This window comes from Diadema setosum, chromosome 8, assembly GCF_964275005.1.
Source record: "Diadema setosum chromosome 8, eeDiaSeto1, whole genome shotgun sequence".
Taxonomy (NCBI): domain Eukaryota; kingdom Metazoa; phylum Echinodermata; class Echinoidea; order Diadematoida; family Diadematidae; genus Diadema; species Diadema setosum.
Genome location: NC_092692.1, coordinates 14,133,319 through 14,205,407, shown reverse-complemented (window position 1 = coordinate 14,205,407; position 72,089 = coordinate 14,133,319). Strand labels below are relative to the sequence as shown.

Sequence of the window (72,089 nt, the reverse complement as noted above, 5' to 3'; positions counted from 1 at the left end):
GAAATCCGAATGAATTGTGTTAGTGGTCAGATATGATCAATTCTGGGATCATTTTACAAATGTTGATTACATACATAGTTCCAGCATGGCTGTATTTGGATGGGACTATGTGCATGTTTTTGAGTTCTGATCTGTTTTCACATCTTATATTTGTTGATGGACAGTTTCCCACCAGACAGAAGAGGGTTTGGTGGACTTCAACTGGAAGAGACACCGATTGTTTGACCAGCTGGCCTGCCAAGTGTTCTATGACATATGTACAGAGGTAAGTCAACACAGAATATTCCAGGCAGGTTTACTGTGCATATGCTTACGGAAGAGCTGACCCAGGAACTTTAGGTGAAACTTTGATTGATTGATTGATTGATTGATTGATTGATTGATTGATTGATTGATTGATTGATTGATTGATTGATTGATTGATATTTTATTTTTATTAACTTCAATTCAGTACGCACGACATATTGCTTCAGTTGTGCACATTCAGGTAAAATTAGTGTTTGCTGAGTGTAACCTTCCTACTCTTCACTGTCCAGGCATGAGTTCATATGAAATTGTAATACACTGACAGAAGTAACTTGATTTACAAGGTATCCTAAGTAAAATGATAACATCTTGCAATATATGTATTACATCATGCACATGCGCTTAATACAGTTTGATTTGGACATGTGCCAGTGTGTATTTGATTGTGTACATTCACATGCTATTTTGTAACCTACTTACCTTGTTTTCAAAAAAAAAAAATTTTGAGTTTGACATATCATCTTGATCCTTTTTGAGCGAGCATTCCACCTGTTGCTACTCTGTTTAATATTTAGAATCCCTTAGCTACTGTGGTTGAGGTGCGTAGCAAACCAAAGAGCAAGTGGAGGCCCCTTCCTCTGGATACTGTGGTAAGTTTGTGTATCGGTACATCCATACTCTGTGACACGAGTCAATTGATGAAACAGCATTCATTGGTTGTCCTTTTGTCACTCAAATGGCAGCAAAAGTTTTAGCTCAGCCTATAGCACTGTGTTACCAAGTTGTGTTAATTCTCCTTGTGAGTATGATAATTTCTTGTTGCTACGTTTGCTTTAGAATGACTAGAAAATAGACCCTTCTGGAATTTGTGTAGGCACTACACTGTACATGTCACTACGAGAATATGATGGGGTGGTTGACTGATTAGATTTAGGGAAAAACTAGTGTATGTATGCAACTGGAAAGTATGAAGATTAAGATAACATGTAGCATATCATAGGGGAAGATGATGAATCTTTCTGGTATATGCTACAATGTAGTTCATTTGCTTACTATGCAGTAAATACAATGCAAAATGTTCTCTCACTCGTATTGTGTGTCCTCGCTTCAATTTGTCTCTTTCTTTCTGTACATGGGCTCTATGTCTCACTGATCTTTGACCTCACTAGGAACTTGAAAAACTGGCTGCAAGAAAGTTGAAGATCAGTGCTCAGCAAGCTATGAAAATTGCAGAGAAGCTCTACACTCAGGGGTATGTAAAAGGATGTGCTTTTCGAAGTCAAATTTGATATTACTACGTGGTCACAAGAGTGCTTTAACTAACTGCAAATGTCATTTGCTTTTCAGAATGTCTTCCACTATTTTTCCTATGTTGTGTGCACGTGTATTCCTGTTCTTTTTCTTGCTGTTCAAAGATGCTCTTGAATTGTTTTGAACAGTGTAAAACTGTTGTGAAACTAGTAGTCAAGGTTTTGTGCTTCTTTGAATTCAGTATCCTGGCAGTGAGAGCTGATTCCTATAAACTCTTTAATCTTTGAAATCTTGAATTATGATTGAAATGTTCACTTACCATATATTTATAATATTTGGCTATTGTCTTTCTGACACTTGCATTTGAAACCATTTCTTGCCTCTCAAGATCAATATAGTAGTGAAGACAGTGGTTTGGAGGGTATGCAAAACAAACCATTCTGCATTTATTTGTACAATAGCATGAAAGCTGAAATGCAAAAGATAAGACAATCTTCTATCCTGTGGTCTGGTGTGAATCTCAAAAATTCCCTAACTTTCCATTGAGTTTGAGAGGAATTGGGCTTCAGTCAGCATTTGCATCTACATTCATTCACCTTTGCTTCATGTTTTTTTGTTTTCTCTAGCTCAGTATACACTTGTAGTTGTTTATACACTGCAGATAGCAGCAGAGATATAAAGCTGAACAATGATATTTTATGGGAAGCAGAGTGAGCCACTTAAATCATGCATTTCATAACTGTGTCATTACTCTGCTCTGTTTGGATGGATAGATTACATGCATGGAACAATATCACATTGTAATAAAATAGTACATGAGTCCAATATAAATTTGTAATATAGGAGTTACACTGTATACTGGATCCTACTTCACAAAGAGACGGAATAATGAAATACTTTATTGTTGTTTTGTTGTGTGTTCTTTGCAGATACATCAGCTACCCCCGTACTGAGACCAACATCTTCCCAAAGGAGCTGAACCTGGTGCCTCTCATTGAGAAGCAAACACAAGATCCACAGTGGGGTGGTGAGTTTGATGAACATCCTCTGTCTGTATTGGTCATTATCTGTTTTATCTTGACCCTAGAACTCTAATCTGTTATTTGTAAGTTAAAATGTTATGAGATTGAATCTGATTAAATCATGCTCTCTAACACATTCACTGCAAGATACATCAAAGGCTACTGATTCAATTTGTAGATTTAACTTCCCTTTGAACTGGACTTACATTAACAGTGTATTTGTTTTCCTCTATCAGCCTTTGCTGGGGGCATACTGCAGCGTGGCCCCACCCCAAGGCAGGGCACCAAGACCGACCACGCCCATCCCCCCATCCACCCCATTAAACATGCCAGCAACCTGCAGGGCAACGAGCAGAGGGTCTATGAACTGGTGGTTCGTCACTTCCTTGCCTGTTGCTCCCAGGTAGGTTTGGGTGGCAGGCATTTGCACAAAGAAGACTGAGGAAAACCCCAGAGCATGGTGGGGGAGGGGGCAACTCTGTCCTGACTTAGCAGTCACACTTTGCTGTTATGTGGCTATTACTTGCATTTTTTTTTTCCTGCATGGCATAGTCAAGAAATATTCCTTGCACTTTCGGAGATTCTAATTGAAATTATGGATTCCAAGGAGGCTGGAAAAGCACTCTCTTCTAAGGGCCCTAGCCCAAAAGAAAATAGTGCAATTTCCGTCACTAAAGAATCCATAATGTCACTAGAAGCTCAAAACAGTGCATGATATATATTTGTGTATATTCCACCATGAAAGAATCTTTAAATAAAAAGTAGTAAATATGTTAGAATGTGTATGATTGTATATTACAGCACAGACGAAAAAAACACCGGGGTGGACACAATTTATATGGTGGTCTATGAGGCCAGTACCGATAGTACTTTACACATGCTGTCAATGAAAAAACAGTGGTTGATTGCATGTCTGTGTAATCTATGACATACTATTTGTGGTATGGTGTCATGGTATAACATATCTTTCTCCATTGGTATTTTGTTTAAACATTATTAGCATCATAGCAATGTTATGTTTGGTCACATCATGCCATGTAAACCAATCGCTAAATATCATTTTAGTAGGGAAGGATATAATGTCAAATATTGAGTCTTGCTATTGACTGCCATAGCTTCTCCTCAACTCCTACATTTTCTCATTCTAGTTAGTCTCACATCATTCCATCTTTCCCTTACAGGATGCACAAGGTAAGGAAACCATCGTCGCGATCACCATAGCATCAGAGGAGTTCACTGCCACTGGCCTGATGATCATCGCCCGTAACTACCTCGACGTCTATCCCTATGACCGCTGGAATGCCAAGACCATTCCAACCTTTGAAGAGGGACAGCAGTTTGAGCCAACTACAATAGAGGTGAAAGCCCTGTTAGACTGGATGGAAATAAAAGAGCAGTTTGATATGCTGCAGATTGCCTATGTTGGCCATGAATTGAATGTGATATTCTCAAACTATGCAAAGACATATATCAGTGATAGTCTGAAGCTAACATATAAATCAAAGAAGAGCATGATCTCAAATGCAGCATACATTTAATTTGCCATTGTGCTCTTTCACTTCACTGTAGGCAAAGGCCTGGTTGAAATACATTTGAATTATGGTTAACTATACACTTGGATTGCAGATATGTAGACTTTTACATGACAAAACCATGCACCATTTCTTGTAGTAGGCAAGAATTCTTGATTACAGTCAAAGACAGTGTGTTAGAACAAAAGCAATTCGTGTCACAAGGTGCCAATCCAGCCTATCACAAGTCATGCTATAAATGAGCAATTTAGTATGAATTGTACATTTAGAAATCTTAGGCTCAAGAACCAGCAGTGCAAGACTTAACTCAACATTTGAACACTTCTAGATTGCCAACAGCATTAATACTAATCCTCTTGGATATGCAACCTCTTGATATATGGACTAAAATATATCTTGTTGACAGAATCACCAAGGGATTGAGGGTTAGTGCAGGAAATGAGGGGAGGGGGAAAAAGCACCATCATATTATTATATACCCGTTTTTTGCATCTGTTCACCCCACCCAAACCCCAATTGTTCCATATAAGGTAATGCTTCTTTTAATTCATTTCAATCAAAGACAGTGAGCACAATGATTTTCTGTGTGAATGCAGGACCCTACCAATACATGTGGGGCAGGTGATCAAATGACCTTTGCCCCAATTTGGCAGCTTTTGATATTCATTTTCCAATTGACGATCTTTGCACTTCACCTAACGTACAATATAAAGTCAATGTATCCAGTCATTGTTCTAGTGTATGTTATTGTGTTGTCAATTCTGTCTGCATGTACACGTATCTGTGTGTTTGTCCAGATGACCGACGGTCAGACCCAGCCACCACCCCTCCTCACAGAAGCCGACCTGATCTCCCTCATGGACAAACATGGCATTGGTGAGCTCCTGGCCTCCGTTTTCCCCGTCCAGGGTTGGATGAAGCATAAGCTTCCTGAAACTTGCTTGCTGCACGAGCATCATGCACAGTAGCACCACTGCTTCTCAACAGGAAATGGGCCTTCACGTTAAAGGGATGGTACAGTATTGGTGGAGATGAGAATTTGGCTTTTAACTTTTTGCGAGATACCAAAAAAAAACACTTATGATATAGCACAGAGCATACCATTTTAAGAGGAATTCAAAGTTTATTTGATGAAAATCGGGGTTGGAATAATTGAAACATCCAAAAACAAAGTAAAACAAAGCAATCGTAATAAAGTGTGGGTCCCACACGTTATTAGAATCGCTCTTTTTTGGATATCTCAGCCATTTCAAAACCAGTTTTCATCAAATAAACGTTGAATTCCTCATAGAATTACTTGCTCTTTCATATTTCATAGGAGGTTTCTCATTATCTCACCTAAAAATGTTAGAAACCTGAAATTAGGTCTCAACCAAAACTGTACGTTCCCTTTAAACATTATTGTGTCAATCGTTTACTTAGTATTTGCAGGGATTTGTTTGCATTGATGCTTGTACTCTATTCTGCACAGTAAACATAGAATAAATGTCATTGGGACTAATACTATTTGAAGGATACATACTCTCTGCAACATTAGCAGAATGCAGCATGTGAAACATTGCCTCGTAACAACCATGACAGATATCATATAGATTTTCAACCTTTTTTTGTAGATGGCAGTGGTCAATGTCAGAATGGATGTATAAACCACTACATGAAATTGCTTGAAAGGATGTTGCTGTGTTGTACATTTTGACATTTTGTCTACATGTGCAATAAAGACTATGCATGGAAGACATTAGTAAAAGAAAAAAAAAAAGAATGAAGAGGATAAAGTCATTTCATGTCCAACCATAGTTCATCCCTTGAATAGACAAAAACATGACTCATGTCTTTAACTAATCCTGGCAGGCACTGATGCTACCCATGCAGAGCACATTGAGACAATCAAGTCAAGGTTGTACGTTGGGGTGAGGCCAGACGGTAGGCTGGTGCCAGGAGAACTGGGCATGGGGCTGGTGGAAGGGTACGACAACATGGGCTATGAGCTCTCCAAGCCCAACCTGAGGGCAGAGTTGGAGTCAGACCTCAAGAAGTAAGTCCCTCATTAAACATGGTTTATGATGAATGTACAATTGTATCTACTTGTCTTTTTCTTCCTCTTAATTATGCATAGATGGTGATGATGATAATGATGATGATTATCATTGTGAGTAGTATCACAAGTTGAAGTAGTACAATAGAAACCATCATTAATGAAATATCATTCTCATTCTTATTACCATTTACTTATTAATCTACAGTGTATATGTATGAAAAGTCATAGAAAGTAAAGCAACAAATCAGAGTGCTCACCCAGAAAAACAAATCAGACAAAAGAAGAGAAACAAATGCAACAGGAAGAACAAAAATTCAGATGGATAGATATCATATGATTTATGTTATGATTTAAAAGAAGCATTTTGTGAGCGAGCAAGTATTGAATGCAGATTCAAACATGTTTGTTGAATACAAAATGGTGCTCTATATGCCACAATATGAATGGATCATTGAATTATGCTTATAGTTTTCTGAAAGGCTTAGTATTTGAAAGAAAAACCTAGCAAAAATTGGAGGTTATGCACTGTGCCATGAAACAATAAATAAAAGAAGAAAAAGTCTCCCTCGAGAGAGAACTTGTTATTGTGGCAAATATGTGTAAGGAAATTTCTTGTTTATTTGTGATCAAATATGCAACAAAAAACCTTGCATGTGGCACTTTCCGTAGAATATGTGATGGCCAGAAAAATCCTGACGCAGTCCTTGGGGAGCAAGTGGAAAAATACAAGCAAGTTTTCATCGAGGCAGCTCGGAAGGTGTGTACGTTTCAATCACTGCCTGTAGCATGATCATTGTAATGATTTTTCTTTTCATAAATGTATGCATTTTTTCATGTCCTCATAGAACAGTCACATTCTCATTTCTTGCTGCAGGATTTCAGTGGGCATTCATACAAAATGCACTTCATACATTTTTCAAATGCAAAATTCACTCACCCGTTGGAACTATCTTTTTAGATACAGCAACATACAGTCATCAGAATCATTCACTGGTTCTGCCGCACTGAGCGTTTGAAAAGATATCAGCATGGTATATCAGTGTGAAGATTATAGAGACAAGTAGCTATTTGAGAACAAGGAGTGCTAGCTCCAAAGACTTTGAACAGTGTTAACATCTTTTTAGATCTCAGTTGACATGACAGGTCATACTGTCTTTTGTTTTTCAGTCTGAAGTGCATCAATTGTGCCGAGTCAGTTTTATCTCACAGCACTTCTCATGTATACCTCATGATTTGTGATTGTGCTGATACTGTTTGTAGAACTGGTGATGAAGATTATTGAAGTCACTTCATTTTACCCCTGCCAAGTACTTGTTCTGATGACTGAAACTCAATGTATATCAATACTCAAAATGTATGAGAACAAAATTAGTATTGTTCCTTTTTAACCCATTGAGGACGAGCTGGGTTTACTATGATGCATTTTCCACAGACACCTGTCTGAGTACTAGTCTTCAATGAGTTAAGAAGAATCTGTGCTTTTGTCCCATCTGTGCAGGCCACAACACTTGATAATGCCCTGGAGCAGTACTTGGGGCAGCCAGCCCAGTCACAGAATGCTGCTGGTAAGAATGAATCTAAATAGGGAATGTTGACTTTTAATTAGAAGACAAGTCAGAATTGAAGTTGTTATATGAGCTGAAATCAAAATAAGTATTGCAGTGGATTATTGATGGGTAGAAATTTGATACATATTAGGGAAGGTAGCACAGTAAGGTAAATATTCCAGAATGTTGAAAACAATCATCTGTGAATGGATTGGAATTAATCAACAAATAGGGTTTATCTCAAGAGATATATGACTAATCATTCCAACTTCAGAATTATATGGAAGAGAGTGTTTAGATGTTTCTTGAAAGTACTTTATTCTCCCTTTATTGAGCAGTGGATCTTGAGCATAATTTATCGATGTCATGCTCGTGTGTATGCTTGTATACATGTTGTTTGTTTTTGTTTTTTGTTCTTTTGGGAGGGGGTTTTGGGGGATGGGGATGGGGAATTTGGAATTAAAGTGTAATTGAAAAGTAGCTCAACCATTATTGCATTAAGATGCAAAAGAGAGAGTAGATGCTCAGGAATGCATTAAGGCATGCATGTGGGTCTTCCTTGATATGTTAATACTGCTATGATATTTTACTTTGTTAACATTTTACATTTACTTTGGGGTCAATGTATTATGTTTTATAAAATGTATTGTAGCATCATGTTGTGTGTTGTATACAAGCATTTGCTGTACTCTTTTCTCAGAGTTACATTCAATGCCTTTTTTTATAATGATTTCCAATTTGCTTAAACAAACAAACAAAAATTTTTTCCAGATATATGGAAAGATATAGGGATTGTTGCGCTGAATGAATTGAAGTGAATTGACTTTAAATGCATCTTGATGGGAGGGAACAAGGGAGAGACGTTGGAGTAGATTGGAATACATTCTCATTCTGTCCCATCCAGCCCTACCAGTGAGCACCCCGGCCATCGTCCGGTCGTGTCCCCAGTGCGGTCAGCCCATGTCCCTCAAGGAGAGGAAGACAGGGGGATGGATGGTCAGCTGTATGGGCTACCCAGCCTGCAAGGCAGCGGTCTGGCTACCAGCGGCCGTGGAGTCGGCTGAGCTCTCAGACACGGTCTGCCAAGAAGTACGTGTGAAACATCTCAATGTGTGGGAAACACAACATTCTATTTTGTAGGATACATTCAAGTGTTTTGCTCTTCTTGATAGCTTCTCTACTGTCCTTCTTCCTTGATAGCATGTGCAACCTCCTTATTTCCTTTGTTTCACATTTTTACCACCTACATAGCTCTTCTCTTCTTAACCTGTTGAGGACAAGGTGATTTTGTTTTAAGACACATTTCTCATAGATACCTGCCCGAGTATACTTGACTAATCTTCAACGGGTGAAAGGGAAATTCTGTCCACATATTGTGTTCACTTTGTATGAGACAATTTTTTTTAAAACCTGTTCGTCGTATATAATAAGAATGATACACGTTTGCATGTAAAATTCAACCATGTCAGCGCTGGATTGCACTCACCTAGTAACTACATTGTAAGCCGAGGTATAGCATTCCTCGTGGGCTGTGACAGCAGCATAGCAGTATCGATAACACCATGCTATTTCCAGTACATGTACTTTGAATGTAGAACACACGGATTGTTTATGGTCAGCAAAGGGACTCACTGAGTAAAAACAGTCTGTACAAGTATTATTGCTTGTTACGCATTCTTACTTGTTTTGTGAAAAGTAAAGTAACAGTTACTAGACCCTCGCAACTGCAAAATTAATAATGTGAAAATATCCAACAAGTAGCAGTTTGCAAAAATATCTGTATGCAAAATATTTCAGCTCATACAGTATTGAAGCATGGAATCTCATTTTGAGCTCACACATAGTGCCTTCAGTGTATGCCTTATACATACAATGTTTTGCAGTGTTGAAGTGGGTATTAATTATTTATGTCATGGAAATATTCAAGAAAAAATTTTAGTTTTGAAAATAGTCATTCATTTTCCTAGAATCAGAACACAGAAACATATCTTTGGAGGAATTGAAATATGTACAAAAATACTCTCATCTGTGAAATTGTAAGCAGGTAAAATTTCACTTGAATTTGTTCTGCATGAAAAATTAATCCCAAAATTTTCAGCTCTTACTGAAGTCAAGTTATCATGCACTGATAAAGCAAAATCTTCAGTAGTTATCACTGTGAGCTATAAAAGAAAGTGAGTGTCGAATATATAGCAAAGAGTGTCAATCACCAAAGCTGTCATGCCTCCACTTCACTTCGATTTTCCTCCAGTGTCGCCCCGGCCCTGTCCACAAGATCAAGTTCAAGTTCAAGCGCGGAGCTGTTCCGCCAATGATGCCACAGGAGTGAGTGAAAAACGTTTATTTCTTGGACATATTTGCTGTGTTCAGTGCTAACATGGTTGCTTCTCATGGCAGCATGCAAAAAACCCCCCAAACAAAGCACTTACAAGACTGAAACCTACAATATGCTGACGTGTCAAAGAAAACTACATGTGGTGAATGAGCAGACTACCTTCACTATCATGACAATAAAGCTCTCCTGGCGCAAATGTGTATCCATTGAGAGAGATATACGTAATATAGATTGAACACCATGCAGAAGTAACCTGTAAATTGATTATGAAACATTCTTTTATTCTTTCATGTTTGGCAGCTCTTCGTCTGTTGAGAATGATAAGGGCGTTAAGTTGCCACAAAACCTATAGTGTTCAAGACCACTTAACGCCCTTCTCATTCTCAACAGACGATATGTAGTGAAAAGATGACTATATGGTTCACAGGTCATACATTTTTCATTGGAAATTATATTTCAAGATGTTATTTTTCACATAGGTTTGTAAGTAAAGATATAATGCAGCTCAAAAAACTGTGGATGGTTGGGAGTATTTTGATATGTTCATTCTTCTTTCAATTTGAAAGCAGCCATGTTTTTCCTTACATTAGATCTAGCTTGATTAGCATGGGTAATATTCCCGTTTTAAACCCAAACATATGTCTTGTCATTACTGGTTTGGCATGTGAGTATAACCATAACTTTATACTGTTGAATCAGTACAGCGTTTGTTTGTTTGTTTATTTCTTAATTTGTTTGTTTATCTATTTCTTAATTTGTTTGTTTGTTTGTTTGTTTGTTTTCTTTCATGTGCAGTGGTTGGCAACCATGTACTGCTTGTGACCCCTGGTATGAAACTGTTATTCTTTAAATGATATTCCGCAGGTACAAAGGATGCATTGGAGGCTGTGATTCCACCCTCAAGGATGTCCTCGATCTCAATCTGAGTTACCTCAGACGAGGGAGCCAGTCAGCTACAGGTGATTTTTGAAAATCATTCAAGGCCAAATAACTGAGCAAAAAAAGAAGTGCACACTTGTTGATTTGCCAGTTGCCATCCAATGTACTTTTGAATAAAACTATTAAAAAAAAAAAAAAAAAAAAAAACATGTGAGAGTTTGATGGTGTTAAATTATTGGTAGATTTGCAGAGCAGTGAGTGCACAAAAGCCATAACATTTTTTATTTAAACTGTAAAATCAAAACACCTTACAGCAATCATGAGATAGTGGTAAAAATATATTTGCATGTGTAGAATGCTGATATTATGATTTAATGCTGAAAAACATTAGGTTGAATAGAAAGTCAAGTTATACCTCTTGGACTTAATTTCAGATAATTTGTGGTATTAACAACAGCAAAAATTAAAATTAAGCAAAAAGTATTCGTCTTTCATTGTGTCTTTGAAGGATATGTTCCCATCTTCAACGTGCAAACCTTGTCACTGTTTATGCTAAGGTCATATACTTTAATATTTGTAACTGAAGTAGAGCAGTCAGTATGTTGGCATCGTTGATAGATAGTTTGCTGCAAAGTAAAATGAAGCAAAAGTATTTGTCGTTCATTGTTTCTACGAAGGATATGTGCCCATCTTTAACTTGCAAACCTAAATGTTTGTGCTAGGGTCATATCTATTTATAACTGAAGTAAAGCAGTCAGTATGTAGGCATTATTGATAGATAGTTTGTTGCAAAGTATTTTTGTTATCAAATTTTACAGGAGGAAGTGGACAGATGTCAGCCTCGCATGTTGGAAGAGGCAGAGGAAGAGGGGATGGAGGATTTGGTAACAGAGGAGGGAATGGCTTTGGAGGAGGAAGAGGAGGAGGAGAAGGAGGTGGAGGTGGTGGTGGAGGAGGTGGTGGTAGGTTCGGTGGAGGAACACAGAGAGATGATGGTGATGATGAGGAGGCAGCACATTGGTTCAACTCTGGAGGAACATCATCCTCATCATCAGCCAATAACAGGACATATGGAGGAGGAGGAGGAGGAAGAGGAAGAGGAGGAGGGGGAGGAGGAGGGGGATGGAATGGAACTTCATCATCATCATCTAGGTCATATTCGACATCATCATTTGCTGGACCTACGAGGGCACCCCTGTCTCAGATAGCTTCCAGGTATGAAATGAATTGACCAGAGCAGGATAAAAACTGAACTTTACAAAGCTTGTTACAAAACTTTACTACAAAGTAATGCATGACTTTAAGTTGATCCTGATTTGTAAAGTATACTGTGAAATTGTTTGTCTTTCTTTTATTAGCCTTTATCATTCTTTATCGTTTGATTGGTGAGCCGTTTTTTCCCATGGAGGGCTGCACAGTGCTTTGCAAATATCGCCTGCGATAATAAGAAATACAGTTTGTCCTACCTTGCTGTTGGTGGTTATGACATAGTATAATGGTTTTCACAACTACAAGATAAACAGGGAGATATGATGCTGTTTGTAGCTGTGACTGATTATCATTTTTTTTTATTGACTTTTTTGCAACAAAGTTGTCTTTGATTATCAAAGATGTCTTGATATATTACAATGAATATTACTAGAGATCCAATGTTCCAAGATGCATGGATTAGCTATGCACTTATAGTTGTTGATCACCTTTAATCCCATGCATCCAGTAGGAACAGGAATGGGAGAGACGTGTCTGACAGTTCTGGCAATGCTGTGGTGTGTAACTGTGGTCAGGACGCTATACAACTTACCGTTCGAAAGGAAGGACCCAATCAAGGTTTGAATCTTCCAGCATTTTTAATTTTTTACCCTTAGGCATTGTAGAAGCCTCCTCATTGCTGTTCAGTGCCTTGTTCGTTATATAGTTTGTGTATTTATACTGTGGCTGCATAGTGATTTCAGGCATGAGTACAGTTGTTGTTTGTCGTTTGTTTTGTTTTGTTTTGTTTTGTTTTTCCTTCCTTACTAGGTAAGGGGTGCATCTTTCATAAAGCTAGACAAGTTTGATAATAGTGGTTAACAAATGAGTATGCGAGTCTTTGTCAAGTCAATGGGATTCTGAATGAGAGACATATTTCCTGATTCATTGTCCAAGATTCAGGGGGAAAATTCCATGCTACATGGCTAGCAAAAGTGGGATTGAGGAGGGGAGAGTGTACATCATGGTGTAGCAATACTTGACACTTTAAAACCACTCTGAAAGGCATTTCGTTTTTATGCCCTACAACCTTACACTTGAATTACCAAGTGTCCATATGTATATTTTGTTAGCACACAGCCTAAGTTTTTGTTGGCAGTTTTACAAGGAAAATACCATAGAAAGGCATCATATCCTCTTTGTACAAGTGCAAGAAGTTTTATGCTGCACCAAGAGTTCTGAGTATTTGAGTTAATATCGTGCTAAATCTTTTTCCCAACAGGTCGTCAGTTCTTCAAGTGTCAGTCGGGAGGCTGTAACTTCTTCCTGTGGTCGGATGAGAACACCCAGGGCCAGTCAGCAGGAGATGACTCTCACTTCAACAGTGGTGGTAGGGGAGGCTTCAACTCTTCTGCCCCTGGATCCACAAATGGAACATTCCAGAGACATTTCAGAGACAGTGGCAGGAATGGCGGTGACCAGGGCAGCTCCACTAACGTCTGGGGGGAGATCATGTGTCAGTGCAATGGTGCAGCAGTACAGTGAGTACTACCATCACTCTCGTGTTGAGCTAGTGAGGTTCTTCTTTTTGTCACGTAATACCATGTGTTGAGCTGTTATCGTAATTCAACTGTTGCTAGTAACGTAGGGCAAACCACAAAGGATCAGCATCTTTTGCTTGTGCGCTTTCTGTGCAAGAATCACAATCTTCGGCACAACTCCTTACAAACACCAGAGTGAAATCACCAGTTAAGTAAAGTTAAGTGGAATGCCAAGGGAAAGAAGAGTCATTGAAACAAGTTGTACCCACTGTGTGTGTGATGTTGGGGTATGCTACAGTTGTTTTGCTTGTTAATGAGATAATGAGAGCTGTTAGAAAACAGTCAAATACATGGACTGTCCCTTCACTTTCTTGTTGAATTGTTCAGAGAAGATTTACTGCATGTAATCTATACTCCTCGTAAAATTAGATTTACTGAATTTAAAAAAGGATATCCTTCATTCTATCCTAACCACCTTTTTTATGTTGTTGTTGTTGTTTTTCCCCTCTTTTTTTTTTTTTTTTTTGCCCCTGAAAGACGCACAGTCCAGAAGGAGGGTCCAAACAAGGGGCGACAGTTCTACGTCTGCGGGAAGTCAAGAGAGAAGCAGTGCAGCTTCTTCCAGTGGGCTGATGAGGAGCCGAGGACCAGTGGAGGAGGCTTTGGGAGAGGCTCATCCTTTGGGAGAGGTATGTATGATGCTGTCCTCTCAATCTCAACAGATTTACAAATTTTCAGTCATCATAATTAAGAGGCACTTGACCCATTGAATCCTGGGGATATTTTGCCTATCTGTCATTCTGAATTGGTAGCTGGGAACTTCTCTGTGCATCTTCTCTTTAAGAAATATACAATGGATCTGGTTCTATCCCTTGAATTTTCTCAAAATCAGAAACATATTTTGTTTGTGTGCTGTGGTGTCTTTTTCATTTATTTGAACATCAACATACTTGTATCCATTGTTATGCACTGATTGTCAAAGTTGTATTCTATTTCTCCTCTTTTATTTGAAACTGTTTTGTCTTTCCTGGAAGGGGGCCATTCCTCATTTCAAGGAGGTAGAGGAAGAGGAGGAGGAAGAGGAGGAGGTGGAGGAGGTTGGGGTGGAAAGGGTTTCTCCAAAGACAACAAGAGGAGGAAAGCAACCTGCAGTATCTGCCACGAAGAGGGTTAGTTTGTTGAAGTTGAGAATGTGTGGGGCTTTCAAAGCAAGCAGTGAGATACAGTATATAGCTTCAGATTGAAGACAACAGGATTTTTCGCAATCAGTGTTTTCACGTCAGAGAAAAGAAATCGACAAGATAACCAGTATATTCTTTGTGGATGCAGGGTTTGTGGAAAAATAATGCCTAGGGGGATGTTTATACAGTGCTTGCTCACATTTAACAGTTATTTCAAGCCTTGTCTCACTGATGCATAACTGTTTGTGCATGGACAGTTTGAGAGCCTTGTCTCACTGATGCATAACTGTTTGTGCATGGACAGTTTGAGATTACTTGCCAGAATTTGAAGAGACTTAAGAATTGTTGAGATTTAAGCAGTACCACTGAGTAGTGAGGACAAATGAGCTCGAACATAGACCTTCACAAAATGCTCAATGTAAGGTGTCAATGCATACTGTACATATTGTTCCTTACATGAAGTCTGTAAATAACTGATACATGTAAATAACTGGTATATATATATATATATATATATATATATATATATATATAATAAATAATAAATTCTGCTTCAATTAGGTAAAATCTGCCTTCACAGTCAATTACAGTTAAACTCGCATAAGTCGATCTTCTCGGGACTGAGCAAAACACATCGACTTAAGCGATTTTCGACTTGTGCGTAAGTCGAAAAAAATCGACTTAGAGTTACACCACACGTACTGTACATGTACTTGTCTACTCTGGAGCCGAGAGCTGGAGCGGTGTGCCCGATATATGCCTTTCAGCAAGAAACTTTATCCACATTGATGCAGGCCACGGCTCCACACTAACTTTTACTTTTATAAAATGATTGATTTTCATTTTTTGGTGGCCCGAAAAAAACAAACAAGCAAAACTAAATCGGTCCTACTAAACATAGAAAAATAAATTTAAGTATTACTGAAGTGAAACAGGACGGTACCCACGTCTAAGATAAATAAATAGGAAATTTAATCATCTTACTCCGTTATTCTGAGTTCTAAGATTTAGCAAATAGGCTTATAGATTATTATAAAAGTTGATGCCTTTTTAGGTGGTCAAAATTTACGTTTGAAATGAGAAAGTGGGAGCATTTGCAGACATTTGTAAACATCCGACATTTGGTTTTGCATCGTAAAGAGCCGAAAGTTACCGTTATTTATTTCTGATTGTAAAAGCAATCATCCATACACCATTTACAAGTATGAACACCTTCCGGAGCCGAATGTTACCGTTAATCATTATCAAAATGTAAAAACAAGCAATCGACATTCATTCTAGGATCTTACGGAGCTGAATATCATCCTTATTCATTTCCTAACATGAAAGCAAACATCCGCTTTTTATCTTATCATCTAGCTGAGCCGATTGATACCGTTAATCATTTCCAAATATAAAAGAAACAATCTGTTACTTATGTTAGCATCGTACGGAGCAAAATATTACCGTTATTCGATCTCCAAATTCAAAAGCAAACACCCGACATTTATTTTATGATCTTAAGGAGCCGAATGTTACTGCTGTCCACTTCCGAAAGTGAAATGAATCATCTGACAATTATTTCAGCATCGTAAGGAGCCGAATGTTATACTGTTATTCATATTCGAACGTCAAGGCAGACATCCGACATTTACTTTACCATCAAACGCAGCTGAATGTTATTGTTATTCATTTCGCGAAATAGCAAATGTCTGATATCTATTTCAGCATCTTGATTATGGAGCAGAATGTTACTGCTATTCACTTCCCAACGTTAAAGCAATCATCTAACATTTATTTTGGCATCCTCCGGAGCCGAATGTTACATCTCATGCTATTTACTTTCGAACGTAAAGACGAACATTCGGCATTTATTTTATCATCGTACGGAGTTGAATATTATTTTTATTCATTTCCGAACGTCAAAGGGTTCATTCGACATATATTTTAGCATCTTCCGGAGCTGAATGTTATTGCTATTTACTTTCGAATGTAAAAGCGAACATGCGGCATTTATTTCATCATCGTACTGAGGTGAATACTATTGTTATTCATTTCCGAACGCCAAAGCAAACATTCAACATTTATTTTAGCATCTTCCGGAGCTGAATGTTATTGCTATTTACTTTCGAACATAAAAGCAAACATCAGACATTTATTTTGTCATCGGGCGGAGTTGAATACTATTGTTATTCATTTCCGAACGTCAAAGCAAATATCAAACATTAACTTCACCATCAAACGCAGCTAAATGTTACTGTTATTCATTTCGAAATTTAAAAGCAAATATCCCACAGTTATTTAGCATTGTATGGAGAAAAATATTACTGCTATTCACTTGCGAACGTAAAAACAATCATCTGACATTTATTTAGCATCTTCTGGAGCCGAATGTTAATGCTATTTACTTTCGAAAGTAAAAGCAAACATCCGACATTTATCTCATCGTCGTTCGAAGTTGATCATTATTGTTATTCATTTCCGAACGTCATAGGCATAATTCGATTCGACATTTACTTTAGCATCTTCCGGAGCTGAATGTTATTATTTACTTTAGAACGTAAAAGTAAAAATCCGGCATTTATTTTATCATCGTATGGAGTTGAATATCATTATTATTCATATCCGAACGTCAAAGCAAACATTCAACATTCATTTCAGCATCTTCCGGAGCCTTCTTTTATCCTTATTCATTTCCGAACGCAAAATCAAATATCTGACATTAATTTCAGCACCGTACGGAACTGAATCTTACCATTATTCATTTCCAAAAGTATAAGCAAACATCCAACATTTATTTTAGTATTACACGGAGTCGAATATTACCGTTATTCATTTCCAAAATTAAAAGCAAACATATGACGTTTATTCTAGCATCTTATGGAGCCAATTGTTACCGCTGTTCATTTCCAAAACTGAAGGCAGACATCCGGCTTTTTTGGTGGCCCGGCGTGCGTCTTGGTGACCCGGTCGCAAATTAACCATTCGCGAAATCGTGATTCGATTTGCGAAAAGACTCCGATAAATATAAGGCATAGATCCCTACACTCGGCCGGGGTTATTACGTCGTCCTTTCACCAGGTCTCGTTACAAAACCAAAATCTGGCGTCAGTTCTTGCGTTACCTTTCGTTAATGTTAACGAAACATCGTTAATTTGCGCTAGGGATCGTTACTCATCGTTACTACCTGTACAAACGTTCATTTTCCCGATCGTTATTTTGCGTTACTAACGATTCAGGTGAAACCACTTGCGTTTATCAACGCAAAGTTTCTTTTGGTATATACTGTATGTAAACAAAAACTGGCGTCTCATGATTTTGGCTGTGATTTATTACACAATAAAATCTTATTCGACTTAGGCACAGTGAATTCAATGGTTTTTCCGTGAAAGTGTTCCTTGAATTTCATCGACTTAGGCGGGTATTCGACTTACAAAATTCGACTTGTGAGTGAATTAATACACGTAAGTCAATGGGGAAAAATCGGGACTTTTTAAAATCATCGACTTAGGCGATTATTCGACATATGCGATGTCGACTTAGGCGAGTTTAACTGTATTTTACTTTTCCTCAAACTCTAAATTACATTCTCCAATATTACCATTATCAGTACAATGTAATTCAGTGTATAGTTTCAGAATTTTTGCAAAATCATCTAGATTTATGTTATCTCATGAAAATTTGAATGTGCTTCATGATCTAACTTGGTTTCTCTCTTGTACCACAGGCCACACAAAAAGGTCGTGTCCACAGAAGTGAAATTTGGAAGCAGATTTGTCCACGGTCTCGACACGGTCAGGAGATGACAACATCAGTTCATTCCCGTTTGCTTTGACTAAAAAAGCAAAGTACATAAAACTATTGATTTGCTTTAGAAGACACTGATTGGCCTTCTATCAATCCATCTTACAAATACAGCATTTGAAAAGTTTGCCTAATCTGTGTCCGCTACTGTGTAGAATGGGAAAATGTGATGTTTATCTGTACAAGTAATGGTCACATGGCATGAGTGTACTGCAAGACTAGATGTGTTGGGGATTTAACAATTTCACAGTGATTTGTGTATGCGGCAGTCAGTGTCAGATGGTGTGTGAAGGTGAGGATGGTTACTATCACCGTGCATATTATGCATGACATTGAAACTTGCCTTGTGAAATGGGCACAGAGTATGAGATGGCTTTCTGCATCTAATGAAGTTCAGATTATGATCAGATGAATTGCGTTGTGTAGAGTTTGCAAAGTCTTGCTTTACAATGAAACATTACCAACAATGTTTCCTAAGCTTTAGAAAACACAAGATGAAGGATGAGATCAGATCATTGTACACATGTAAAATGAAAGAGCTGTGCAGTCGGTGATGCACAGTGCAATAATTCTAATCACTGAGCAAGTATCATGCCAAGCTTCAGGACTGGACTGCAGTACTGTATACCATGTGTGGGGTATGCTAGGGTAAGCTTTGACTATGTGCCTTGAGTGAAACACTTAACATCAGAGAACAAGACTGTACCTTGATACCAAGATGGCAATTGCTATAGTGACAACTATTCATGTAAATGGTCATTGTGTCATTTATCATTGAGTTGCAGTTTTTTAAAGTTATCACAAAGGAGGGTCATTCTAATGGAAGAGATGACATGAGGGGAGTTCCTGTGGTATAAAAGATCATGATGGACACATGTAAATGTAAAACTTTTCTATGTGTAAGACTACATTTTTCCTTCGCTTCGTCTACATATCTTTTAAGACTGTTCAGGCTATGAACATGCTATTGTCTTGCATGACCGATTTAATGTTTTAGAAACAAAGTAATTAAAGCATTGATATGTGAATTGAGGCAGGTCAAATCATATATCAAAATATCAAACATTGGTGCATCAGCAGCATGTAGGAATTTTGGTTATCCTATAGGCGGGGCTCAATACCTTTTTTCTCTGTGGGCCCACTTGGGCCACGTAAATCTTTGTATTTTAGATTTTTGTGGCCCGAAAAGAAATGTCGCGGCCCAAAATAAAGGGAAATGTAAAATTCATTTTGAATTTTAGCTGCCGGATGGGGCCCCAAGAGATAGCCTTTTGGAAATTTGGAGAACACCACTAATGTCAAGCCCTGTGACAGGTTACTGAAGTGTAGCTTCCTCTCGGGGTGGAATCACATACTGGGAATCCCCGTTATGATGAGCTTGCTAATGTACTGTTGTGTATCCTCATTAAAGGACAAGTTCACCTTCATTAACATAAGGATTGAGAGAATGTAGCAATATTAGTAGAACACATCATTGAAAGTTTGAGGAAAATCAGACAATCCGTTTAAAAGTTATGAATTTTTTGAGGTTTTTGTGCAGTCACCGCTGGATGAGAAGACTACTGCAATGTATGTCACATGCGTACAACAATATAAGGAAAATATAAAGAGAATTTCACAAAATTTCATCTTTTAAAAAAAGTACACATTCCCTCAACTCATTACTGACATATGTTATGGGTAATATTATTCCCATTGCCTTTAGATAGAGGCAAGTCAAGTGCTCTTTTATTATGTGAAAAAAAGTGAAAATATGTTGAATTTTCTTTACATTTTCTTTATACTGTTGTACTCATGACATCACGAGCCTTAGTAGTCTCCTCATCCAGCAGTTCCAACAGAAAAATTTTTTAAATTCATAACTTTTGCATCAATTGTCCAATTTTCCTCAAACTTTCACTGATGTGTTCTACTAATATTGCTGCATTCTCCCAATCCTTATATGAAGGTGAAGCTGTCCTTTAAATGGGGTGAAATTGGCAGTCTTAATTGTTGCATTAGTGTATGTAGCTGATCTCTTTTCAGTGCGTTTCAACAATGTACATGTACTTGGTTTGATAAGGTAAAATTGGTGGTCCTAGCAACCTCGCCATAGTGTGGGTTTCCCTATTTACTCATTATGTCATAGTGCACATTTCAGATCTTTCCTTTTATCAAATTTTAATCATGAAGAATACTAATATTACATGTGTATATAAGTGCAAATTTATGACAGTTGTATTATGTTACAGATTGTAGTTTCACTGTCCTTTACTCCTGTAACAAGTTACCTGTTGTAGTGCCTGTCTTTTGTCAGTTAAAAAAAAAACCCTTTTGTTTATTGTTGTTGATGCAATTGTCCCAAGTTTCCACTAGACTGTGTTATATCCTTTGAAGTGTTCCTTTGGTTTTTGGTGGGGTTTTTTTGTGTGTGAAATGCATGAAAGTCATTTCATATTGACTCAAGAGACGAATTGTCTTTACAACTCCTTTACAAGATGTTTGACTTTGTCACAAAACATGTGAGACAGGGAAAACGTGAGTCTCCCATAAGAATAAAGGTATAATGAATATAGGCCATCTTTCATTTTAACAGCAAATAAGGATTCTTACACAATACATATTGTCTACCTATTTCATAAAGACAGCATATTTTGAGGTCTGTGAAAAAGATGTGATATTAGAAAACTGACACTCAATGGGACATGATTGAAATATTTAATTTTTATAAAAAAGTCTCTTGTAAATTTGCAATGCATAAAAATATATTCTCATGTGTACCTGTACACCTGTATTCAATTTGTCTTCCAGCTACTGTCTAAAAAATATACTACACTGTAAAAACATCGGTGTTAGATTTAACACCACGGGTGTTAAATCTAACACCGATCAAACTTCAATACAGGACCACACCCACAGGTGTTAAAAATGCACTGTGATGGTGCTGAAAGGTGTTCACCTGACACTTCGTGGTGTTAATTTGACACTGTACCTGGTGTTATTTTGACACTGTACTGGTGTTAATTCAAAAATGACACCGCATGGTGTTGATTTGATATTTGTTGGTGTTAATATCAATGGTTTAACACCCGTCCAGCTTCAATAAGAGACCACACCAGCTGGTGTTACTTTGGTGTAAATTTATTTTCACATTTTTTCAAAAATCTAGTATTTTAATGTAAAATTCTTGATCGTCTTGTTTAAATTAAAAATCAACAAGAAGTGCAGTTACTAAGAAACTCTTCAAAAAACAGTTTAAAATTTGGAAATGACACCCGTAGGTGTTAATCTAACACCACAAATGAGCACCGAAAATTTAACACCAGCTCGGTGTTCACTATTTAACACCGGACTTTTTGCAGTGTATTCTTCGTGTATTTGTCATTGTACAAAAATACATTGCAGATTTATAGCCTTTGAACAAAGCCCTGATTGGAATTAGTGATGTCAAAGATGCAAGTATACGCAGATGTAATTTCTAAACCAGACTCTGAGTCATGAATGTATTTTTGGCAGCGCAACACATGTAATCAGCTGGGTCAGGGCATTTCGTGAAAAGAAAAATGTTAATTTTTTTTTGCCATGAATATGTCTGTACTTGAATAAAAGTGCAATGAGTTTTTCATAGAAATGAAGAACCTTGTTTCCTGAATTATTTTCCATGCACAAAACTAAAAAATGCACTTTGAAGAGGCCGAAATCTGGAAAGTGTGGTATGTTTATGATACATGGATATGAATTTATCTGTTAGGTTACTATCTTAATCCTTTGAAAAAGTAATTGATTCATTTTCGGGAAAGGAGAACTTTTCTAAGTCAGTTACAGAAACACACCTGCATATTGTTCTAATGTATTGTTTAGAGTGTTTGTGTGTGTGTGTGTTTGTGTTTGTGTGTGTATATGTATGGTACAATGTATCCAGCAAAAGTGCAGTGAACTCCTGCTCAGTCTACAAATTGAAATAGTGAAGTGTACAGTGCACTCCTATTAAAAAAATATATGGTCATAACAAAATTATGGATACAACGAAGTAAAATTCAGGGACCAAAATTATCATTTTGATAACTTCATACACCTCATTTTCTGGGATATAATGAAAGAAATTTTGTGGTCCCAAGGATTTTGTTCTAATGAGAGTCACCTGTAGTTACATCAAATTAGATGCCCAGTCTCATCGTTCAAATTCTTATCTTTTTTTTTTTAATGTAATTAGTTCATTTTCTTTACACTTATCAATCTTTTAAGACATTTTGTTTTGAATTTATTTCCTCATTCATCTGCCACTTCTTATTTGTACAGTGGACTCCCGTTATAACGAAGTCCTCGGGACCGGCAGTTTTCCTTCGTTATAACGAAATTTCGTTATAACCGAATGAATAAACAATAAAAATACATAGAGTTGATAATGTTGCGGCCCTAAATTTTATTTCGTTGTAACCGGAATTTCGTTGTAACCGTGTTCGTTATAACGGGAGTGCACTGTATGTCACTTTTATTCATTTACATACATGTATTAATCCATTCCCTGATTATCTGCATACATTCATCAAGCCCATCACTTTTGGATCCTCTGTTCTGAACCGGAACATTATTTTGTCTCTATAGCTAAGTGTAATAGTAACTTCATTTTGCCTCAGTCTTTGATAGTTTACTTGTTAATGGAGAGTAATAGACTTTTCCCTGCCCCCAGTCGTGTAAAAGTCGGAATGTCTGGATGCGAGTGATTGGGACGACTTATTTGTTGCTGTTGTTGTTGGCATGTGTGTGTTTTCTTGCTTTCGCTCATGAACTGAAGGCCTGCTTTCAAGTGTTGTGAGAGCCACAGTGTAATCTTAGTTGTTTTTTCTTTTGTGGGAATAGGGGCAGATCTAGGAATTCTGTAAATGGGGGTGCACAAAAATATTTATGGTGCCACTTCTGGCTTTAATCAGCTGACAAGCAAAAAGAAAAAAAAAGGCTCCTGTGCATCAGTGCAATTTTCTGGTGCTACTCACAATTAAAAAAAATAAAGTGCTCCCTTTCATTTTTGTCTTTTCATTTCTTTATTTTCAAAATTATTTAAGGGGGTGCACGCCTGATGCCCCTCCCCCCCCCCCCCCCGATCTGCCACTGGTAAAAAAAAAATGAAAAATAAACAAACAGGTGAAAACAAGTAAACAAAACAACCAAAATGAAATTCGGAATGTAGGAGTTATAGTCCAGAACAGCATTCAAGAATTATCAAGGGTCAAATCGTACTTTCTTAATTGACAATCAATGTGGAAATAAGGAGGAAAAACTCGATTAAGGATATAAAAGTGCCAGTTTGCGCCCGTGGTTCTTACGTGGGGATCGAACCCCCCACATAGCGTCCGAAGCAATCCAATTGGCGAATAGATCAAAGGCAAAGCGAAGTAACCACAATGTCGAGCTGGCACGACAGAGGGCGCACAATTTGCTATTTATACAGCGAGTAGGAGTACACTACACTCATGCTTATCTTGTACTAGTACTTTGACCAAGAATGTGGCAGCCCCGCCCACACATCCCTCAGCTGCGACCATTCAATTGTACAGATGCGCATGATTCATGCTCAAACCATGTACCACGTACGGAACGTGAGGGTAAGTACTACCCCCTCCCCCTCCCCAATTTCATGACAGTCCTTAAATGTATATGGGCCGAATGTTATGCAGTAATATAAAAATCAACAGAATGTGACAAAAATATTGAGTAGTTCGAAAAAAAATCCCGTGTTTTCATATCACTCCACTTCATTTCATTTACATTTCCATCTTTGTTTCTAAAGAAAAAGAAAAGATTTAATTTAATTTAATTATTTTTTCCTTATCATCTTATCTTAATAACTGTGAAATAAAAACAAGAATTGTGTTGTAATTACTTACGATAAACTCACCAAATAACATAAGAGATGAGTTTCAGTGAATTGGATTGCACTTCATTCAAAATGAAAGCAGCCTAATCGCATCATCAGTTTGCGGCAAAATGCATAATTATAGATTAGGGCTTTCTTGCAAGTACTCTTTCAACCATCGTTGTCTTTAACATTCTTTCAAAATGGGTTTGCGTGACAGTTTATTGCTAGTGCAAAAGACGTGTATGGGGGGCGTAGAACTGCATATTTTTTTTTTTTTTGTATACATTCCTTTACATTGATCAGATCTATTCTTTGATTTTATGTAGAAACTATGTGTGTGTTTTCTTGCTTTCGCTCATGAACTGAAGGCCTGCTTTCAAGTGTTGTGAGAGCCACAGTGTAATCTTAGTTGTTTTTTCTTTTGTGGGAATAGGGGCAGATCTAGGAATTCTGTAAATGGGGGTGCACAAAAATATTTATGGTGCCACTTCTGGCTTTAATCAGCTGACAAGCAAAAAGAAAAAAAAAGGCTCCTGTGCATCAGTGCAATTTTCTGGTGCTACTCACAATTAAAAAAAATAAAGTGCTCCCTTTCATTTTTTTTCTTTTCATTTCTTTATTTTCAAAATTATTTAAGGGGGTGCACGCCTGATGCCCCTCCCCCCCCCCCCCCCGATCTGCCACTGGTAAAAAAAAAAATGAAAAATAAACAAACAGGTGAAAACAAGTAAACAAAACAACCAAAATGAAATTCGGAATGTAGGAGTTATAGTCCAGAACAGCATTCAAGAATTATCAAGGGTCAAATCGTACTTTCTTAAAGGGATGGTACAGTATTGGTGGAGATGAAAATTGGGCTTTTAATTTTTTGCGAGATACCAAGAAAACACGTATGAAATAGTACAGAGCATACCATTTTAAGAGGAATTCAAAGTTTATTTGATGAAAATCGGGCTTAGAATGACTGAAACATCCATAAACAAAGTAAAACAAAGCGATCGTAATAAAATGTAGGTCCCACACTTTATTGGAATCACTCTGTTTTGGATATCTCAGCCATTTCAAAACCAATTTTCATCAAATAAACATTGAATTCCTCATGGAATTACATGCTCTTTCATATTTCATAAGAGGTTTCTCATTATCTCACCAAATAATGTTAGAAACCTGAAATTAGGTCTTAACCAAAACTATACGATCCCTTTAATTGACAATCAATGTGGAAATAAGGAAGAAAAACTCGATTAAGGATATAAAAGTGCCAGTTTGCGCCCGTGGTTCTTACGTGGGGATCGAACCCCCCACATAGCGTCCGAAGCAATCCAATTGGCGAATAGATCAAAGGCAAAGCGAAGTAACCACAATGTCGAGCTGGCACGACAGAGGGCGCACAATTTGCTATTTATACAGCGAGTAGGAGTACACTACACTCATGCTTATCTTGTACTAGTACTTTGACCAAGAATGTGGCAGCCCCGCCCACACATCCCTCAGCTGCGACCATTCAATTGTACAGATGCGCATGATTCATGCTCAAACCATGTACCACGTACGGAACGTGAGGGTAAGTACTACCCCCTCCCCCTCCCCGATTTCATGACAGTCCTTAAATGTATATGGGCCGAATGTTATGCAGTAATTTAAAAATCAACAGAATGTGACAAAAATATTGAGTAGTTCGAAAAAAATCCCGTGTTTTCATATCACTCCACTTCATTTCATTTACATTTCCATCTTTGTTTCTAAAGAAAAAGAAAAGATAACTAAAAAAGAAAGAATGACCTGACCTATCCCTGAAAAGGAATACAATTGATTTGGTTTATAAAGTGCTCACCTTTTTTCTTTCTTTCTTTCTTTTTTTAGGGTCTTACATTAAGACCCTAATTTAATTATTTTTTCCTTATCATCTTATCTTAATAACTGTGAAATAAGAACAAGAATTGTGTTGTAATTACTTACGATAAACTCACCAAATAACATAAGAGATGAGTTTCAGTGAATTGGATTGCACTTCATTCAAAATGAAAGCAGCCTAATCGCATCATCAGTTTGCGGCAAAATGCATAATTATAGATTAGGGCTTTCTTGCAAGTACTCTTTCAACCATCGTTGTCTTTAACTTTCTTTCAAAATGGGTTTGCGTGACAGTTTATTGCTAGTGCAAAAGACGTGTATGGGGGGCGTAGAACTGCATATTTTTTTTTTATACATTCCTTTACATTGATCAGATCTATTCTTTGATTTTATGTAGAAACTACTAGTATTTCAATTTCACTTCAATTTAGTTTCATATTTCCCAATGAAAGACACATCAAATGAAACAAAACAGAATGAGGAATGACATATCCAGCTAGGATGAACATAATAGAATAATACCCTTATTACAAACATAAAACATGGAGATCAATTTATGAAAATTTGAATCTGAGTAAAAATGCTAGAGAAATGCAAATAAAATTACTTAAAAGTAATCATGTTTTAGGTCCCAGTAGAGAAACCAAGGGCGAAGATTTAGGTAAGGAACACGGGTTCAACTTAGGACCAAACTAGAGAAAAGAGATTGATGAGAAAAAGAAAACAAAAACAAAAACAAAAATACTTGGAGGTAAAACAAGATACTGATTATGAGAACAAAATTATTAATAACCAACCTCTCTTCCGGCACATTTTCTCAAGAATCCTTTTACCACCGTGAGTGTCCGGTGAAAACAGAATCCCAAGAAAAATTCTCCATTTCACAATAATAACAAATTTTTCAAGAGAAACCTGTTAAATTGACGATCAACGATGATTTATGGTTAGAGAGTTTTAGAAAAGTTTTGTATGATGTTTATGTACATATTATGTGTACGTTATCCATACTGGACGTCCCAGTCAAGCTTTTCATAGCTTATGACGATCCACACAAAATGTATAATAACATGTTTCATGTACAAACTATGTACATATTTGTGAATAATGTATGTTTATGCATTTTGTGAATAAATCAAATCAAATCAAATCAAATCACAATTCGTTTCCGGTGTAAAATAGCTCCTCGTCATGGCAACAAAAGTGCCAGGTTGCGCGCATGATCCTCACGTGGGTTCGAACCCCCGTGTGCAAAATACTAAGTTCGAACCCCCGTGTGCAAAAACTACTAAGTAACCACTGTTTAGAATGGACCAGCTCTGCTCTGTGAGCGATTTTTAGTGTTTTAAAGTTAGGGATAATCGGCCTCTTGAAGGGATTACTGTAAATTCATGAGAGTTTGAACTTCGTCCCTTGAATGTTTATTCAAGTTAAATGGTACATGAGTATTGAATAATTTAATATAAGAACGGCCAAAGTTCAAATCATTCGCTGTCATCTTTGGAGACCGCTAGTGGGGAATCGTTCAGATGACTATTTCACATTTCAATTTGAATATGCGCAACACTCCTATGAATGGCCGCGGAACGTTTTTATTCTTCTATAAAATCAATATTATTCAGTGGCGGATCTAGACGGGGAGCACCGGGCGCGCGCCCCCTCTTTATTTGTTTTGAACAAACGGAATAAAAAGAAAAATGCGGGGGGGGGGGGATGCGCCCTCCTTTTGTAAAGGCGCCTCCCCTTTAGCGAATTCCTGGATCTGCCCCTGTTACTATTATCATTATTATTATTATTATTATTATTATTATTATTATTATTATTATTATTATTATTATTATTATTATTATTATCATTATTATCATTATTATCTGTCTTCGCGTGGCAAAAGTGCCAGATTGCGTTCGTGGTTTCTAATGGGGCTCGATCCCCATGGTATGTTCCATAATTCACCGCTGGTGGTAAATACAAAATCAGGCGAAGTAACCACTTTATCGAGCTGACACCGACAGTGAACGTGAAAGTGAACTTATAAACCTATGGCGTATTGCGCAATCCGACGCACTTCATCCGAGTATACGTGCGTCATCCTTAGTCTGAATTCCATTCGCTCTGTTATTTCAGTCTACCGTATATCTCTCTCTAGCGCATACAATTCGATATGCGGTGTATTCCGCTTCATGTCAAAAGTATAATGAACTGAATTTCAAACTGCACTTTGCTGACATCTATACGTACACACACACATGTATGTAATTCTATCATAAACATGTAAAATGTCACATACGAAGTGTTATACAACGTATCGCAAAACGTTAAAGACAGCCAATTCCTTTTGCATGCAAATTTTTTAAAAATTGGTGAGAACACTTAGCTATTGAAGAAAACACTGTTTGGAAACCTCCTGTAAATTTTGAACTCAAGAGGGTCTTTATTTGTTTAGTTAAATTGACCGTTAAGATTTGAATAATTTTTTTGCGAACTACGCAAAAATTACAAATCTAAATACTAGTCTAGTTTTACAGACCTGTGTGATGCACTTAGTTGTACATGTAGTTCATGTAAGTGGTGTGTTGTTATTTGTCATTGATAACAAAGTAAGAGAAGCTAGTGAATTCTTCTTTTCTGACAGCTTTAACATGCATATCTGTTGTTCGAAGTATAATATATTGTTATTACAACCACAGGAGGATTAATGTATGTAGCTGTGCCTAGTACACAGAATACGTTACGGTGAGCGTTTGGTGCATTATTTGAATTTTAACGGCTAACAACCTTCAAATATCACAGAAATGTTATAGATTTACGATAGTCTTGTCATTCTGGTAGAATATATCATGTTCTCTGCTATTTGGGAAGGAATGCAAAAGGGAAGGGCCATCTTTAAAGGACAAGTCCACCTTATACATGTGGATTGAATGAAGGCAACAATATTAGTAAAACAAACAAACAAACAAACAAACATCAGTGAAAGTTTGGGGAAAATCGGACAATCCGTTCAAAAGTTAATCCTTTTTAAGTATTTGCGAAGTCACTGCTGGATGAGAAGACTACTACAGTGTATGATGGCACATGCGTACAACGATACTAAGGAAAATAAAAAGAGTAAAGTGCACATTTCTTTACTGACGTATGTTAAGGGTAATATTATTCACCCTACCTTCTGAAAGAGAGAAGTCGAGTGTTCTTTTGTTATGCGAGAAAAGTGAACATTGTATTATGTTGAATTTTCTTTATTCTTTCTTTATATCGTTGTACAAAATGTGACAACACAAGCTATAGTTGTCTTCTCATCCAGCCGTGACTGAGCAGAAACTTCAAATTTACAAAATTCATAAACATCAATTTTGAACGGATTGTCAGAATATTTTCCTCAAACTCTCACTGATGTATTTTATTAATATTGCTGCATTAACTAAACCCAGCACATGTCTATGAAGGTGATCTTGTCCTTTAAGTTCTGCATTCCTCATACCGCATGTATTTATTTTGCGAAATGTAAAAATAGGATTATTCTCAACATGGAATGTTCCTCGTTACAAAATGTAAAATGAAGCATCGTTGGAAGGATTTTATTTGGCTTCACTTATTATAGTCTATTGTGATGATGGAGTTACTTTAAAATGTTTAAAATGACACTTAAAAGTCCCTGTTTCGCGATCAAACTCTTCATATCAAATTATTATGTATGATTATGATATATACGTGTAGGCTTATTAATTTTATCATATAAATAGGCCGGCTTATTTATATGATATACACTGTATATTATATATATATATATATATATATATATATATATATATATATATATATATATAATATTCTATTTTGGGTCCCCTTTTATTTTTATTGTACATTAATGACATAACAAAATCCTCTCAAAATAATTGAATTTGTTTTGTATGCTGATGACACCACTTTATCTTATATACCCAATCTGATGTAAAGAATTTAAAAGAAACTGTTGAACATGAATTGAGTAAAGTTACAAAAGGGTTTAAAACCAATAAGTTATTTGTGAATTATGATAAAACATATATTTTGTTCCATTTCAAAATAGATGTAATATTGAGGTATAGATGATATTGTTCACTACTGATTTTAAGTTATTGAAGAAATGTAATCACGTAAGTTTTTTTTTTAATTCAAATTGACAACTGACATTTACAATGGAATGAGCATTTTGATTATGTGAAAAATAAGGTTTCGAAGAGTGTTGGCATTTTACACAAACTAAAATATTGCTTATCCCGATCTGTTCTCCTTATTTTGTATAATTCGTTGATTACCCTATTTGTCTCATTGTCTACCAGTTTGGGGCAACAGTCCAATAATCAGTACAAATTAAATTCTATTTTGAAATTACAAAAGAATGGCTGTACGTATTTGCACAGGGAGTCATTATAGTTTTCATTCGTATATGCCACTGTTTAAATAACTGAATATACAACTTCAAGATCTATATTCCTACCATACTGCAATACTCGGCTTCTTTTATTTCAAAAACATGTTACCATTGCACATAATGCAAATGTTTAATATAAATAGCAATATTCACCATATTTTAATTTGTTTAAAGGACAAGTTCACCTTCATAGAAATGTGGGTTTAGTGAATGCAGCAATATTAGTAGAACACAATCAGTGAGAGTTTGAGGAAAATCGGACAATCCGTTCAAAAGTTATGAATTTTTCAAGTTTCTGCTCAGTCACGACTGGATGAGAAGACTACTGTGGCTTGTGATGTCACATGAGTACAACGATATAAAGAAAGATTAAAGAAAATTCAACATATTTCCATTTTTTCTCGCATAGCGAAAGAATTCTCAACTTCTCTCTTTCAGAAGGCAGGGGGAATGATATTACCCTTAATACACGTCAGTAACAAGTCGAAGAAATGTGCACTTTATTCAAAAAGTTAAGTTTTGTGAACTTCTCTTTTTATTTTCCTTACATCGTTGTACGCATGTGACATCATACACTGTAGCAGTCTTCTCATCCAGCAGTGACTGCGCAGATACTTCAAAAATTCATAACTTTTGAACTGATTGTCCGATTTTCCTCAAGCTTTCACTGATGTGTTCTACTAATATTGCTGCATTCTCTCAATCCTTATGTATACGAAGGTGGACTTGTCCTTTAAAGTTAACTCCACTTTTACTCAAAGATCTGTCAGATTTAGCTTTCCTGTCATCTGGAACTCATTACCAAATAATATTAAGTCATGTCAAACATTATGATTGTTTAAAGAAAATCCCTCAAAGGTCATTACTACTGAATTATTGAATTATTAATGAAAAAGTTGATCTCCCTTATTTTGTATCTGTATATCTTTGTATTGTATGTGTGTGTGTGTGTGTGTGTGTGCGTGTGTGTTTTATGTGTTTCCCCATTAATCTCACTTGTTGTAACATATCGGTAAAATACCTCATTAGAAGGTTTAAGAGAATTTACATCCTCACAATGCTTCAATAAAGCTTTCTTCCAAGTTCTCTTTTTTTTTTATTTCACATTTAATTTTACCAAAGGCTGTATTCCTCAGTTAAATATCTAAGTACGTTATTCTGTTAATTTGTTATATCTATTATGTTATACATTCTTATCAAATATTGTATTTTTGTATGTATGCATTGCATGTTTGTTTGTTTTTATTGTAGAAATGAATAAACGACCTAAACTGAACTGAACTGATATATGTGTTATACAGATATTATTTTGTAGGTAATATCTCGTGGGAAAAATGATGACAGAGGATGTCGCAGGAGGCCAGATTTATTGAAACGTTGTTTAATTAATCAGATGGAACATGTAAAATGAAATAATAGCTATAGGTATTATGTAATAATTGGAATAATTGCGAAAGTAATTATAGCATAATAATGTAGGCCTATATAACAGAATATTGTGTTTAACAAATTTGTCGAATATTAAACATATGAAAAGGTTTATGGAAGACACACAAGTCAACATATGAATATACATTGATAGTGGCATGAATAATAAACACAACAAACAGTGGAAGAATAACAAGCAGCCCGCTCTTAAATTAATTAACGTAATCCAACATATCAGATAGGCCTAAATATAATCAAGGAGCTTATAACAATGAAGCTCCGTGGTAATTAATACGCTCCTTAAAGCCAACGGTGCATCGTATACTAGTAGTAGGCTACAGAGTACAAGGGCTGCAATGTTTTTTTTTTTTTTTTTTTACTTGTCAGCTGAATAAACCCGGAAGTGGCACCATGTGAAACATTTTTTATGCCCCCCCCCCCCCCCCACAAACGCAATTCATGGATCCACTCCTGATAAGGCCCTTAGGGGCATATATCCATCAATCCAGTTAACATTATCAATCATGTCTGACCTATTTACACTGATTTACTCAGGCCTATACATTCGTCAATTATTATCGAACTACCGTGATCCATTTCTCATTCATGTTCAGATTAAATTGTAATAACTTTGTTTATTGTAGGTCAGTACACCTTAGTGCTATACAATGGTATCAAGTAATGTTGTCCATTGGATTTGATATTCAATTAAATCAGACAAACAGAATGCTATAGAACATTTCAGCAAATTAGACTGAGGATATATATGCAAATTTTAACCTTTTTAGCCTTTTTTATACTTTAAAAATAATCGGACCACAATAATACGTAATGGCAAAACTTCCCATTTTCTGGACCATGGCAACGACAACGTTATTACTCGTTTGGGGATCTTTCCCTCCGCTATCACATGGCAATTAAGAGTAGGTTGTTCTAGCCTCTTATCATGACTTCTTTGACATGAAAGTCTTTGAATCATGACGTGCGGATTTGCTCCAACTCATTAAAGCCGAAATTAAACGGTAACGCGTAGAGCAAAAGAAAACCTATTTCCCCAGGTGAGGTTCGAACTCACAACCTCCGCATGCCTACAGTGTAGCCAGACGGCGCTGGGTACTGTCTATAAGTACAGCGCGCTAACCTATTGCGCCACTGGGGACGGTTGGCGGGAAAGAGTACCAAAACGACATGATTCTAATAAGATTTTGTGGCAGGCTCATGTTGTAAAATGTGCCGTCAATCCTCGTTATCTATCAATATTTCATATATTGGTACTATCTTTTTGCCAAGAAAACCTATTACATTCATATCTGTGCAAACTGTAAAGATAATTGACAGTTTTTTCCCCTGTTGGTGTACCAGCGTCTAAAATTGGCAACAATAACGATATTATATCAAAACCAGCTTTGATATCACTTTTACAAATGTTAATTCAAGAAAAAATATAATTAAAAACTTTTAAAAAAAATAAAATAAAAATTTACAATTTAAATCAAGACATAAAAAAGGTAATTTTCTTGAATTTTGACAAATTTTTTATTTTTTGTTACCTATTACTTGATGAACGATCCTTCCATTACAAGAATGGGGATATTGTCTTAAGATAGTGTGTTCCACTAAAAATGTTAAATGCGATTTTTATGGTGTAAAATCAGTCTACTATTTGCACATAACCTACACACAGGATATTTGTGAATACTTTCTTGGTTAAATTGGAGAAAATAAGCTCAAAATTTCTACTTTGCACGTAACAACTTGTCATCTATCTATTGCAGAATCGATTAAGCCTTGTCATATGTCATAGGTCATTGCACTGTGGACTGGATGGCTGATGTTTACGTGTACGCTCCTTGGCGAAGAAAAACGAGTTGAAGAATTGTATTTTCTTTAGTAATAAAGTGGGTTGTTTTCACGTAAACGATGCCTTAGAACGTCTTGAAGATTAAAGATGAGTTGGTTTAATCAGGCAAGTTTGTCTTCATTTGCTAAGACGGCTCTTTCGACGGCACAAAAATCAATTGACAAAGTTTTGGATATAAGGGAGGACGAGGAGGACACCAGCCCTTCGAGTGCGAGTAGCGGCAGCTCCGGCAGCAGACCACCGAGAAGTTCGGGGTCCACGCGTGTGAGTGACCAAAGTTCGACTCCCGCAACAGAAGATGTTGATGCAAGCAATTTTGGGAAAGGTAAATTTAATGCTATTCCCCCATGTTTCTTCCCCTAGCTAGTAGCACGAAAGACCTAAATCTAGAAATTCTATCTGAAGTGGAGCTGATTCACATTTATTTAATTTTGTTGACCAGGCAGACGCAAACCGCAAACTGGCAGAAAAGTGATTTTTTTTTTTTTTTTTTTTGGCAGTTTTGCTGTGATTGAGTGGACGTTGGCAAACTTGGTCTCTAGACTCTAGCCTACACTGTACATGATTATGTATTACATTAGCCAGCAAGGCTAGCCCCACATTGACTGCCCACAGCCAAAAAACATCGGCAAAATCGTGAAATAGGCCCCACCGCGCGCAGTGCGCGTGCACCCGTGCGTTAGCAAGCAAGGGTAGGTCCTAGGGTTAGGGTTAGGGTTTAGGGTTAGGTAGGGTGGTATTCGAATCCGGTCAAAACGTCCCCGGGTCAAAACGTCCCCGCCGTGTTCCAACCAAAACGTCCCCGGGTCGCGTACCAGAACGTCCCCGCTTTTGTCCGCACGCGCTATCTCTGTGGGTCAAATGCGTGCCACACATTACACTCTGGCGCATTGTCGCTAGTGTACTTTCGCACCTGTTTGTCGAATGACCTCCAAACATGCACAAACTCACCCTAATTATCCAGTAACCTAAATACTTGCATCTGAGTGAGATTCGAGTCCAGTAGAAATGGAATTTTCACCATTTTTTTTTTTGTCACTTATCTACTTAATGGGAATCTTGATCGCAACTACTCGCTCGGCGATCACTGCGTTGCATCGAATTCGCGTTGCATAGGAGCAGACAGCGCGCACGGCAGCACAGCTAGCTAGCAGCGAGCCACCTAACCTGTTAAATGCTGCTCTAAATAACAAAATTTCTTCACATTTACCGTTATGAATTGATAAGTGATACTTAGATTTTATTTTAAAAAAAATTCATGACAGAGAACATTTTGACCCGAGGACGTTTTAGTGCCAGCTGGGCCCGGGGACGTTTTGGTCGCACCCGAGGACGTTTTGGTCGTACCCGAGGACGTTTTGGCTCGGGGACGTTTTGACGTGGGGACGTTATGACCGGTAAGCGTTGTATTTATGGTTAAATTGGCCGTTAAATTAGTCGAGGGACATTAGGGAGTCCTTCCGAGAAGAAAGGGAGGACGAAAGATGCTATACCTATGCTGTGGAAATCGGCCCCACCACTGTATCAATTTCGCGTAAACGCCATTTGGTGGGGCCGCATTCACGAGTATTATACTGTGGAAGGAAGCCCCACCGCCGTGCTTACCTACTGTACCAATGAACGCCACGCGGTGGGGCTGAATTCACAAGTATAAATAGGCGAGCCGCCGTAGTATAAGTACGGACACGCAGTGGTGGGGCCTATTTCACGAGTATGCCGAAACATCTCCAGGACTGATTGTTTTGGAAGTATTAAGTTTACTAGAATACTACTGTCAAGGTTGCCTCCTATGAAATAGAATCTAACATTGATGATTGATCTGGGTGTCCTAAAGTCAGTCCTACTCCTAGGGTAACACAGACCCTGGAGTCCTACTTTATGGGGGGGGGGGGTACATACATATGGAACTCTTTCCAGACTTAGTTCAAAGAGCAAAATTTTGGAACATTTTACTGTACAGTTGTAGAGGGGAATTTTAGTTTTCCTAACAATAGTAACATGATACGTGATCAGCTCAGTGATGGCCAGGCAGTACGTATAGTCTAAACGGCAGCAAGGCAAAGGCCCCCAACAATTTGCTGGAGAGAAGTGTAGCTACACGCAGCCGCTGTAGAGACAGCGGCTGCACCTCTATTCCTTCGCAGACGTTGTCATTTTTCAGTGTGGTTGTGCGACTCCTTCATAAATATCTTTATTAATCGTGGAAAACTAAAATACAAGGAATTATCGTAATCTATGATAATCATTCAATAATCGGTATGCGATTTTTTGTTTGATTACGTCAAAAACTCACTGAAATCTGTGGCTGAAATCAGGTTTGTAAACGTCCTTATTGCTTCACTCCTCATCTGCGTGTTATTATGAATGGCATTCACTCTCGTATACTACAACGTACAACGTAGGTAGTCGGAGAGGCGCCCTCTAGCTCTCCGACTACCTACGTTGTACGTTGTAGTATACGAGAGGAATACAGGTGCAGCCGCGTCGCTTCGCGACAGCGGCTGCGTGTATGTTAGTTAGAGAGAAGTGCAGAATAAACTAGACAGTAGACTGTAGTACATTGTGAGTGTACAGTAGGTACTAACTTAGTACTAAATTTACTGCAGTCTGTACCGGTAGTACTAGAAGTTCTAGACACTAGTAGATCCCCTCCAAGGGTTCTACGAGTAATCAGATACAGATGTACATTGTATATTCCTTTGTGTGATGTGACAGGGCCGTTGTGCCTATACCATTCGCCGATATGGCAGGGACTGTTTCATTCCTTGATCAAGTAAAGGCCCAATCAGATGCGAGATCTTGAGAGCTACAAAGAGTGTAAGAGTACCCTCCCCAATCAAAACTAAGCACACTTGACGCTCTTTAGCTGTTTTATGAATGAATGAAACTACCCCTGCTGCAAATAGTGCATTCATCACGACATCAGTATTCTCCAGCGATAACACAGCACTATTTTTCACAGAAATAAAGTAAAGCAGTGAACTTGGGGTACAGTGTGCAGCCTACAACCAAATTTTATCATGTCCACAGCGAATCACCTAAGTAGCCAGTCATTGCATATCTATGCCAATATTAAGCAACTTGATGACAATGAATCAATTAGTCTTATGACAATGCTACATAATTAACATTGTACATTCTGCAATCAAATGACAACCTGTTTTGTGTTTGCCATCAATACTAATTACCGCTCTGTTGTTTCTTTGCCAATTTATCATATTTCACAGAGAGCCTGTGCTGTTGTACTTTTATGTTACATAATTTACCCATTCACAGTTTTGTCAGCTAAATACCAATAGTAAAATGTTATTTGATCAGTTGAATGTTACTCAGTTTATAAATGATGGTTTCTATGTTGGATTAGAGAATTTTCAGCATTCTCTCTCCAGTTGAATTTATAATAACTTGATTCAATGTTTTCTTGAAAGAGATATACACATTGTACAGGTGTACATAGAAAGTGCTTGTCTACTTTTGACATAATGTGTGTTAAATAGTCACAGATCAAACTGAAAACACTGATAGAATGATGCCACTGGGACTCTTCTATTTGATTTCTGCTTGTATCTCACAGGAAATCTAAGATCCAGCAGCCATGTTTCCTTGGATGATGGGGACAGCTTCTTCAGTGAATTTCTTGCCCAGGGTAGTGATCCTGTAAGGACTGCCAAGCCCAAAAGGACTCCAGCCAAGCAAACGCCGGCACCAGAGAAAGTCGATGAAGCAACCAGAGAGGCTGCGACGGAAAAGGCGGGAAAGCAACCAGCAACTGGAAAGACCTCGAAGACGAAGAGCAAACCTGTACAAGATGACAGTGATGACTCAGATGAAAGAGGGAAAGAAAGACGGGCTGTTAGGTTTGCCAAGAAGCCTCACCCTGGACAGAAAAAATCTGAAGCTAAGGAATCCAAGAGTGAAACCATTTTAACTCCCCTCCATGTCGATGTGGGTTCATCTCAGTCACAGAGTGTTTTGCCAAGGCAGGGAGCCTGTCCCAAGAGTAGTGATGAAGCCACGGGATTGTCTCTTGACAGAGTGGAAGCACAGAAATCTGAAGAACCGACATCAAAAGTGGAGGCAAGTGCAATAGATGCAGATATAGTGCGGTCAACCGACAGTTTTCTGCTGGTGAAGTCTGGCGATGTGAAAGAGTTTGGAGAGGAAGGGGAAAGCTGTGGCAATGAAGTTCACAGTCAAAGTATGGAAAGTAGTAACTCCACGAGTACTGGGACTGTGGAGGCTGACGAGAAATTGGAGGCAGCGGATGCAGGTCTTCCTTTGTGTAGAAAAAGCAGTGACGTAGAAGTCAAATCAGAATCTGAGAACACCGACGAACAGACCTCGGTCAAAAGCGACAGTGACTTTGTTGTGATTAATGAACACACAGCCAGTGAGCAGTCGTCTGTCTATCTGTACGATACGCGTGAATCCCCCGAAAATGAGTCTCCCAAGCATTACTCGTCCTCCTCCAACGGGAAGCGCAGCCCGACCGACAGCGACTTCAGCATCATTTCGGAGGGGCGATTCAACGACATGCCCGATTCCATACACTCGGCAGCGCAGGCGCAAGACGTGGGTAACTTGGTGGAGCAGGCCTCCATTGCTCTCATGCAGCGGGCCTCACCTTCCTACTCAGCCGACGTCGAGTCCGAGGACCAGGATGACAAGACCACGCCGTCCTCGAGCACCGACGAGCGACCGCGGTCCGGTTCGGAGGAGAGCAGTACTGTCAGGGATGATCATAACTCGACGCCCACACCGAATGAGGAAGGACAGCAGAAATCTGGCACGGACGCTGGACAGGTGGAGGTTACACCAAGACCTCCTCCAGACGAAGAAGATGGTGAGTTTCACTGCTGCTGTTGTTATTATCATCCGTCCTATACAGAAATGCTATTCACTCTTATGCAGACTTTCCTTTCATTTCTCCACCCCTCCTCCAAAAAAAAAAAAAAAATGTCTTTCCAGTAAATGCTGTCTGATTTTGTTTTGCTCACATTAAGTCTAGTTGCATAATTTTTTTTTTTAATCATTGCGCTTTGTGTTTTTGTTTTCATAGTTACCTTCAATCACATATAATATTTTGTATAATCTATCTTTATCTTACAAAAATACACATATCTCCATTTTAATGCCTTCAAGTGCTGGTATGTGGGTCAATTCAAAGTGGATCCAACTGGTCGGATGAGTTGAAGTTGCTCATACAGTTGTATTCAGTGGATGTGGTGTTGTGGCCAACATGCTGTAAGTCTTCCCTGTTCGGACAGTGTATGACCATTAGAAACCAGTGTTTAGAAGGGGTGGCACTATTTACATTGTTCAGCAAAAGGGTATAATTGATAAACTATGCTGGTATTTTGAATTGATTAAATACTTGTACATATTGATGCCTTCAAGATTAATTTTCTATACATGTACACTGGTACAGTCAACATGTTCTTTGCCATACAACATCAGCATGTCTTCCAAGTTACAGGCAATTCTTATAATCGGACAGCACCAAGCCATGTTCTATAAACGTATGAACTTTTCATTGTGACCTCTGCTGCCACTTTGGGGAAAAAAAAACTGTAGAAAACAAACAAACAGTACATGTTGTATTTATTGCTTTCATTTGGACTGAATGGCCTCTTTGCTTTATGAATGTACATTGTAGGCAATCATGTACTGTATTACAAGATGGAAAAAGTACGTACATGTATGTTGGTATGTTAAAAGGGTTCATATGGCATATGGTCATAAAATAAGAACAACAAACACACACACACACACACACACACACACACACAACTGCCACGATGTAATTCATCAAAATGACAATGCTAACTTTGTCTTCACAGCTGCATAACACCATTTGAGCATGATCTCAAAGGCTTTTAATAGAGGAGACTTCCGGATGATTTTCACACTTGTATTTGAACAATAGCTATAGTAAAATTTGAACAATAGTTGAAATAAAATTGTTTCCAGAATAAACCATCTACAGTTTATAGTTTATTGATAAAAGTATTGATATCTCCCATAGGCTTCATTGCAAAATTTTTCATATGGTAGGATGTTTTGTCATATTACGGACCTACACATGTGCATCAAATGTGATAACTCAAACAATTTTTAAATCACTGCTCCCAATGATAAACACTACCTTTAAGCAAGTGGTTTTTAATGGAATTACATACACTGCTACATTATTCTCCAGTCAAGGACGACAATAACTTCCACAAATCTATAGGTCTTACAGTACATGGCAGGTGGCACTGTTGATTTGTAGCTTACATCAATGTGAAAGTGTAAATTGTCTGGAATTTCACTTTAACCCGTTGAGGATGAGTCCCGAGTATACTCGGCAGGTGTCTATGGGAAACGGGTGTTGTAGCAAAATCAGTCCATCCTCAGTGGGTTAAAGTACAGGTTCTTCTGCTGTATACATCAATATCTGTTTCATAAACAGTGCCTGTTATTGCATCCACACCCAAATACTTACATGCATAGCAGCCTGAGTATACAGTGTATTTGTACCTCTGCCACAAGGAAAATGCACTATGATTAAACAGGTAGAACTGTCTCCAGATATTTGTTGTTCTGAGTAGAAGGATTGTACAAGCTGTAGAATACTAATGATTTTTTTCTTGTTTTTGTTTCGGATGGGGTAATTTGAGGGGAAAAATGTCATAATATTTAAGTAATCTGAATAATGGCTATAATTGTGAAAGTGATCTTATGTACACATTATGTACATACACAGCTGTACAAGTGTACATCATTACAACTGATGGCATCAACAGTAAAAGTGAATGGGTCTTTACTGTGATGATGTATAGATTGCATGCACTGCATAAATAGCTAATTAGCAATGCTTGACAACATTAACAAGCAGTGACAATGTGTAAATAATGAATGTGAATGTGAATGTGAATAATGAATAATGATGAGTGCAATGGACAATATTTCCTGAGGTGAAAGATGAAATGATCCATTCAAGGAGGCGCAGCTGAGTGAAATGGATCAATAATTTCATCCATCACCGAATGAAATATTCTTTCCATTGCATGAATAAAAAACATTCATTATTTTACACCTAAAAATAGATCCTTGTCATTTGATGTTCTATGAATTTAGAAACGAGAGAGAATGTGTGAGATTTGAAATCGAGAGAGTGCTGAGTGCTATTTACACTAGCGCTTTGTCTGTCAGTATGCGTGATCGCATTGCACACTGCAAATTATGCAAGCTTTTACTTAATACATAGGGTGCCAGGCTCGTGGCGTGCGTGCAACTGGAGCAAATTGCACAGATCCAAGATTACATGGTAAATGGAGCCACAATTGCACGAATGATGACATAATAGTAAAATGGGACAAATGATCAATATCAAACAACCAATCAAATGACAAGGATCTATTCAGTTGATTGCAAATTCATCTTGCAATGGCTTGACTGATACTTCTCTGTGCAATAGTGCCTATTAACAAAAATGAAGAAGAATTGAATGAGGTGGGGGAGTCTATTGCAACACCTTCTGTGGAATGACTTGGTAGGTTAAAAAATAATGGAGATTTCTAGAATATCCTTTGCTTGGTGAATAACTGTTTGAACGTACAGTAAATATCATTGGTATAGACCTACATGTACTGTGAAATCCTTCATGTTTGTGTTGCAGACACATTGTCTTGCAGACACATTGTCTGTTTCTTTGTTATTTTGCAGTGCCCAATTTCTAGGTTCATCAAGCAAACGGGAATTTAAAAAACCTGTTGTAAAGCTCTGTCTGACCTACACAATATGAATACAGTCATAAAAAAACTGACAGACAGACAGACAGACACACATTCAGTACACACACACGTTTACATTGTACAATGTACATGTATGCATTAAGTGCAGTTCAATATTTGTGCAAAAAAAAAAGAGCAAAAGAAAAACAAAAAAACAAATAGAAACTACAACATGTTGACTCCGGCAAATGTCAGATGTACACTGTTATTAAGAGCCATATTTTCATTCTTCATATTTCATATTAATTTTTGCACTTGGTGTACTAGTGTGAAATGCCCTCTGCACAGTACACCATTGTATAACTAGTATCTTGAACCCTTGAAAGGTCAGTTGTGGCAAACTCTGCGCACCTGTGTGCTCCAGTGTTTAAATAGTTCCATGACGTCATACTTTCCTGAAGAATACAATACGGGAGGTCTGTTGAAACAGGGAGGTGAGACGTCACCTCCCTGGTTGAAGTGTCTATACTTCATTCATGCCTCAAGATGCTGTCAGATTTTGGAGCCTAGTGATTAGCTGTTAAGGACAACTCAAATTTAGTGTAGAATGCCAGCTTACAATGAAAGTAAGTTGTCCAGGGGTAAAGCATTTTACCTTTAATATGCACACAATTCCTACTGATCAATGTAGACCTGTGCATCATTTGTACACTGTCTTAGTGTCCCAGTCACTTTGCAAAGCAACTGTAATTATTTTTCTTTAAAAAAATTATTTTTTTTTTTTAAAGAGATAGAGTCTTTAAATGGCAGAAAGTCAAAACGTGTGTGTATTTCCTTTTCAATCAAATTAAAAATGAAAATGAGTCAAAATTTCTAAAAGAATGCCAAGTCCGCTGCTACAGTTTGTAGAATGTGTCCAAGATGTAACATTACCAGCACCTCAAACCCTTCAGTCAAATCAAAATTGTCGCAGGATCAAAGTTTTGATAAAGGCCATGCCGGGCCTGTCATTGTGTGTGACATGACCCATGTTCATCTCTGGAAGTGGTTCACTTTCACTGACAGTGTTGATAACCATACCATGTCTCTAATAGTGCCATTATTTTGTTGGTTTGCATGTGGGTCATCACGTTACCCGCATAAAAGCGGAGATCATAAAAGGAAAAAAAAAATGCTTGTAAATCTTACTTTGGCAATATAAGTTCCATGACATTTGTTCTTGCAATAATTGCTCCCTTGAAATATCTGCACGCTTATACCCCCTTTCAGTAACTCGAATGCATTTTTGGCCAGCTCCTGGCCCGAGCTAAGCAGTAAAAGCAGTAAAAATTGCGTTCAGTACCATGTAACTACATGTACATGTATAGCAGAGCAAAACCACAAACATCCGTAAAGTTGTTGAAGAAACATGCTTACAAACAAGACAGCTGTGTAGACCGAAACCCTTCTTAGACAAGTGCAGAGCTCACAACTCGAAGATTTGTGTATATGAAGCCCTCACGTTGTCCTTAGAAACAAGGAAACAGATTTGGCCTAAGTTGTCCTGAAACAAACATTTTATTTTGTTTCCTTTCTTTCTTTCTTTCTTTTTTGCCACATGGTGAACTACAGTTATATCTATTAATCTATTGTACTGTACCAAGCTAGCAATATATATGAAGGAAATAGTTGAAAATTTGCAAATATTTGCACTTGTAGAAGTTGCCCTTTGTATTTTGGTTCAAGTCTGCAGTCAGAAATGAACTGGAAAATAATTGTATTCAGAATGCACTACATTGTGTTAAATCTAGAAGTGTTACAGACATGAAATGTCAAAAGAAACTTGGAATGTTTATGATTTCAAGATATGCCTTTGAGATGATGAGGATTATTAATCGCTTAATCATAAAATTTGAACAGTTTTCAAAAAAAGATTTTTGCAATGTGGTGCAAAAAAATATTTCTCTGTGATGCAGTCATCACATCATCTTGATTTTTTTTTTTTTTTTTTAACTCTTGCAAAATTTGCCTTCTGCAGTGTACATTAGTGGCACACAAAAATCCCCAAACAAAAACAAAAACAGCTCAGGTTTTTTTTCCCCCATGATGCAGCCTGCTGCACTAGGTCCTAGCACTGATCATACAGGCCTACAGAATGGTTGATCTGAGTTTGGAGTACCCAGGATCATGCCCTCTGTCTGTTTTTAGGTAAACAGCATGCGCAGCGTGAAGATTTAAAGAAGAAATCCACTCCAAAATTTTATCAAATTCATAAGAAAGAGAAAAAAAAAATTCCCTGCAGAACAATGCACAAATGACAAAAGTCTGATAAGAAATAAGGAAGATATGGCATTTTGAAATTTCACATTTTTTTTTTGAAAACACATCTTGACCAGTCAAATAAAAACATTCAAATCAGCAAGTTGACGATGTCATGCTCTCACAATTTCTTATTCATTTCATATGATACAGAAGTGACAAAAATGCCATTTTTCAGCTGTATAAACATAAAACTTGACTTAAAACCACCTAAAATAATAATAAAAAAGAACAGATGTTAATGCTGACATGTCTTGGTATGGGAACATGCTTATACTTGTATTAGCTAAAAAATAAAAAATTGTCCGAATTTCAGCATACTTGAAAAATTGTTAGGGTATCCTATGACATCATGAACTCGCACATTTGCATATGGACTGGTCAAGAAATGTTTTCAGAAAAATGTGAAATTTCAAAATGTCATATCTTCCTTGTTTCTTATTGGATTTTTTGTCATTTTTGTATTGTTGTGCAGGGAAGATTTTTCTCTTTCTTTTGAAGTTTATTTATTTTTGGTTGGACTTCCTCAAAGTGTTTGCTTGCAGCTGAATAAAATGAGTATTTTTTTTTTTTTTTTGAGGGGGGTCATGCATTTTGATAACAGCGGCTACATTATAAAATTGAATTTTGCATGGCAATGCAGAACCTCATAACTTGTGCCTGAATGGGCCTAGTGTTTGGACAGACCATCTGTCAAAACGGTACACTTTATGTGCTGATTATTTGAGGACAGCTCAAAGCTTACCGTAAACAATTCACTTGCCAACACCGCGGAACCTGCGTCATTTTAAAGCCATGTCTGAACAAAGAAAAAAAAAAGAAGAAGAAAAGGAGTCATAGCTATGGTTGCAGCCTTACCAGAATGCAATGTTTGCATGTACTGTACAGGAGCTTTTTTTTTTTTTTTTTTTAATCTGGTGGACTAAATTTCATCAACTTTGTAGAATTGTGTACAATGTATGTACTGTATTTGTAACTTGAGTGCCAGGTAACTTTTTTTTTTTAAATCACTAAACAGAGGGGTCAGTCTGTACAATGTTGACAGTTGACAATCAGATCTAGTACATACACTTTAAAGTGACCTTAACAAGCATTAGGGTTTGGCCACACACACATTCAATTATATACACATTCCCTGCAAAGTCGCTGTTGTTTTTTCTTTAGTGTTTTCTGGAAATGTAGATCTTGGTGTACATCTGTAGGCTTTGGCTATGGACACTATAAACACACATGCAATGTGCTTGTACATGTCACACATTTCAACAATCTCCAAACATTGATTCACTATAAAAGATCCACAAGTGTCTGGGAGACGAGCGAAAAGGGAGAAGCTCCTAGAAGACTTGTTTGCAGTCATGCTTAAGTGAGAGTCAGTAGGTAAGGCTTTGCGTCACGCCGGCGTGACGGACAAATAGTCGGCGGCCAGTCACGGACCGAGGGAGACTTTGCTCCTTAAGGTGGCTCCGAGATCCGATTGGTGTGTATTCGGGGGTGGTGAAAGTGACTGGGGGAGCATCAGGGTAGTAGAAGACTCTTTGATCCTCTCACTCACACTCATTCTTGCTGTCTCCCTCTCTCTGTTCATGATGCTAGGTGCTGGTGATCCGACCTCACCCAAAGACGAGCTTCAAGAGAGTGATGCACTGCAACCGGAGAAACTCTTGAAGGTAAGCTGCTCCAGTTTCCGTGGAACACATTAAAGGCATTATGTACCATTTGCAGATGAGACAAAAACCCAGCTTTAGTCCGTCCCTAAGTTCTAAAATGTGAGTTGCAGATCACGACCAATGTAAAAATTTTAATCAGTATAATCAATGTTAAGTATTGTTAAATATACAAAATGTGAACAATAGTTAGAATAACATTTTTTTTTTAAATAAACTGTCTACAGTTATGGTTTATTGAGAAAAATAGTGATATCTCCTTATATTTTAGGCTTTATTGCAATTTTTTTATATGGTAGGATATTCAACTGACCCAGACAAATGCATCAAATGTGATAATTCAAACAGTTTTTAAAATCACTTCTGTCAATGGTAAATAGTACCTTTAATCTTAATAAAGTATACTATTCTAGTAGCATGCTCCTGCATTCTTTGGCAAGATTTGTTGATGGACCAACATTCTTGTTGGATGTTTCTTGCCTCATGGCAATGTAAATGAGTTGTACAGGTTTGACATACCTCGATCCTGTGACTTCGTATTTCCTTGCAGGGAGTAATACTCTGAACGCAGTTGTAGGTTAGTTATTGCTAGGTTGGGCAAGCTTAATTTAGTAGACATTGGATAGCTGTTACGGTTTCCATGAATTACAAATTCTGCACGACAGTTTTTTTTTATGCCTCCGCCACGAAGTGGTGCCGGAGGCATTATGTTTTCGGGTTGTCCGTCCGTCCGTCCGTCCGTCCGTCCGTCCGTCCGTCCTTCCGTCCGTCCGTCCTTCCGTCCGTCCGTAATGAATTTTGTGGACAAGGTAACTATCAAAACCCGTTGAGGTATCCTAATGAAACTTGGCATGTATGTGTATTAGGGGGTGAAGTTGTGCCTATCAACTTTTGGGTGCACATGCTCAAGGTCAAAGGTCAAAAGGTCAAGGTCAAATACATAAAATTTCACTATTTCCACCATATCTATTGAATGCCTGAAGATATTTTCTTGAAACTTAGTGTATACATGTATTACCCAATTAAGATTCTCTGGTGAAAGTTTGGGTCATGAGGTCAAAGGTCAAAGGTCAAAAGGTCAGGGTCAAATACATAAAATTTCACTATTTCCACCATATCTATTGAATGCCTGAAGATATTTTCTTGAAACTTAGTGTATACATGTATTACCCAATTAAGATTCTCTGGTGAAAGTTGGGTCATGAGGTCAAAGGTCAAAGGTCAAAAGGTCAAGTAAAAATATTAAAACTTTTTTTTTCTCCATACCTTGGAAAATTGTTCAAGGTATCTTCATGGAACATAGTATATACATATACTGACTGGAAGTGATTATCTAGAGAATGTAGGGTTCATGGGGTCAAAGGTCAGGGGTCAAAGGTCAAGTGCAACACTTCCAAATTTTACTATTTCCCTCCTATCATGCAATGCCAGCGGGGTTATTTTTTTTTTACACTTGGTGTATGCATACATGTGTAACCTAATAGAAATTCTCTGGAAAGTTTTTTTTTTTTCTTCTTTTTTTGCCTCAAAGGTCAAAAGGTCAAAGATCAAGTGAAAGTGCTGAATAACTTTTTCCTCCATATCTCGGAAGTGGCTCGAGTTGTCTTGAAACTTAGTACATATTATGCATGTTCTACCTGAAAGTGATTATCTTATGAATTTTAGGGTCAAGGGCCAGATGAAAATGGTAACAATTTACTATTCAATTCAGAAATTGCACTTTTTCTCCACACCTGTACCTTGAAAATTACTCAATTCCTAAATGTATGAATGGGTCAAAGTCGAGTTAAAGTCCTTAAATCCCTAGATACATGCTCTCCTATTCATCCAATTAAACCTAGGTCAAGGAAGGTGAACATTCAACACATTTGTGACAAACTTGTCATTTCAATATTTTGCCAATTTTGTGAAAATGTAATCACACATTGTCCACATGTACTATCAAGACCTATTGGGAAAATCATGCATTATGGCGGAGGCATACCAGTCGCCAAAGCGACATTTCTAGTTTTTCCTCCATCGAATCACTTAGACTGAATTTCAACTTTTCTGGAATCCGTACATCTAGTTGACATGGAAATTGCCCCGAAAGTCTCACACACAAAATGGAATACAAGCAGATGGACTATGGCAGGGCTTGACATTAGTGGCAGGGCTAAACATAAAACTAAAAATTGATGCCCAGCTACCAAAATAAAAAAGTGGTCATCTTTTGGTGGCCTGTTTGGGTCAAAAATTCAGAATGGATTGTTACATTTTTTTTTTTTTTTGCAAGGCTACCACATACGCGTATCTTTCTCGCGCCACCAAACTGTCAGATTTAAAGATTTTATTGGCTCAAACAGGCCACAACTGCCTATGGTAATGGCAGACATAGAATGCTATAAATCTTAAGTTTCCAGACTTGGACTTGAAAGAAGTGGGTTACTGTATTAAAGAGCACAAATGCTTGAAATTCCCAGAATACTTGTCAAAATGTGTCAAACAGATTACCACACCCCCATCTGTTATCACATCTTTATGCAGTGGTAATCATCAATGTACCATCACATTTTTCACATTTTTGCTAAATGTTAGTGACTCTTACCCATCTAAAACTTAAGACAGTCCCCTGCACAAATAGGGTTAATTGGAGCATGTTGCACATTGGAATGAATGGCTAATTTTTTGTTTTTGTTTGTTTTTTGTTTGTTTGTTGTTGTTGTTGTTTTGTTGTTGTTGTTTTTTTTTTGGGGGGGGGGGAGTTTGCCATTTGGGCCAAAAGCATCCAGGAATTTTAGTATGTCTTGAAGCTGGTCTTTTGTTTGTTCTCGTACTGCGCATTCCAGCAGCCCTCGGAATAGAACATATCATTCACAAGTGGTAGTCTATTATGGATACGGCAGGATATGGAAGATGTGTAGATTCCTGCATTTGAAAGGAACCCGACAACAACTGTTTGCTCTTCGGAAAAGGGGAAAAAAGAAAGTTCTAAAGAAAAAAGAGGTGGCGTTACAGCTTTTTAACTTTCTTCTCACCGACAGGGTTTTACGTACCTCGTTGTTTGTTCTAGATTGGGCAGTCAAAAAGGCTATTGACAGCTATGTAGCCACTCACTGTAGAAACAGTGTCATTGTTCTCTGTTTGTGTGTGTTGAGACTTAGCCAATGTGGTCTAGTGAAACTGATGAAAAGGGGTGAAAAGAAGACAAAAAGAGTAAAATCTGGAGCAGATAAAAGAGGAACTCGGTCAGAAGCAGTATGAGGCCTGAAAATGCACCTAATTATCTGCTGAGAAAAAGTCTTGAGGCATACACTTTTTGTATAAACATGCCAGTGATCGGTTTCCAGTGTAGTGAACAAGATGTGCTGTTCGAGGGTGGACAGCAGAAAGACATTTGCTCTGGTGCAGAAGACACATTCGGGTGAAGTTCTCTGTCACATTCATTCATTTCCACCTCATTGTGTGGCCCTGTCGTGCAAGTGTAAGTCAGCTTTATTTCCACAAAACTTGATCTCTAGTTTCCATATGGGATCAAAATTTCACATCAAAATTTGGGGTCAAAGTGCCTGTTGGTTTGCATATATGGAGTTGTTGTTGTTTTTTTAATGGAAATTACATTGTAAGCTGTTTGATACTAAAGCCCCCGTTCCACTATGCCGTTCTCGCTACGATTTGACAATTTTCTCAGGTCGGGAAGGATCGGGTAAAACCTGAGCCGATCTGGACACAGTACGATGTTAGAACGCTCTAAGTACGCTGCAGTTACGACTACCAAGTGCTTGCTACGCTCATACTACGATGATCGGGAATGAGACATTACGATCTCTGCCGCTGCCGGTACGCTTTAGAACGATGTAGCTATGCTGTCAGTGCGATGTTGCCGATGTTATCCGATCAATGCACGCTGTATCTACGCTCTGAACGATCTATACGATCTTATCACGCTGTTACCCCGTTCAGAGAGCTGAAAAGTGACGATGTGCCCCGATGTACCCCGATTCGACTGTCGGTCTGCAGTCAGTCAACTTATTAGCATGCAGAACCGAAGAAATATACTGTGGACTGTGCACAATGCATATTGTATCGTGCTGATTTTTCCAAGGCTTTTTCTTGATGTCCTTGCTCCCTCCAGTTGTAGTAATTTTATATTCCTCAAAATTCTGCTATGTCCTCTTCCTCCTTTTTCAGCACCACGTGCAGTCTCTCTTTCTTCGCCTTTTGGGTAGCTGCTTTGCTGCTTTCTTCTCTTCTTTTTCTTCATCTCTTCTTCTTCTTCGAAAATTACAGCTAAAATTACTTCCCGTTCTTGTGCCGATGTTACTACGCTCAGAAAGACTTTGTTACGCTCATCCCGCTGCATTTACGCCGTCACTACGCTCTCCCCGCTGCGTTTACGCTGTCACGACGCTCTCCCCGCTTGCCGTACGATTAAAAATATGTCAATTTTGATCGGGGAGATCGGGAAGAAATTTTGAACCGGTTCAAAATTTCTTCCCGATCTGAAAAAATGCCCGCTCCAACCCCCGACCTCCACACGCTGCTGCTACGATGCTTCCGATCCCCGTACGCTTTTGCCGCTCTCTCCCGATCTGCTAGATCGGGACAGATCGGGGTCCAAATCGTGATAGTGGAACGGGGGCTTAAGGAGTGCAGAATATTTGCTAGTCTGTTGTTATTGCATGCTGATACATTCGCTGAACATTTCAAACTTGCTGGAGGCAAAGTCCTTGCTGGAGGCAAAGGTTCTGTGCAGTGACTTGGATACACTGTTTGACAAGTACAAGTAGCAAGTGATGTTATTTGTTTTATCTCATATACTTCAGAAATGTGTTTTCAATTCCAGTAATTTGTTAATGTCCATTGATCTAGCACAGGCAGTGGTAATGTGCCAGTAAATCCTGCTAACACTTGTTCAACTGTGAAGTATGGATTGTCTAGTGGTGTCTGCTGCTGTAAAAGAACATTATGACAAAATGCGTTATTATTATACTTTTGATATGTAATTGCCACATTTGTTTTCTTGTGACAAATTGAAACAAGGAAAGTCATTAATCTAGGTCAAGAATGATCACCTTGCAACTGGTAAAAGTAAATTATTATAGAGATTTGTTGCATTAATCTACCTTAAAGTCCTCTTTAAGTATCTTGGAATTTGAGATGTTTGCAACCAGAAAATATGTTACACAATCTTCTTCCTCCACACTCCCACCCCTCCCCCCCCCCTCAAAAAAAAAAAAAAAAAAAAAAAGTGGATAAAGTGTGTAGATGTAGTTGGGGAATGAGTTCCATGTGTGCACCTATACCCTATCAATGATTGTGCCTTCAAGGGTATAGGATTTCAAGGATTGGAATGGAGTTGGGGTTTTCTTAGTGAGAGGAAAGCATTTCTGAGTCCTAGGGTTTAGAGATAGAGTTGAGGTCTAGGTTTTACTCTATTATACATATACAAATGTATACAATTTTCCTGGTTTTGTTGAAATTTATAGCATGCTCTTCTAACTACCACAGTTGTAACTGCTGTTGATGTGGAGGAAAGGATATGGTATCTGATATCGCACAGTAGCACATTGCACAGTAGCACGTTGTAAAGGCAAGGAAGAAGAGTAAGGTTGTGTCAAAGATCAACAAAATATTGTATCTCTGTGGCATCATGAATTGCTCAAGATTATGTGGAAATATCAAATTTTCCAATCGCTGAGAATCTAGACTATTCAGTTGGTAAGCCGTATTGTTAAATTTGCACTGAATTTTCTTTCCTTCTCTTTGGGGAATGATAGAGATTGGCAGAGATGGCACAAGTTCTGGAGGCCAGGGAAGCACAGATCATTCATCTGAGCCAGCAGAATGGGGAGCTGCAAGACTCTGTTTCTGTCCTAAAAACGTGAGTGAAGAAATGAGGAGGAGGAAGAGGATGAGGATGAGAATGATGATGATGATGATGATGATGATGATGATGATGATGATGATGATGATGATGATGATAATGGTAAAGATGATGATGATGATGATGATGATGATTATGGTGATGGTGATAATGGTGATGATGATTGGATGATGATCATTATAATGGTGACTGATGATGGTGGTGGTGATGATGGTAGTAATGATGGTAATGGTGATAATGGTGATAATTGGATGATGATTGTGATAATGGTGACTGATGATGGTAATAGTGATGATACTAGTAAGTGATAGTGATGATGATGATACTAGTGATGGTGATGATAATGGTGGTGATGGTGATAAGGGTGATGTTTGGATGATGATTATGATATTACTGATGATGATGTGATGAAATGATAATGATAGTGATCATGATGATGATAATTATTGGCAATAGCAGTGGTGATGGTGGTGTTAGTAGTGGTAGCAGTAGCATTTAAAACTAGTAGCTGTTGTAGTCATCGTCACAAAGTTGTAATTAGTAGAATAATAATGATAATAATAAACAATAAGAACAGTAACAGAAATAAAGAAGATAATAGTGATATCACTGCAGTTAGTGTTCTCTGCTTCTTCAGTAAGTTCTGACACAGAAATGAAATATAACTGAAATCATCATAAAGTCATCATTTTCAGGTATTTATGGAAAATCCTGAAGAAATTTAGTATAATACCAGCACACTCTCTGAGTAGAGAGTTAGTCTGTCGAGAATTGATAATACTCTCTCCTCACTTGCTATTCATCTGCAACAATCCTGAAGTGAGGCAGTTTGTGCTTGAATAACATTTCTTTATCATCTACACAATATACATATTCTTAAATCTTATTTCATGAAATTAGTAGAGCATGATGCATGCCTGACAAGTCGAGGTCGTTGATTCACAGTGGTGATTGTCAAGTAAACAAAGTTTGCTGCCGTATAGATCTCTAAATCTAATTAGGGTATCCCCATATGGTAGACTTTTTGTGCATTAGTGGACAATATTTCAACTGACTGGCGCTCATTTGTTTAATGTCATTATTTGAAACAGGAAGTCCAATTAATTGTAGTGATCAAGGATGTTCTACTTGGGAATAGCATATAGTTCATTAACATACAGTATTCTTGAGTGTAGTGTCACTTGTATTACTTGTAGCAATATCAATATGTTTCTCCAATAAATGTTCATGGGGAATGCAAAATCAAGAGAAAGCACAAAGGTGCTATTTTGAGACACTGTCTAGTATACTTGACTTTTGTCAAATATCTCAAAACATATTGCCTACTTTTAGTTCTCTTTTTCTTTCCCTAATTATTATGTATGATGTACTTGCCAATATCCTAGCATCTTCTCAATGTTCATGACATTGTAGGAATATAGTACTCACATAAGGTAAATATGGCTACTATCATTTGTTTTGACTGACAACAATCACTTGCCAAGTTTTCACCTCATCTCGCTACACGACGGCTTAATTTTCAATTATGACATGGATCAAATTCATTACACGCATTCATCCATTGTTTCAAACAGCACTTGGGATATCATGAACCATGTGCACATTCACATTATGTTCATGGCACACATCAACTTTTTTACATTAACTGCAGACAAGTGCATGAATCGGAAGAGGCCCGCAAGAGCGAGTCGTACGACGTGGACGAGCTGACGAAGGAATTCACCCAGCGAATCAGCGCCATGGAAAAGAAGCTGCAAACGGCCAACCGCGAGCGAGACCAGTTCAAGAAGGACTCGCAGAAGATGCAGAAGGCCCTTGATGACATGTGAGTAAAATCTGTGGTGTAATATTGTGTATTATGATGATGATATTATCATTATTATTATTATTATTATTATTTTCATTGTTATTATCATTGTCATTATCATTGTCATTATCATTATTATCATTACAAGCAGAATTATTATTACATTATCAGTATCATTTGGCATCGTCACAAGAAATACAAATAGATATGCATTGTTTCGTCAACATTACATTTGATGATTCCTGCCATGAATAGTTAAGTGTGGTGTCATTCAGGATTTTGCTAGGATCCTCACTTTTTAATCTTTTGCAATTCATATTAAAATAGGGCTGCAATGAAGCAAAACATTAACCCTCATTGTACCTAGAAAGTAAGAAAAAAGGGGGCAGGGTCAAAGGGGCTTTGGTAGATACATGTGATATTGATAAGCAGTTTTTGGTACCAGGTTTGTTTGCAATGAGGTAGAGGTTAAAATTCTGCAACAGGGGAAAGGGGAGGTCCTTCCATGTGTGGCTACTTCCATGAAACAGGAAGTGAATGTCATTTGTTGGCTGTCATGCACATCAACATTGAAATCGCTGTTTTCTTTCTTTTTTAACAACCCCCCCCCCCCCATTTAACTTAATTTATACCAAATGGGGCAGTGCAGCCTTGATGTGCGTGCTTCATCCTACAATAAAAGTGCAGCACATGCACTGCTGGTCCTGTGATGGACACACTGTGTCCTGTTTGTTTTCCTGAAGTCTTCCTCATGCATGTTGTAGTTATATGATGTCATGTCCGCAGTTGACCCCAGTTTTTCTTCCAGAAGGTCCTTTCATTTTCTTTGTCCATTGCCATATTGACCCCCAACATTTACACAGACTCTCCAACCCCAAGTATCTCTTGAAAAGGGAGATACCTCTGCCTGGAACATTCCTCGTTTTACAGTATGTGATAAGTCTGGAGTTTAACCCTAACTAGGCCGGGCTATTTTGGTAGATCATAGAGCCGGGGGGGGGGGCCTCCCAGGCCCCCCCCCCCCTCTAGATCTCGGCCGTCGACCGCGCGATCGCGACGAAAATTGGCACACACATTGCCCATGATGTAATCTAAAGTACTACGAAGTTAGATTTTCGAAAAATTGTCATTTATGCTAAATTATGCTAATTTATGCATAATGATGCATGAAATCAGACAATTTGGTATAAATCACTAAATAAAGCCCGAAATGGGCACATTTTTTTGTGTAAATATTCTTTTTAATGTCCTAAGCAAATATAAGAGAAAAAAATTGAGCCATCCAAAAAAATTTCTTAAGTATTTTATTGTTTTTTGAATTTTTTATGTATTTCTTTGTTTTTTCGACTTTATGTTTTCCATTGTTTTTTCGATTAAACTTGTCCGCGACATTGTTCTGAACGAGAAAATATGTTATTAGTTGATTTTAATCAATAAAGCCCCAAAATAATAATGCTTTTATGAAATTTGACTGTAAGCACAGTTTCCATTGAAATTGTACACGAATTCACGTTTTTGAGCAATTTTTGGTCTGACATGCATGTACATATTTATGCGAAACTTCGGAACCGCGTGCCCGGGCATCGCAAATTTGGTGTCAAAAGATGCGGGAGACTCGACAGAAAAAAGTCATGAAACGTCGCGGCGATAGCTTTTCACGTTAGTGATACATCGCGCGGAACGTCGGGGGGGGGGGGCCTCGGAGGCCCCCCTCGGCCTAGTTAGGGTTAAGTCTGGTATAGTAGACTTTAGTATTTTCAAAGCCCAGATAATGCATAAGCACAAGGAAAAGTGTTCTTTTAATGTCAGCTCAGCAGTTTTGATGCACACTGATAAGACAGCAACCCATGTTGCTGACTGTAATGTATCACATTACTGTATGAAATAAATCATTGATAGGAAGGACATTTTGTCACGTTCTACCCTGATGCCTGTCAAGTGTCACATGATGCATTGCAGTGCACAAGGTTAGCTTGTTTCTCTTTATGGCAAATTGTGAAGAAAAGCTGATGGCAAAATAAAAAAAGTTAACCAAAATCGCAACATGTTCCAAGAAAACCATCCTGTAATCCTTAAGTGGAATAAAAAAGTACAGCCACAAAGTTGGTTACCCTAGCGAAAGATGAGCAGTTCACATACTGCACTATTCTTTGCACACCACAGTCCTTGAAGCTACGGTGTCCGTTTCCAAAAGAGAACCAAGTGGAGACCTGTTAATTACTCCTTTGTCTAGGGTGTCCTTGAAGTGAAAATCTTCCGTCTGAATAGGACCTCTATTGTGGTTTCTTGGCGGAGGAATCCATACAACGCAATTGTCAGTCTCTCGTATCCGCATCATCCACTTTTGTCCCCACTTGAGTCAGAAATTTTGTACCTTTTTCTGATTTATTGGTGCAGAGAGAAGAGCGACACAACGGGAAAGCTCCTTGCCGAAAAGGACGAGCAGATCGCGGAGCTGCTGACGGAAGGAGAGAAACTGTCCAAGCAACAGCTCCAGAATTCCACCATCATCAAGAAGCTGCGGGCCAAGGAGAAAGAAACGGACAAACTTGTGAAATCGCAGAAGTGAGTGGCTTCTTGCCCTGCCGGTCTTGTTTACAGTTCAAGGCTCCTTTTTGTTTGTTTGTTTGTTTTTTTTTGTATGTGTTTGTGTTTGCTTGGTTGTTCGTATTTGTTTATGGGTGTTTTTGATTTATTGATTGATTTTTTATTCTTTATTTATTTATTTATTTTTATTTACTGTTTTTTTTGGGGGGATGTGGCATATCCCAATATAACATATCGGAAGGGTACAGCATATGTACAACTCGAGTGTATCAAAGCTTCTTGGCAGTTCAGGCAAAATGTTTTTGCAGAAACCTGGGTCCTGTTTCACTTACATGGGAACTATTATAGAGCCAGAGTCTATATTTCAAATGGCAAAAGACAAATTGAGACTGTGAAAGCTGTAAATAATGAACAAATGTGCAGTCAGGATTGTACTGGAATGCCCACACTGAATGTACAGAATCATCGATCCATACTGCATCTGGTTAATGTCACTCAGTGGGCATGTTTTTCTGCATTGTAAAGTTTATAGGTGTAAAGGTAACTTTCCGTCATGGGAATTCTGCCACATGTTTATGCAGCATTACTTGTTCATATCTCGTCTAGCCAAGTGCTGGAACATGCATGCTAATAATCAACTAATTACATCCAGCCTAATGGAATATAGCATAGTCTCCTAATCAGGCAAACCATCTGTTTTTTGTTTTGATGTGAAATGTGAGCTAGATAGCAGTAAAATGTTGGTGCTCTGCACAACAGAAGTGTAATGACAGCTTGAAAATTGTTACACTGATGAGTAAGGCTCAAATATTGTTGCCTCCATTTGAAAGAGGTTGAAATATCTAGGGACCATGTGAAGGACATGTCATGAAAAAGAAAAAGAAGAAGATAATCTGCAGCCAATTAATAAGTTTAGAAAATTGAGATTGGAAATTGCTAACTTAATTTTTGTCTGGCCCTATAGAACTTTGCAACAGCTGTATATCACTTGAGACTCTCAGAGTTACGTTATTTTTGTATGTTGCAATACTGTGTAGTATTATAAATTTGTTGTTGCTGTTAATGTTGTTTCACTCTTTCTGTATGGCAAATTGCTGGTATGCCAAGCCCCAATTCATGCCATATTATGTCACCCCCAATTTGATACAGGGAACAGCTTCAGCAGGCTGAAGGCAGAGTGGAACACTTGGAAGAAGTACTGAATGGCAAGGAAGACGTGGAAAAGAAACAGAAAGGTGATTTACTTCATTTCATATACACAGTAGTATAATGTTTGTGAGGAGAGATGAAATATATTCATGTCAAAAAAAAAAAAAACAAAACAGTATGCTTCCCATGCATAGTGATCAGAGATGAGTTACAATTGTACTTAATTATATACAACTAACACAGCCAAAAAAAACAACAACACAAAAACAAAAACAAAAAGAGAGAGAGATAGCCAATATCAGCATACTGTCACTGCTGTTTTCACAACAGCAGCAACTTTAGCAACCTTTTTGTGCGATGATAAGAACTGAGTTAAGTCTTGCTGATCTCAAAGTAGATTGTCATTGTCGTCATCTGTCTTTTCTGTTTCTAAAAGGAAGGATTGTTTCATTTTTAGGACAGTGCAAGTTACACATGATTGACATCACACCTTTGTGTGCAATTGTAGAGACAGAGTATATGATGAATCAATATTAGAAAAAAATGAAGATGAAATTTGAATCTGTAAAAGCAAAAAGATAATTTTGAATGAGCTTACACAAGAATTGCTTGTAGAGCTGGAGCTTTGTTTGCAATAGAATATGTAAAAAAAAAAGAAAAAAAAAAAGACCCAAATTGAAACTTGATTTCACTGAAGGAAAATGATCATTCATGAATGAGATATACTTTTTCCTAGGACAGATATTCGTGGGGATTAGAAACTAGACACCATCAAAACACGCCCAGATTTTTATCTATTATTCTTTTTAATGAGGAGAGCCATTTCATGGTGTGGCAATTACCAGTAACGCGATGAGGACCGAACAGCTGAAGTGATAGACGATTACAAATCATTATTTACAAATAATTATGTACTTATAAACAGAGTATTGAAAATCGAGTGAAATATTAAATATTGCAGGGCCTTACAGCCACAAACAAGGAAAAAAACAACACAAACAAAATGAAATGTACAACCACAGGGATGTACTAGGTGATAAGTATTAAACACAAATCTAGTATACAAATTGAATGATCAGGCAGTTATTCCCAGCCTCTGACTGTAGTCCACCCCCTGAGGCATTTCCAACCTAGGAATGTATGTCCATCCTTTGAATGTATTTCCAACCTTTGACTGTAATCCCAACCTCTGAATGTATTTCCAACGTCTGACTGTAGTCTCAACCTCCGAATGTATTTCCAACCTATCAATGTATAATTTCCAATCTCAAAGTGGATTTCCAACCTCTATCTGTAGTCTCAACCTCTGAATGTATTTTCATCCTCTGAGTGCATTTCCAACCTCTTACTGTCTGTTGTCCCAACCTGTGAATGTATTTCCAACCTCCGACTGCAGTCTCAACCTCTGAATGTATTTCGGACATTCGACTGCATTCCCAACCTGCAATTGTACATATATTTCCATTGTCTGATTGTAATCCAAATATGTGAATGCCTCTCCAGATGCCATCAAAACCCTGAACCTGGCGGTAGAGAGACAGGAGAAGGAGATCGCATCGCTGAAGGCAGAGTTAGACGAGGCCAGAGAGAAGGTCCGCAGCACGCAGCACGCCCTCGATGGCTCGTACAAGTAAGTCAAACCTTGGTCTCAAAATGTCCTTGGGGTAAAGACCTACTCTCCATGGTTCTATGACATTTGCTCCTGTGACATGTGCTCTCATGAAATATCTGCACTCTAAGCCAAACTAAATTCTACTCATGAACCTAAACCTAACTCTAATCCCAATCACGACCTTGACCCTAACCCTAAGTCCTTGGAGAAAATAAGACTGGAGCAATTGTCAAAGAAGCAAATGCCGTGTCACTAGTCATCATAACTCTGATTCTCATTCAAGTCACGTGATGATGAAAACATGAAAGCCTGCTGAAAAAAAAAAAAACCAAACATACAGAATGCTATGATAGCATTACAATCTCATGAATCAAAATTTTGTTTCAATTTCCACACTTTTAGATGTTATGGTTCTGAATTCCCTTGAGCAAGCTTTAACCCTTCAATAAAATGGTGTGCAGTCTATGATGTTATAGAACTGTTTGTGTCTTTACTGCAAGTGATTTGCAGTGTGACTGTCACTGAATGTCACCCTATATTTAAAAACATCCATAATTCTGTAGATATCACACAGGAATTGATCTATCATTAAAGCGATTCATGGAAATGGACAGTAATGGTATTCCTAATGTGGTATGTATTGAGCACTTTTAATAGTGTTTTATCACTGTGTAAATGGAATTGCCAATTTGCCAATCCCCCATCTGCAGAGAACTCGCAGAGCTGCACCGCAGCATGGCGGCCAAGGAGAGCAAAGTGCAGGAAAGCGCCCTCAGTGCTGAGATGAATGCCAAGGAGGAGTTGAAGCTGGCCCTAGAGCGATCCCAGCTAGAGGCCAGGAGGCAGCAGGAGGGGCTGCTTCTGCAGGTAAGCTGGGGCTAAGCACCTATCTTTCCTCTTCCTCAAAGCTTCCCAGGTTAATGCACTGTGTTACTGAGCACTCATGTGTAGATGGCTGGAACATGAATGGAGCAGTGATGTTTAAAACATCTGATACCCCATAGTTCATGCTGTCATCATGTGAATTTCAAGTATTAGGTGTAATTCAAATTTGTGCTTGCTAACATTTTCTGTTTGTTATTATTATACTCTTTTTTTCTCTCTAATTTTTACTTCTTGTTCCAGTGAGGATTAGAGAAATACGTATTGAAATATCATCAGTTACATGACCTATTAACTTTAATATATACAAATGACCTGAAGTAACCCTCTTGTTGGGAATGAAAGGTGAACAGTTTTAACTAGCTCAGGACCAGGAAGAGTATTATGATCTCAAAGACCTTCAAAAATATCAACAATAATGTAGAAACTACTACTACAACAACAATGAAACATAAGGGTTTGAAAGTATGGAAAAAGTCACATGACCTAAAGTGACCCCTTTTGCTGGGTGTGGTAGGTGAACGACCTCCAGCTGAGTCTGAATCGGGCGGAGCAGCAGAGTGCCAGGAAGGAGGAGTCTTTCCGTCAGGAGGTCGCTGACCTCCAGGAGAGGCTGCAGGAGGAGGAAGCCCGTAACCAGGAGCTCAGCCAGAGTGTGTCCGCAGGTATGTAGGGTGCCCTCGCAGCCCACTGATATGATAGTATTCATTTTCTGTTTTCTTTGACATTCAATTACTTTCTCTATTTATCTCATTTTATCTTTCTCTATCGTATCATTTTTAAAATTGATGATGTATGACATTCGAAAAATGCTGAAATTCATATAGATATGCAAATATCAAGACTGTAGAGAAAGTTGAGATCAACAATATATTCAGTTTTTAGTCACTGTGATGGGGCAAATAAGATAAAAAAAGATATATACTGTGCGCAGTGAATACATGAAAACTGAAGAACAGGTTAGCAGGCTGGAGAGGCATTTGAGTGACCTTCATTGACCTGTGAGACCAAAATTGACAATGAGAAAAGAAAATGATGAATAAATGCTTAAATGTCTGACTGATTGACTGAATGAATGAATGAATGAATGAATGCATAATGAATAAAATGTCGCATGTAAATGAATGAATAAATGCATATATTCATGTACATAAATGCATGAATAAATGTGGTCTGTTCTGTACGATTCATCTCCTTCCAGCCACTCGTCCTTTGCTGAGGCAGATTGAAAACCTCCAGTCCACCTTCAACGCCCAGTCGTCCACGTGGGAGCAGGTGGAGCGCAGCCTGACCGAACGGCTGGCCGATGCCCAGTCCCAGCTGGCCGCAGCCACGGAGCGCGAGCGTGCCGCGCAGGAGGGTGCCCTTGGGGCAGGGTCCAAGATGGCGGCCCTGGAATCGCAGCTGGCCATGGCACGGCAGGAGAAGTCGCGGCTCTCTGCCCTTCTGGAGGTGGAAAAGGCACGACTTGAAAATCTGGAAGAGACCAAAACCAGGTGAGAGGAGTTGCCTATTTAATGGCCAGTTGCAAAATATAATTTGGTGTTTGTTTGTTGTTGTTGTTTTTTTTTGGGGGGGGGGGGAATGGGATTTGCACACCTGTTCTAGTGCTGTCATGAATTCATGTCAATCCTTACAGAACTTTGTTTCCAGTTGGCACAGCAATCTGCAAAATAATTGCCACTGAATAGAGATTAGGTTTTTCCCCAAATCCCTATTGTGTCATCATGGCCTCTGGGTTGAACTTTGACATTGGTGTGCCCTGGAGTCGACGTGCCAATTTTATGCAATAATGTAAAAGAAATTGAGAGCAACATACTTCTCGCTCATCATGGAATGTCAAGTTTCTTCTCTGAACTGGCACCCAATTAAGGTCCAAGGAGGAACACAAATGAATTTCATGAGAAAGAATGTAGAAAGGAAATAGGAAATATATGTAGATATTAAACTCATAAAAGAAGTTTTAGACAAAATAGAGAGTAGGTTTTGCAACCATGTTGCAATGGATAGCCATTGAAGACTTTGAAACAAGGATACAAAACTAAATCTGAGTGCCTGGAAACAAGACTAAGGGACCATAGGGTATACATGTTGCAACTGAATGGAAAACACCATGAACAACCACTACCTCAACCACCACCACAACAACAATATCAGAAATAAACAACAACACCAACACCAACACCAACACCTCCAACACCAATGACAACAACAAAAATAGTTAAGGACCACTTGCTTCGATGTGCATTGCCAGGGACTTCCACCACATGGAGAACCAGCTTCAGTCCTACATGAAGGCCCTGGGGGAGGCCCAGAAGGAGAAGGTGGGTCTGGAGAAGCAGCTGGAGCTGGAGAAGATGAGACTTGAGAACGAACGCAAGAAGCTGGCCATCACACAGGAGGCCTTGGAGGAGAAGGTAATTTAGGTGGAGAACTGAAGTGCCAGAATGCTTACATCATATGAAGCATGTGGGACTGAGGGAGGAAATATTATTTTATAATCTTATTTCAATGTGCATGCATGTGTGTATGTACACATATGTTTGTGTGTGTGTTATTAGAAGGAATGGGGTGGCTTTATCTCAAGCATGATTTGTCATACTTATTTCAGAAAACCAAGTTTGTTAGGATTTCTCTTGCACAATTTAATTTCAGTGCGTGATGATCAGAAATATTGAATTTTATGTAAAATTTCCCTAAATTCACATACTAGTGTAATTATATCCTGTGTGTGACTCCTTTACTTCTTGCTTATCTTGGTTATGTGCAATATGCCATTTCAAGTATGTAAGATTGATGACCTTTTGTTGTGTCACAGGAGAAGCGTCTCCAACAGGAGGAGATGTCGGGCTCGCACAGTCCAGGTTCCAGGGCCAGCACCCCCAGCCACTCGGAGATGAGGCCCATCTTCAACCCTAGTCTCTCCAGGACACCGTCCCAGGTTAGCCTTGCTTCTTTCGCACCTTTTCATCTGAGGAGGGTGTCCTAGAGCCTGTTTCAGTTACCAAAGCAACCACAAATCTTTGCACTTGATTGGTTATTGCTGAGTCTCTATCGTGGAAAAAAGTTGAGAATTTTCTTGGCCTGTGTTGGAAGCAATATTGGTAGCTGTGCTCTTTCCCTTCTGTATAATTTGAAGATGGATGTGTCCTAGGGCCTGTTTCAGTTACCATTGTAACAGATGAAATACTTGTACCTGATTGGTGGATGCTCAGTGGCTACTGAAGAAAAACATTAAGAATTCTCATGGCCAATCTTGCAAGGAATTTGATAGCATGCTCATCCCAAACTCCATAATTTGAAGGAAGTTGTGCCCGAGAGAGCCTGTTTCATTTTCTGTACTAAGAAACAAAATATTTATACCTGATTGGTTGAGATTCTTGTTGCCTGTGTTGCAGGTGTTGTTGTTCTGTCTAACTAAAAACACCCATCATGTGCATCTTGCAGGGAGAGATATTGGAACGCACCATGTCCTCATCCATGATCGGATCGGTGTACGACAGCGTGGTGTCGGGGTCGGCCGCATCCGTCATCGAGAGCCTGCAGTCGCAGTTAAAGCAGAGAGAAGGGGAGATTGTTCAGCTGCAGGTATGTGCATATTCAGCAATTGAAATTTCAGACAAGTTATGTTCATATCAATCGCCTACCAAAGATAATCTTTTTTTCAATCCTTCCTCTCCTTTCTTTGAGTATTTGTGTGTTGTATAGAAGCAGAATGATTATACTATTTCTTATAGGAGAGCTGCCATTTTGAGTGGGAAAGAAAAATTTCCCACTCGATAAGGGATTACCTCAGTGGACTCCATTGCTTTGATCATCACCCCCCCAAAAAAAAAACAACAACAACAACAAAACAAAACAAATAAATAAAGACCCTAAACAAACAAACACACAGAAGAGAAGAAAACAACAATGCATGAAAATTTGTACCAGGTGAACAAACAGCCAATCCAGAAAAATGCAATAATATAAAGTAAAGTTGAGAGGATTGTGAAGCTCAGCTTTACAATATTTATTGCAATTTTTTTTCCTCTTTTGCCCACTGAGATGCATGTAGAGATATTATTGTGGCATCTGTAGCCTGAGAAATCACTCACTTGTACTTTGATCCAACTTTTCCTCCCCTGCAGAATGAGATATACCAGCTGGAGAGGACGAGATCGTCGATGGCGGAGGAGATCGTCAAACTCACCAACCGTACGGAGACTCTGGAGTCTGAAGTCAGTAATGTGCCGGAGCTGCGGATACAGCTCAAGGTAATGATACCTCAGCGTTCCTTCGACCGAACCCTTTAACCACAGGGGACATTGTATGAGCAAGAAGGAGACTTTGTACATATTCATTGCAAGACAATGTGACTTTTCCAGTAGCCCTGTTGTCTTGTTTGTTTTTATGTGCAGTACATGCAGTGAGCGGATAATGGATATTGCAGCGGTGCGGTGTGTCTGCTTTTTAAGGGGAAAGAAACCCAAATATACTTGTGCATTGAGTGGATGCATCAATGTTAGTAGAACACATCAGTGAAGTTTGAGGAAAATCGGACAATCCATGAAATGTTATGAATTTTTGAAGTTTCAAGGCTGCCATTGCTGGATGAGAAGACTATGCGATATGGAAAATGATGTAAAGAAAATATGAGGAGAATTCCACAAAATTTCAAATTTTAATGAAAGGTGCACATTCCCACAACTTGTTACTGACCTTATGTTCAATCTCATATTATTCCACTGCTCACTGAAAGAGGCAAGTCAAGTACTATTTCATTATGCTAGAAAAACGAAAATATGTTGAATTTTCTTTTTAATTTCCATTATTTGGTTTTCCATACTTGATGTCACAAAATGCTGAATTCTTCTCATCCTACTATGGTTGCACCCAAATATTTATCATTTTCCCTTCAGTTTTACTATGCATCAGTGTATTTTGGGTCTGCAGAATTTGTTGCCTTGCCAGTGCACTGCAACTTTTCCAGGGTTATTCAGTGCAATTTTATATAAATGCACAATTTTGAGCTTGCAAACCATCACAAGCAAACTTCAAAATGCAAATGCCTACAGTGCCAACTTGCACGGTGCAAACTTTTTACAGTGCAGACATATTTCAGTGCGAAAGTACATTGAGCAAACTTGTACAGTACAAACCATACCAGCTATAAAATGGCCACACGACAATATCTTTGATGCCTTTATACCCTAGTGTATAATGTGTGATGTACTCATCATTCCTAACAGGATCTTCAGCACAGATACAATGCAGTGCTCCAGATGTATGGAGAGAAGGCGGAGGAAGTGGAGGAGCTCAAGTTAGACCTTCAGGACGTCAAGGAGATGTATCGACAGCAGGTAAGGTTCAAACTTACATCAAAACTTCCTTATTGACAGGGTAAGACTCAAAAACTTCAACAAAACTTTCATGACTTCAGCAGGTAAGACTTAGACCTTGACAAAATTTTGTCATCGATGACAAGTAAAACCCAAACCTGACAGATCTTTCTTTGCGACTGTAGGTAAGATTAAAAACCTTGACAAAACTGATTACCAGTGAAATAGCTTGGTGAATTTTTGCTTGTAACCATGGATCAACTTATAAGATGCATAACTCTTTCTTTGATTTTGTGTGTGTGTGTGTGTGCGTGTGTGTGTCTTTTGTGTTCTTCTTTTCACTATGCCTTTAGAATCCTTTTTTTTCTCCTTTTTTTTTTCTCCGTTTTTAAATTTGTTAAACCATGGGTATGTGCCAAAGAAATGGTCATTGTCTATCTGTTCTTTGAGTATGGGAATCACGTAAATTGAAAGTATCTATAAATGTAAAATGAGGAATGTTCGAGTGCATTTTGATTCCGCAAATTTCATGAGAGCTAAAATTCGTGAAATTAAAATGCATGCCAAGGTTCCTGTCTACACTGTACGCACTAAATGCCAGAGGCAATTCACAAAAATTTTATACCATGAAAAAGGCCCTCAGCTCTGATTTGCAAAATTTCATGCCACAAAAATATCTTGCTTTACAGTAACCGTACTATTGCAACTCTTGCAAATGATGAAAGTGCAGTTTTTGCTGACATTTTCCAAATGAAAACTCTTCATGAGCTGAGACCGGTCAAAATTGTGCCAATTCACTATCCATTTCCATTTCGTCTTTCAGATTGAAGACTTGATAAGAGGATCGACATAGATTTGAAAAAAGATCAGGAGAGAAAGAGAGGGCTCCCTCACCTTGAAATCATCGCCCTGAATCAAATTGGAAGTCTGAAAACCACGTGCAATGAATCCTGTCAGCCAGAAGAGAGGTGTTATGATAAAATCATCTTGAAAGACCTGCTAGCATGGAGAAACATGAGCGGTGTCTGATCGAATCGATCTTTAATTCGCTGCCCACGGGGATACATTAAAAAAAAAACACACAAACAGTGCCCGTTCGCCACATGTCGGCAAATATGTGCATCGAAGCGTATGGTCATCAATAACTGTCGGCTCCCGTCAAGATTCTTTGGCTGTGTGTGTGTACTCACAGAGAGATCATCAGTGATGAAGCTGTACATAATCCGTTACGAGGATTCTCGATTATAAGATCTGGGCCAGCCTTTCTACTCCATTGCATCTCCATGCTACCAAGTCTTTAATTACTCAGATCTTATCAATTGCTGGAAGAAATACTTATTTTTTTTCTACCAATCATTCTTTTGATTTATGTATGTTTTAAAATGACAGTATAGGTAGCATGTAAGCTTTGTTTTAGTGAAAATAAATCAAACTGCATTTTTATCTAAAATGAGTGCACATTAAATTAATGTGTCCATATCAACTTTTCATTGCGCAAAGTTATATAGCGTGAGCAAATTTTGTATCATATTTGAAAGGAAAACTTGCTAGCTGGCTGATGTAAACTAAAATCTTGAAACCTTTATATGTATGATAGGATTAAGTGTTCAGATCTATGAAATATAAGAATTATATTTTATGAGTTGTGGTTTTGCCTTCCTTTGTTGATGGTAATAGAAATTGGTTAAATTTGCACCTGGTGTGTTTGTATTTATGTGTAGCGTGTAGTGCAGCAGTGATGCTAATCATGACCTCAAGAAGCTTGTCATTAAAAAGCAGTGAATGTTTGGTAGGCTGTTCCCCTACCATATGAAGAATTGAGGCATTGCATACAATTAGAAATAATGGATTTTGTCGATTTTTGCTGTTGTTGCAGGATTTGCCGTCTTCTTTTTAAACCTGTTTGATGTTTAAAGAAGAAAGGTAGTTTGTTATGAAGATGTCAAATTTTTCTGTGTACATTGAATTTATTAAGGTCACACAATCAATTTGAAGGATGTTCTTCAATTAAGATATATTTTTTTTGTGTGTAAATTGCTACCTTTTTCCTATATTTTGAGATGAAATAGAGTATTTATATTACCTATACTGTTTACAAAGCTCTGGTGCTGGTAGAAACTAGAAATGAGGTAATTGCCATGTACATTCTTTAATTTTGTCAGGAATGATATGATCATGAAGCAGTGTTCAGGGAAGTAAAGTGTAAAGAAATTTACAGAAGTGTGTGTGCAGATTTTGCAGATATGGCAGCAGATTAGGCAAAACATGCAAGATTAGGCAGGATATGATGGTGTCACTGATTCCAAATGTTGGAATCTGTGTTGAGAACACCAGATGGGACCATTTGTGACCCGCCACGTCAAAAGGATCCAAACGTCGCTGACGACTGAGCCGAGAAAATCGAGTTTGAAGTCACATCATCAAGATCGGTCAAAACTATTCATTATCTGTTTTTGGCATAATTTTGTAGTCTAATGTTTCATCTATCATCTGCTGAAATTTATAAGGTAAATGATCAAAGGAAAAGGAAGAAATTAGTGTTTTTCTGGGCCATGATTTTCAGAGTTTAAATGGAGCAGAAAATAGCCAAAGATTTGAATTTTGGACCACTAATATCTTTAAATTTCAAATGTTGGTGGCTTAAAAAACAGAATGTGTTGGCCCAAAATACAAGGAACCATAATCCATTTTGAATCTTAGTTGCAAGCACAAGGTAACCTTTTTTGAAGTTTGGTCGCCCGACATTAATTTTTGGTGATGCAAGACCACCACGCCACTGTTGATGTCGAGTCCTGAATACATGTACCATGTGATACTAGGTAGGGTCGAGTCACAAGATTATGGTACAGTCTGTATAGAACGAGCTTGTTTACACTATTAGCTTTTGCCTTAGAGTTGCTTGTACCCATTAAAAGAGAGGGAATTGCACCGGTACTCACATTATTCTTACCAGTGCATCTATAATCTCTTACTTTGCTAGTAGGATGTCAGTATACATTATGAAAGCAAGAGATTACCAAAACTCCTGTTCCAAGTTCATTGTGTCACTGCCAGCAACGAGAGATAGCCTGATGGTAGTTTTGCTACCCAGAAAGCAGTAGATGACAGGTTCGATTCCCGCTGGTTTCTTGTTTTTTTCCCCAGCACGTTTGTTAAAATGTAAATCAGCAGTTGCCAGTCTTACAAATACTTTTATACAGAGGGTGGTAATTTAAAAAAAAAGATCATTGCACAATGTAAATTGTCTTCAGCAAGTTCAGTATTGTTAGCTTATGTCTGCCAGTCCATACCGTGTGAAATATATAAGAACTTTTTCTATAACCCACTGACTGAACCAAATCTAAGCGGATTTCATCTGATATATGCTACTTGAGCAACACTACACCTTGTATTCAGAAAGATGTACAAACCATCCTGTGATAAGAGCAGACTGTATGAAAGTCAATCGACAGCTCGCCATGTTAGGGCTAAACATTCGAGCCCTGTTTATAATGTGTAACGTCAGTTTGTGGGAGCAAATGCTGAAAATTCATTTGCAGTGTACACATAGAAGTTAGAAGATGACAAAAATCTTAGGACGAAGCGGTAAGAAATAGTTATAAACGAGTTTGTTTCGTTTTGTTTTTACAGTAAGTAAAAAAACACAAATGTATCCTACTGAAGATGACATTCCATTTTTCTCTTTTATCTGTTTCGTCTCACATCAGAATTCCTGTTGACTTAATATTTAGTCTGTTGAGCATTTGACTGAAATTGAGATTTACTAGTCTTGGAACTTATGCTGAACTCTTGCTTTAAAGTTTGAAGTAGCAAGTGTGAACAGTGACCAACTTTGAGCGCAAAGAATAAGATAAAGTAGAGGAGCCTTTTCAAGTAATATTTATTCATTAAAGCTGAAGGTGAAATATTGTGGTAAAGTGTTCCTTTGAATTTGTAACCACCATAACTTTTGGATTTACTTGTGTTGAGAGTAGAGTTTAAATGTCATTATGTTTTAGTGATTATTTGTTACGGAAGTAGGAGAATAATGTTCTGTGCTAAAATTGAGTACATTAGTAAAAATGCCGTTTTACCATTTTCTTTTGCTTTTGTTTCAGTACATGTAACCTTTCATGACATGTATTTGGAATGTCAGGAAGACTGATGTGAAGAATTGTGTGTTTTCCTTTTTGGCGGCTTAGAAATCATCATTTATCACTGCGGAGTTTACAAACCTGGGGGAGTGTTTCATAAAGCTGTTCGTAAAGTTACGAACAACTTACGAGCGACTGGTGATCAGTTCTGATGTGCTACACTTACCAGAATTTCCATAATTCAGCACAAGAACTGATGACCAGTCGCTCGTAAGTCATTCGTAACTTTACGAACAGCTTTATGAAACAGGGCCCTGGTTGTCTTGTAGGAACAGCAAATTATACTGGAAACACACTATTCATAAAAAGCTTGGAACCAGGTAAAACCGCTGTCTTCATACAACGTCAAACAGATGCTGTGGATTAAGCTCAGGTCAGCACTGGAGGTCGTCATTGAGGTCCAAAGTTTAGTCCTGTTCTGTGAAAAACAGCGAAAATGGACATGCCGTACAAGCTTGCATTATATATAGTGTCATTGCGCACTATGCAGTCACCTTGTTTCATACGAGATAATTCTAGAAGGGTGCAAATAATCACAACAGTTTGATAGTTCAAACAGAGAAATTATGAACCGAATTTCCTGATCCAAGGGTCAAAATACTAGTCATGATATGTTGAGAAATGTTATACAATGTATTCTAAATTGTCAGGTGACTTTCACAGAAGCAACACATTTATGAGTACAATAATCATGTAGTCTCCCATCTCATGTTATGAATACGACTGCGAGAGCGTATAGCGCTAAAATGATTTTCCCTGCAAAAACCTCATTTTCCCTTAGTTAATTTTATTCAAAGTGATTTGAATGAACCATGCTCAACAGACTCACATTTACGAAAGAAAGCTTGAATTCAGTGTATGATTGCTAACCACTAATTTATGGGAGTCTTTGCTGTAATGGCTATTTTGATGATTCCTCCCAATGCCTATAGTTAAATTATTAGTGATGGTGGCTGTATACAAATCAATGTGATGCACGCAAGTAGCTTAATGAATATTAGACAGAAAGATCTGTCTGTCCGGAGGAGTCTTTTATTCTTATTTTTTTTTTTTTTTTTGACATTGTCACTCTCCTGTTGTATAGGAGGGGGTCAGTGAAGCCAGACACAGTCTCTGCAGAACATATCCCGACGACCAGATACAGACCGATCTCTCGGTCAAAATGAATATGTGGTAATAGGTCTAATGATGGGAAAGGCTGCCAGAAATCCTCTTGACAGGAGTAAGATATTGTTCTTACCAAAGTTTTTGACTTGTTGGGAAGGGGAGAGAAGGGGAGATGAGCTCGCATTTCGGCAGAACAGTGGAAGCCAAGCCATGCAGCCGAATGAATAGTGGTCTCTAAATTGAGTTCTATGATCCCCCGTTTTTCCATATCACATTGCTTGACGGCAGTCTTTGAAAGGGAAGCCATTACATATATTACTCAAACTTCAAAAGGAGACACGCCCACATTCAGTTTATATGATATCGTTTGTGTGTTTGTTTGTTTGTTTGGGTTTCTTATATGATAAAGTCCATCCTCTCATGGAGTGCAAGTACCGGTACACACATCAAGACATGAATAATCATGACACGTTTGTGCAAGCAAACGCCAATTTATTACCGAGTACTGATATGCAGGAAGACTCGTGCATATCCAGCTAACGTAAGGATGTTAATTATTGATAACCATCCAGATGTGGGCGTTTCTCCTTATCCTCAGACCTGTGGTGCCAGATAGTTCATTGACACTTTTTTTTTTTTTTTTTGCCGCAGGTGATTTTTAGCACGTCAGCTAGTCGGTCAGTCGTTCGTTGAATTATAATAGGCAGAAATTGATTTCTATACTTTTGTCGGATAATACATGTATGATGAGGGATACCCTCGCGTTAAATATGAAGTTAAAACTTTTATCATGTACATTGCTGTTAGTGCTGTATACATGATTCAAATTTTGCATTGGTGTATGAATTTATGAGATTTTCTTCTGCAATAAATATGATCATATCGGCACCGCCGTCCCAAAAATTCTCGAGTGTAATGTCTATTTCCCTCCGTCATTGGATTCGTTCCACGTGAGCTGCTGTGTTGATGGTGAAATTGCACAGTAAAACTTGGAAGATGAGTGGCACCCAAATATAAATGTATGTGCGGATTGAGTGAATGCAGAAATTTCATCAGTAGGACACATCAGCGAAGTTTGAGGAAGATGAGACAATTTGTTAATAAGCTTTGAATTTGGAAATTTCGGTATTCACTATTATCGTCGCTGCTGGAGTAGAAGACTACAACAATTTGATATCACAGTAGGACAACGACATTAACATATAGAAAATAGAAAAGAGAATATCCAAATTTTCTTCTATTATTATTATTATTATTATTATTATTATTATTATTATTATTATTATTATTATTATTATTATTATTATCATCATTATTATTAGTATTATTATTATTATTATGATACTTATTATTATCATTGTTGTTATTATCATTTTTCGCTGGCATATTAAGTAATCCATTGGTTTCTATCTCTGCGTGGATCTTTTTTTTTTTCCTCTTTTTGCAGAGTAAAACCACTGATAAGGTGATTCTATCCAACATACTTTGTGCGTGTGATAAAATTAGTATTATGTTGACTCGACATTTCTTTCATGAACTGAATAGATTGGATTTGTATAAGAAATGGAGTAAAAAGAAAGTACTCTCGATTAGTAAAAGGCTGGACAGCGCGTGTGGAACATTACGCGGTAGGAATCGAACCCACCATCGCTTATGTGAACAATAAGGGCATTTCCATTATGCTAAATGAAGTATCCACACTGCATAGCCAACCGACAATGTGTGAATACAGATGCATATAAATCCATGTAGAGCATTCCTTCGTGTTGAATATAAGAGTGAAAGTTTGGCACGCGCGGCTGCGCACTCGACGGATTTTCAGAATGGATAGGGAAAATCCTAAACTTTTCAGGAACAAAGAAATACAGATCGCATTCAATACTTTGATGAACGCCTGAAAATAAGAGATGGCATGGGTGATAACAGTCATAATATCAATTAAGACACATGACACGTTAACATTTAACATTGTTTGGTCTAGAGATATCCAAACCTAAACTTATCAATGTATGAATGAAATCCCGTCGTACTTACAATGTTATAACTTTACAGGTGGAAACT

At 38.0% G+C, this 72,089-nt stretch overlaps 2 protein-coding genes and 1 non-coding gene across 3 annotated transcripts in view; 2 read left to right on the top strand and 1 right to left on the bottom strand.

Moving 5' to 3' along the window:
• Positions 1 to 14,753, top strand: part of LOC140232074 (DNA topoisomerase 3-alpha-like) — a 19,696-nt gene extending 4,943 nt beyond the window's left edge. Inside the window, exons 8-25 of the mRNA XM_072312226.1 lie at positions 165 to 265; positions 822 to 896; positions 1,416 to 1,498; positions 2,427 to 2,524; positions 2,756 to 2,922; positions 3,701 to 3,877; positions 4,849 to 4,927; positions 5,903 to 6,086; positions 6,759 to 6,846; positions 7,588 to 7,654; positions 8,541 to 8,725; positions 9,888 to 9,961; positions 10,836 to 10,930; positions 11,669 to 12,065; positions 12,568 to 12,677; positions 13,321 to 13,579; positions 14,117 to 14,268; positions 14,614 to 14,753. Coding sequence (XP_072168327.1) covers positions 165 to 265; positions 822 to 896; positions 1,416 to 1,498; positions 2,427 to 2,524; positions 2,756 to 2,922; positions 3,701 to 3,877; positions 4,849 to 4,927; positions 5,903 to 6,086; positions 6,759 to 6,846; positions 7,588 to 7,654; positions 8,541 to 8,725; positions 9,888 to 9,961; positions 10,836 to 10,930; positions 11,669 to 12,065; positions 12,568 to 12,677; positions 13,321 to 13,579; positions 14,117 to 14,268; positions 14,614 to 14,753 — 2,531 coding nt within the window. The remainder of the gene's footprint in view (positions 1 to 164; positions 266 to 821; positions 897 to 1,415; positions 1,499 to 2,426; positions 2,525 to 2,755; positions 2,923 to 3,700; positions 3,878 to 4,848; positions 4,928 to 5,902; positions 6,087 to 6,758; positions 6,847 to 7,587; positions 7,655 to 8,540; positions 8,726 to 9,887; positions 9,962 to 10,835; positions 10,931 to 11,668; positions 12,066 to 12,567; positions 12,678 to 13,320; positions 13,580 to 14,116; positions 14,269 to 14,613) is intronic.
• An 18,363-nt stretch (positions 14,754 to 33,116) lies between these two features.
• Trnai-uau (transfer RNA isoleucine (anticodon UAU)) lies at positions 33,117 to 33,225 on the bottom strand. The gene is made up of 2 exons: positions 33,188 to 33,225; positions 33,117 to 33,152 (listed from the first exon to the last, which is right to left on the bottom strand). It is a non-coding gene; the product is annotated as a tRNA-Ile (tRNA).
• A 780-nt stretch (positions 33,226 to 34,005) lies between these two features.
• LOC140232327 (TATA element modulatory factor-like) lies at positions 34,006 to 66,171 on the top strand. Its single transcript, XM_072312457.1, has 17 exons — positions 34,006 to 34,252; positions 37,502 to 38,770; positions 45,534 to 45,607; positions 51,364 to 51,467; positions 53,122 to 53,295; positions 55,675 to 55,842; positions 56,974 to 57,059; positions 58,477 to 58,603; positions 59,296 to 59,452; positions 59,985 to 60,132; positions 60,669 to 60,963; positions 61,722 to 61,884; positions 62,286 to 62,408; positions 62,915 to 63,055; positions 63,598 to 63,723; positions 64,699 to 64,809; positions 65,612 to 66,171. The coding sequence occupies exons 1-17, from the start codon at positions 34,015 to 34,017 to the stop codon at positions 65,639 to 65,641; spliced, it is 3,534 nt and encodes a 1,177-aa protein (XP_072168558.1). The 5' UTR covers positions 34,006 to 34,014; the 3' UTR covers positions 65,642 to 66,171.
• The last annotated feature ends 5,918 nt before the right edge of the window (positions 66,172 to 72,089 follow it).

Bases quoted from the DNA above. Each gene is read 5' to 3' on its own strand.
- LOC140232327 (XM_072312457.1), top strand. From the start codon at position 34,015: ATGAGTTGGTTTAATCAGGCAAGTTTGTCTTCATTTGCTAAGACGGCT. The intron at 57,060-58,476 runs GTGATTTACTTC...ATGCCTCTCCAG, and splicing joins CGTGGAAAAGAAACAGAAAG to ATGCCATCAAAACCCTGAAC. The intron at 60,964-61,721 runs GTGAGAGGAGTT...GTGCATTGCCAG, and splicing joins CTGGAAGAGACCAAAACCAG to GGACTTCCACCACATGGAGA.